This window comes from Arachis hypogaea, chromosome 18 (genome assembly GCF_003086295.3).
Source record: "Arachis hypogaea cultivar Tifrunner chromosome 18, arahy.Tifrunner.gnm2.J5K5, whole genome shotgun sequence".
Taxonomy (NCBI): domain Eukaryota; kingdom Viridiplantae; phylum Streptophyta; class Magnoliopsida; order Fabales; family Fabaceae; genus Arachis; species Arachis hypogaea.
In genome coordinates, this window is record NC_092053.1 from 66055503 (window position 1) to 66127591 (window position 72089).

Below are 72089 nucleotides of genomic sequence, written 5' to 3' on the forward strand. Positions count from 1 at the left end.
TTAAAAAGAGAAAATAAGGATTTTAAAAAAATTCAACCAAAAATAATAATAGAAGACTCTAAACCAAAAAGAAAAATTTTTCCTAATCTAAGCAACAAAATAAACCGTCAGTTGTCCAAACTCGAACAATCCCCGACAACGGCACCAAAAACTTGGTGCACAAATTGTGAATCACACTTTTCACAACTCGTACCACTAACCAGCAAGTGCACTGGATCGTCCAAGTAATACCTTACGTGAGTAGGGGTCGAATCCCACGGAGATTGTTGGCTTGAAGCAATCTATGGTTATTTTGTAACTCTTAGTCAGGATATCAATTATATTTATCAGTTTGAATTGCGAAAAATAAAAGAGCATGAAATAAATACTTGTTCTGTAGTAATGGAGAATATGATGGAGTTTTGGAGATGCTTTGTCTTCTGAATCTCTGCTTTTCCCCTGTCTTCTTCTTCACGCATGCAAGGTTCCTCCTATGGCAAGCTGTATGTTGGTGGATCACCGTTGTCAATGGCTACCATCCGTCCTCTCAGTGAAAATGGTCCAGGTGCGCTGTCACCGCACGGCTAATCATCTGTCGGTTCTCACTCATGCTGGAATAGGATCTATTGGTCCTTTTGCATCTGTCACTATGCCCAACCCTTGTGAGTTTGAAGCCCATCACAGTCATTCAATCCCTGAATCCTACTCGGAATACCACAGACAAGGTTTAGACTTTCTGGATTCTCAAGAATGCTGCCAATAGATTCTAGCTTATGCCACGAAGATTCTGATTAAGGAGTCCAAGAGATATTCATTCAATCGAAAGTAGAATGGAGGTGGTTGTCAGGTATGCGTTCATAGGTTGAGGATGATGATGAGTGTCACGAATCATCACATCCATCATATTGAAGTGCGAATGAACATCTTAGATAGAAACAAGCGTGTTTGAATAGAAAATAGAAATAATTGCATTAATTCATCGAGACACAGCAGAGCTCCTCACCCTCAACAATGGAGTTTAGAGACTCATGCCGTCAAAGAGTACAAAGTTCAGATCTAAAATGTCATGAGATACAAAATAAATCTCTAAAAGTTGTTTAAATACTCAACTAGTAACCTAGGTTTACAGAAAACGAACTAACGAAGCGTCTAAGTTAGAGCACAAAGAACAGATGTGATATAAACAAAAATAATAGTAGAATAGTGTAATATCATAAGAAACTAGCCACGGCTCGCGGAGTTTAAGCCGGCTAGCCAAATATACCGACAAAAAGGAAACTGAAGTTTAAAATGGCTTATACAAGTTTTGTTCTCTCTCAAATACAAGCCTCTAGGCCAAAACAAAATACAAAAGTGAGAGACAAATATGAAACAAAGCAAAAAGACTCCAAAAAGGTATTCGGATCCTCCGCTTCTGTCACCATTCAAACAACTCACCGAGGTGGGTTGTGACCTACATCTGAAAACACAACAAAAAATATGGTATGAGAACCGGAGGTTTTCAATATGGTAATAGTACCTAGTGATGTAGGATATAAGACCCCGGGACGCCAAAGGCAATCCTAGACTCCATATCCATCACAAGAATTCAAGCTTAAAGCATTCTAAACCAATTAAGCATAATTATATAAAACCTTAACAAAACTTAAACCATAGCACCATAAAAGGGTAATCTATCTTAGGAGATTTCTAATCTAATCAAACACCGTTGTCCCACAGCCTTCACCAACCGATCCGCCATGCGATCCCATCGCCACCGCCTTCCAAACCCCCTCAATCCCAGTAAAAGCACAAGTATATACAATACAAGTAAAACACAAGTAGAAGCATATATAGCAATTAATACAAATAGCAATTAGACATGTTATACAGATAGGGAAAACAATATCAAGTCGGCAAAGCATACAAACAGGTAGAAAATGCATATGATGAATGTATGCCCTACTGGCTGTGATATCACATTGTCAGTTCAACTGCCAACCCGACACATCTCCATGGAGATGTTGCCCTTTAGATTCATGGTGTGGGAACCCCGGATATATAGTGCTCAGATCACTATCCAGGGTTTTACGCCTGTACACTCTGATGATCCGAAGGGATGCGATCGGGATCTATTGCCACCGACCTCACATCTAAGCGCAAGCGGGAGGAACCACCACCCTTACGCCGCCGCCGCTACCTCGACAGGCGGGATCCAACCTCGGCCACTGCCGGGCGCATAGCGTCTCATAATCTCAATGAAAAAGTAGTGTAGTGGTTTTCAAAAACATTTTTAGTACAAGATGGATTCATCACTTCATTCAGGGTCCTCGACTCTTTTCAACCACTGTTCATTCACATTACAGTTCCGAACTCAACAGTTCCTTAATCCTCACCTCCTTCGTCAACCATTCATCATTCATCACATAATATTGAACCACCTTCAGTACACCAGAAGCCTAGTCCTCCGTTTTCTAAATTTCCAAATAATAGCGTCTAAAACCCTTAAATCTTTTCCCATGTTTGAGTATCCAAAAATATGCCCAAAAGTTTTAAAAAAGTGTTATAGAAGCTTACAACCTCGTCGGAAAGGTGAAATAGTTGAAACAAAGGAAAATTTGAGAAACAGGGCATGTGCGTTCACATAGGGGTGTGTGTGCGCACGCCCAGGAAAATTTTGAAAGTGTGCGTACACACAGGTGTCAAAACTTAAAAGGTCTGTTCACTGGCACAACCTGTGCCAGCGCCCCCAACAGACTGGCCTCCCCAACATATGCGTGCGCACAGGTTTGTGCGTACGCACAAGTTGTAATTTCCCATTGGTGTGCACGCGCACAAGCTGTGCCAGTGCAGCAAGCAGACTGCCTACCTCACGCACAGGTCTGTGCGTGTGCACAGGTCACAATTTTCGCAGAGTGTGCGTGCGCACATACTAGAAAACATAAAATTCTGTAACTTTGCAAAATTTCAAATTTTTAACACCAATTTTGAATGATCATAACTTCCTCTACAAAATCCAAATTTTCACAAATTTTATATCGATTTAAAGGGTTTTCAAAGATATTTAATTCTAGATAAGTTTCATCAAATTTTGAAAACTGAGGCAAAAATTATGATCAGACAAAGTTCACTAAAAATTAACTTTTAACCAAAATCACAATTTCCTCAATTCCTTTATAAAACACAACCAAAACCAAACCAACCAAATCCAAACTCCACTTTTCATCAAAATCAACCCTCTATATCATATTACACCAAACTTACCATATTTTCCCTTCATCTTTCTTCATTCACAACATCACATCAATATATTACATATATCCAACCTTATTAACTCTTTCCAACTACATTACCAATCAATTAACATCAATGTCACATTTATCAACACAATTCACTCTTCAACTTCACAATCCTTCATCCTCATCACATCCACATCAATCATTACAATTAAACTCAACATTCATCAAATCATCAAAAATCATCATATACCATCATTCAACAACTTAACAACCATTCAAATCCAAACCTATCCTATGGGTCACTAGCCTAAGTTTCCATGGATATTATAGAATACATAGATGAAACTAAAGCCATACCTTGGCTGATCCCAATATGCACCAAAACCCCAAATTGAGCCCAAGATAAGCTTTCAAGCACAATCTATGCCACCAAGACTCTCCAACAAGCATCAACAAACTCCAAACTCACCATAAACAAGCTATATGTACATAAACCATCATAAATCAAGCTAGGACTCATTATAATTGAAATTTCACAAGCGTTTCAATGCCTCTTACCTTTCCTAATAGATTTGGATGTCAAAACCCAAAGCTAAGCAACGATTATAGTAAACCTAAACATCCAAAATCACAAAAACTCACTTAATCAAAAACCCTAAATTTTTGAAACTTTGAAGGGAGGAACAGAAAAGATTTCGTGGTTACCTTACTACTTTCTTAGGTGGGTTTTGTAGAGATCATCTCAAGGAACGCGTAGCCGCAAACGGTGCAGCGATCGGAGCTATGTAGCTCAAGATATTGCGAAAAGAAGAGAGGGGTGAATAGTGTTTCTTCTTCTTCCTCTCCTCTCAAGTTTCTGTTATGTGTGTGTGTTTGATGAAGAATGGGTGGTGCATGAAATTGTGATCACACTTTTCACAACTCTACACAACTAACCAGCAAGTACACTGGGTTGTCTAAGTAATACCTTACGTGAGTAAGGGTCAATCCCACAGAGATTGTCGGCTTGAAGTAAGCTATGGTTATCTTGTAAACCTTAGTAAGGAGATTAATGATAAAAATGATTTTGTTTAAGAAAAGTAAATAACATGAAATAAACGGTACTTGTGATTCAGTAATGAGGAACTGGTTAAGGTTCCGGAGATGCTCTGTCATCTGAATCTCTACTTTCCTACTGTCTTCTTCTCCACACACGCATGGCTTCCTTCAATGGCAAGTTGTATGATCCTCACGGATGAAAAATACCAGGTACAATATCTGCACGGCTAATCAACTGTCGGATTTCTCGTCTCGGATGAAAAATACCAGGTACAGCTACCGCACGGCTAATCATCTGTCGGTTCTCACTAGCATCGGAATAGGATCTCTCTATCCTTTTGCACACTGTCACTGCGCCCAACATTCGTGAGTTTGAAGCTTGTGACAGTCATCCCTTCCCAGATCCTACTTAGAATACCACAGACAAGGTTTAGACTTTTCAGATCCCAGAAATGCTGCCAATTAGTTCTAGCCTCTACCACGAAGGTTCTAATCTCATGGACTCGGTCCGTGGATCAGAGGCCCAAGAGATACGCACTCAAGCTGTCGTCCAATGACTACGTTGAGCTCAGATAGAACGGGAGTGGTTGTCAGGCACGCGTTCATAGATTTGAGAATAATGATGAGTGTCACGGATCATCATATTCTCTATATTGAAGTACGAGTGAGTATCTCAGAATAGAATCAAGCGTGATTGAATAGAAAACAGTAGTAATTGCATTAATCCATTGAAACACAGCAGAGCTCCTCACCCCACCTATAGGGTTTAGAGACTCATGCCGTAGAAAATACAATATGAGATGTAAAATGTCATGAGTTTTAAAATGAATCTCTAAAAGTAGTTTTTATACTAAACTAGTAACTTAGGTTCGTGTAAATACGTGACTGGAAAGCATCGAACCACCAACTTGATTATACATCTCTTAGATGGCTAATCCACAACTTTGTTGGGGACTTCTTGAGACACCAGTTCAGCCGAGGTATGGGGAGATTAGGGTCTCTGTGGTAGAGGCTAGAACCCAAAGGAGCAACATTCTCTGATCCAGAAGAGTCGACCTTGTCTGTGAGGTTTTGCGTAGGATCACCAAGGGAATAGACTGCTAGAGCTTCACCCCCGTTCAGATTGGTTGACCACGGCCATACAGCGTTTGATCTGAAGCAGAGGAGATTGGCGACCGTGACCATACGGCGTTGATCACATACAGCCTGCCATAGAAGAAATCATTCACAATTGAAGAAGACAATAATACCAAAGTTAATCCAGAAAGACAAAGCATCTCCAAGCCTTAACCGTCTTCTTATCACTAGTCACATTCAAATTCACAAAGTATTTTATACACTTTTTATTCCTTTTATGGTTTTAACCAAATTCAAACCAACAACTTCTTGATTCGCCTAACTAAGACCTGCGAGATAACCATAGCTTGCTTCAAACTACAATTCTCGTGGGATCGACCCTGACTCGCTCAGGTATTACTTGGACGACCTAGTGCACTTGCTGGTTCAGCTGTACGAAGCGTGGGGATTCGTGCACTAGAGCTCTATTTGAGCTTTCCTCTTAAACTTTTCTCTATTTCTTACCTTTCACATTTTGTAAGCCATGAGTGGCTATTTCCCTTTTCATTGGGAAAAGAGCTCTATTGAATTTAATAGATTAATTGTGATTTACTCTTCATCTTCAATTCATCTTTCATTTGCTTTTTTAGAAAGAATTTTCGTACTTCATTCCAAGGATTCAAACCTATTGAAAGATAGTTTGAATCTCATTTGAATCCTATGAAAACTTGAGAAAGGGATAATAGGAATCGAGCTAGAAGGTCTTTCTCCTAATTTGGTGATTCTGGGGTTTGGGATTGATATGTGACATATAACTAACCGATAGTAGTATGCTTTGATTTAAGTCATCCAACTATAGTATGCTTTGATTTTTTTTAGTTTTTATTAATCTTCTATTTTTACTGTTAAATGATCCATGCATAAGAAACAAGTATAGAAGGAGCTAAGTTGAGGTGTTCCTTAACCATGTAATAAGAAAAAAAAGAATTGATATTTGAAAGCATGTTGCTTCCCAATGATAAACAATGCTTATCATGAATACTGCATTTTAAGAAATGGTTTGCTGTAAGATTGTAGCCTTTTGGGTTCAAGCAGGAAACAAGTTTGGTGTTGTAGCATACTTGCAATGTAAGAGTGCAGTTTTAGAATGCCATTTATATAGATTGTGGATTAACATATCATGCATGATTTGAACTAACATTGCATTGCATGAAACTAAGTTTGATGTTACCACCAATTTTAGAAAAAAAGGTTAATGATTGAACCATAATAAACTATGCAATATTTGGTATCCTTAGCATGCATTAAAAGAACCAAAATGGCCATATGACCTTGTGACATGAGGAACATAAAGAGTGGTGTGCCACGGGACAAGTTTGGTGTCCAAATGACATGATTTTTTTGTCTTGCCATGGCACGGCATTGAGATGGCATCCCACGCCTCGTACTAACATGCATTTTTAACATATTTTGTTGCTTTCTGTGGCACACCAACCCTGGCATGTGCGTACACACGACTGTACTTTAGCGTCCCACGCCAGTTCTCTAGCGCTCTAGTTCTAGTGCATGCATATAAATTAAAGTGGGAAGCCTTAACCCACGTTGCCGTCCTACATCATTGTTTGAGCATATTACGCCTATATTCATTTAAATCTAATTTGGAATTTTACACTTCTTTTTGGCGTGGCACAACAACAATGACATATGCATATAGTTAAATGGCCACATCACTTTTATTTAATTTTGCATGATTCTTGCATGGTTCATCTTTTGCATTGTATGGTACTTTTTGAGCTTTATTTATGCTTAATTTGCACCCATCTCCCTGCTTGTAGTTGTCACTGAATGCATGCATCATTTTAGTTGTCTTTATTAGTGCTGTTTCTTTGTTTTGCAGTGGGTGTTTCATCCTATTTGCTAATAAATTTGTTAGTTATTAAATAGTAGTTTCTTTTATTTGTTTAATTCTAATTAAGTATGCATGCTTTTAATTTATTAATTTGAAGAAGTTGATTTATTTGTATTTTTTTGTTTTGCAGGTACTTGTGTCACATCTAGGGACTCTCTTGAGCATTTCCTTCACTATGGATGTTTAATTTGAATAAAGTGCTGCATCACTTAATTGCTTTCACTAGAGGATGATGATTATTCCAATTCCATTGCCACCATTGTTCTTTGTTGCTTGAGGAAAAGCAACCATTCTAAGTTTGGTGTGGAGGCTATATAGAACATATCCTATAAGGACAAAAAGAGAGTAACTCTATTTTGAGCTTTAATTGTTATATATATTTTTGTCCTTAATTAATAATCATGATTCATTTCTTTTCACATCATCATACTCTTGAAATTGCTTACACCCAATATCTTTTAAGTGTGCAACAAAGAATTTTCTTTCTTTGAAAGAAAAAAAGTTGAAGAAGGTTTTAAAATTTGGGGCAAGTAAAGATTAAGAGAAGTGGAGGTTCTGATTGTGTAAGTGTGTAATGAGGCTTCATGCTTGTGAACACTTACATGGATGCTCTAAGACATGGAATCAAGTTTAGAGAAGTATTATGGAGGTTCTCAAAAATATATATAACTAAGAAGTAGCAACAAAAGAATGAAAAAGAAAAAGAAAAATAAATAATAAGTCCCAAGGCTCTAAGCATCAATTACTAGGAAGATTAAGAAAGAAACAAGAACTCAAAGAGTTATTGTCCTAGTTAATGCTTGTGGTGAACTTGCATCAAAGAGAGAGGCTTAAGCAAGTAAATCCTAAGGGGTGCTTGAACACCTAGTTCCTCAAACCAACTGGTTTAGGAGTATTGATTGAAAACTTATCTTAAAATCTGCTAGACATATACTTAGAGTCAAGGCCAAAGTGCAAAAAAAAAGTATTGAGAAAAAAAAATAATGATGCAAATAAGTGCTGCTTCAAGGGGACAATCTATAAAGAGACTTCCATAATATAATCTGAATGAAATTCCTAAGTTCTAAGACTTCCAATATGTAGGGACTAAAAGCACTGGAATCCTTGCATGAGTATACAATTTGGAGTTCACTCCACTGTCACTTTGTCACTTCACCCACTAAGGCATCATAAGCAATTTTTCAACCCACTACAATTAAGAGAATCCTTTGTGTATAGTTCTTTTTTTCCTTAGGGACAAGTAAGATCTTAAGTTTGTTGTTGTGATGCATGGGCATCTTTAATAGTTTATAGTTGTTATTTCTTTCATTCAATCTATATTCTTAGCATTTCTTTCCTTAAATTCAAGATAGAGATTTTCCTTGCTTTAATTAAGATTTTTGTGCCTTTATCAATGCTCTTTGGAGTTCTTTTATGCTTTGATAAGTGTAGAAAATGAAACAAGGATCAAAAGAACAAAGGAGACAACTAAGGACACGCTTTGGAAGGAAGGACACATTTTGAAGGCTTAGGATACAATTTTTCAAACTCACATTTAAGCCTAGAAGCCTTGCCATCCAACGTGGTGATCATGGCATCCAACGGCATTCATGCGTACGCATTCCCCATGTGTACGCACAATTTTTGAAAGAAGCAAAATCATGTGTACACATGCCTCATGCATACGCACAAGTGGTGAAATTAGCAAGGTCATGCGTACTCATGACCCATGCGTACGCATGACCCCCATTTCACGTCCTATGCTAGTCTTGTGACATCCCACGCTGAAGCAAAATAAAGCATAATTTGGGCCATGAAATTGGAGCAACGTTGCAGGCGTCCTACACCCCTCACTTGGCGTGGCACGACAGAGGGAAAATTGGGCCATCCTTTGATGAAAAATTGTGGCGTTGCATTTTGCTCCACATCCAACCTTCTAGGCTTCAATTTCCTCATTCATTCCTCACTTTTCCAACCTTCTAAATGGATCAAGCCCATGGAATCAATCTCAAATTAGTTGAATTTAATGTCATTTGAATTTAATTTGATCTTGTATTTAGAGTATACTATAAGTAAAGGATAAAGGGGATACTGCTAGGGAGCTCTATCTGAGCTCTCCTCCTAAACTCTTCTCCATTTCTTACCTTTCACATTTTGTAAGCCATGAGTGGCAAATTACCATTTCATTGGGGAAAGAGCACTATTGAATTTAATGGATCAATTGTGATTTACTCTTCGTCTTCAATTCATCTTTCATTTGCTTCTTTAGAAATAATCTTTGTTCTTCACTCCATGGATTCAAACCTATTGAAAGATAGTTTGAATCTCATTCGAATCCTATGAAAACTTGAGAAAGGGATCATAGGAATTGAGCTACAAGGTCTTTCTCCCAATTTGGTGATTCTAGGTTTTTGGATTGATATGTGACATACAATCAACCTATAACATGATACATGAAATTGTACGGCTTTAAATCAGAGACCAATCTTCATCTCTTCTCATGAGCAATTAGATCAAGGAATTAGTAATTGATGAAGTTAAGAGAAATTGAATTACCAAGAAATTGGAATTTAATCACTTATGATTTGCTAAGAAATCAATGATGCGATCGCAAGAACAATAGGTCACCTGAACAACGACACGATAAATGATGTGATCACAGCATTTCTAGAGATCCGGAGCGCCGACACCACGAGGATGACCAAAGGCACCACCGGGAGGCCAAGCGAGCACATGATGATAGGAGCTACCTTATTCACTGAGAAAATCTTGAAAGCCAAACTCCCAAAAGGTTTTGACAATCCCAGCGACATGAAGTATGACGGCACCAAGGATCCCCAGGAACACCTAACGGCCTTCGAGGGTAGGATGAACCTAGAAGGAGCTATCGATGCAATTCGATGCAAGGCCTTTCCAGTAACCTTAGCTGGCTCTGTGATCAAATGGTTGAATGCCCTTCCAAACAGCTCCAAAGCCAGTTTTGACGACATCTCCAGGAAGTTATGGCCCAGTTCATGACCAGGATCACCAAAGCAAAGCACCCGATCAGCCTACTTAGAATCACCCAAAGAAAAGACAAATCCACGAGAAAATACCTCGACAGGTTCAATGATGAGTGCCTGACGATCGACAGACTCACAGACTTGGTCGCCAGTCTTTGTCGGACCAATGGCCTCATGAATGAAGACTTCCAGAAATACCTCACCACCAAGCCAGTCAGGACCACGCACAGAATCCAAAATGTCGCAAGGGAACTGATAAACTACTATTTTATGGTTTATCTTGTGCTAATTTGAGTGGTTTTTATCAAGTCTTTGCACACTTATTCATACAATTTACATGATTTTACAATTCCTTCCCAATTTTGTTCTATGATTGAAAACTTGCTTCCTAAGCCTTTAAATTGTGTATTTTAATTCCCCTTTATACCATTCGATGCCGTGATCCGTGCGTTAAGTATTCAGGTTGTATAGGACAGAAATGGCTTAAAGGATGGAGAGGAAGCTTGCAAAAATGGAAGGAGCACAAGAAATAAAGGAGATAACCAGCGAGGATCGATGCACACGCATGGCTCATGCGTGCGCGTGATTTGGAGATTTTCACAACGACGCGTGCGCGTACCTGACGCATACGCGTGACAAGTGAGATTGCACAGCGAGCCGTGCACGTACTCGACACGTACGCGTGACCCACGAAGAAGACCATCGATGCGTACGCGTGACGTATGCGTACGCGTGACATGCGTCACGTGCAGAAATTGCAAAAGACGCTGGGGGCGATTTCTGGGCTCCTTTTGGCCTATTCCAAGCCCGAAAACACAGATTAGAGGCTGCAGATTGGGGGAATCAATCATTCATTCATTCATACAACATTCATTCACATAATTTTAGGTTTTAGATGTAGTTTTCTAGAGAGAGGCTCTCTCCTCTCTCTAGGTTTTAGGGTTTTTAGCTTTAATTCTTCTTAATTTCAGATTTTTATCTTAGTTTGACTTAGTTTCTCTTCTACTTTTATTTGTCTTAGCATTCTAATTTATCTATTTTTCTTATTGATTATTTTATGTTGATAATCTAGTTTATGAATTCTCATGTTAGATTTGATTTCCCTTTTAATACAATTTTAGGTATTTCATGTTTATTATTCCTTTCTTCGTTTGTTAGTGTTGATTCCTTGCTTTGGTTGTTTAGATTTTATTATTCCTTGTTAATTTTCTATACTTTTATGTTATGCCTTCCAAGTGTTTGATAGAATGCTTGATTAGATTTTAGTTTAGATTTCTCTCCTCTTGGCTTTGGTTGAGTAATTGGAGACTCTTGAGTTATCAAACTCCTTTGTTGATTGATACTTGAAAGTTGCTAGTTGATTTGAATCCCTCTAAAGCTAGTCTTTCCTTAGGAGTTGTCTAGGACTTAAGGAATCAAATTGATTCATCCACTTGACTTTCCTTCATAGTTAGAGGTTAACTAAGTGGGAACAATGGACAATTGAGGTCACAATTGATAAGGATAGCTAGGATAGAACTTCTAATTCTCATACCTTGCCAAGAGCTTTATTAGCTATTAGTTTAATTCTTGCAATTTACTTTTCTTGTTTCTTATTCAAAACCCCAAAAAGATACAATCTCATAACCAATTATAAGTACACTTCCCTGCAATTTCTTGAGAGACGACCCGAGGTTTGAATACTTCGGTTATTATTTTTATAGAGGTTTGTTACTTGTGACAACCGAATTTTTGTATGAAAGGATTCTTTCTTGGTTTAGAAACTATACTAGCAATGAGAATTTATTGTGAAATTCTTTACTAGCAAAAATCCGCTAATCAAAATGGCGCCGTTGCCGGAGAACTGCAAACGTGTGCCTTATTATTGGTTATTGTGAATATTGTGAATAATTTTGCTTTTTTCGTTTCTTTGTGAGTTGTTTCTATTTTTAGTTGTTTAATTTTATTATTTCTTCTCAGTTTTTGTTTTTATTTTCTATTGATACTATGAATTCTCACCCCTTTGGCTATGAGTTTGGTCACAATTATGTTGTAGGGAATGGAAGCTATAATGAGAACATGCATCAAGGTTAGAACAATCAAAGATGGGAGGAGCTACAAGGATTTGATCAACCCTTTCGGCAACAACCTCCTCCAATGTGCCATGGGCAACGACCATTCTACGATGCATCCCAAGACAATGGTTATAGATTCCAGGGTGCGTACCAAGACGATGGATATGGTGGACCCCCTTGTAGTTACCAACAAGCCTCACCATATGCTTATGAACCTCCTCCTCAACATAACTCTGAACCATCATACTCACAAGCCCCTTTCCACCATTCGTCTCCATATGACCCCAGTCCATATCCACCTAACCAACTACCATATGAACCATATGAACCATACATAGACCCACCCCAATTCCAACACAATAACCCCCAAGAACCACCACCTCAATATTCACCGTCTCCATATCCTTACCAAGAAGAACCACCTTCCCATTTTGAGCCCTTTCTCCCAACAAATGAACCCTCCTATCCACCCCAAGCTCCCATAGATGATACCTTTAGTGTTATTTGCCAAGGGCAATAGGAGCTTCAAACCACACTACTTATCTCTACTTTCACCGGTCTCACCTCTACTCTCCAAGATCTTATAGCTCATTTGGATCCATCCTTTACCCCCAATACTCAACCCTCAAGCTCTGGTGCACTTACTTCTTACCCATGTCCATCAATCCTAGAGCAACAAAATCCCGATTACGCTATTGACATGGAACAAGAGAGAAGGGATCGTCTTAGGGACGTAATGGATCGAGTTCACACATACATACTTCAAGAGAAGCAAGAGGAGGCCCAAAAAGTAGAGGTAGGAGAGACCCTTGAAGAAAGTCATCAAGAGGTGGAAGTCATCAAGGAAGAGTTAGATTTTGTACTAGAGCAAGTAGAGAAAGCCGAAATCATCCAAGAAGAGGAAGTGGTTGAAGACTTAGGAGATGCGGAACCTCCATGGGAACCTAAAGTCATAGATCCTCCCTCCATGAAGCTTGAAATTGTTGTTGAGGAGGGTGTACAACCTCCCATGCCCTTGGTAAGAAATGAAGAAGAGATCAAATTGGAAGAAAGCTACCAAGAGGAAGAGGTTGAAATTGAAGAAGCTCGCAAAGAGGTGGAATTTGTCAAGGAAAAGCATCAGGGAGTGGAGCTTGCAAGATCCTTAGAAACACCTCTCCCAAAGCCATTACCATCAAATACAACATTCAAGTAGGTAAAATTCTTATCCTTAACCTTTACTTTCCCACTTGAATATGGGATACTTGAGACGGATGGTCAACTTAGAGCTCTTTGTGGCTTTAAGAGTAAGAGGGAGATGGGTAGTGGTTGGAGTTGTCAGACAAGGTTCAATATGGTTGCATGTTCAAGGTCTAAGTGCAATGGTTGGTATGAGTCTCAATTGAATGGGTCTCAGAGGTTGTTTATATGTCTCAGTAAGAATTCTGATTGCTCACCACCCAAGAGGAAAAATGATGATCAACAAGAAGACGCATGTAAAAGAAAGGTTTGGGACCCCGGAATTCATTCCAACAATCAACACTCTTGGGGCTTTGTCACTTGCTTTGACTTGTTTGAAGGCTTTATGCACCTAGTGTGGGAACCCAGAGGCTATTGGAATTACAAACACTGGTGGGAATTCCTGGATGAGTTCAAGCATAAGCCACCATGACAAGGAGCTCACCAAATGTCCAACTTAAGGACAATAACTAAAAGTGCTAGGTGGGACACAACCCACCATGGTATGATCTTCTTTTTTATTAGTTTTATTTTGTTTTTGTCAGTTTTAATTTCCAATTCTGCATGTTTACCATTATTTTGCTTCATATTTCATAGGTTAAAAAAAAGGGGGGGGGGGGGAATCGACGCGCAGGCGTCTATGACGCGCACGCGTCATGTGTGACTGCGCAACAAAGAGAAAACAAACAGAGAGTTGCGCGGGAGTGGGGCAGGAAGCGTGCTCTGCGCACAAGCAAGCCCACGCGTACGTATACATCACGCGTGCGCATCACTTGCAACCTTGGAAACCGACACGTACGCGTCAGGCACGCGCACACGTGGATATTGCAATTGGCGTAAATATCATGCTGAACAAAGAGTTATGCTGGTCTGGGGCTGGCATTGTGCTAGAGGCACAAAATCACCCATGCGTACGCGTCCATGACGCGTGCACGTCCTTTTGCTTTCAGCCCACCCACGCGTCATATGCAAATTTTGATTTCCACGCTATGCGAACAGAGAGTTGTGGGTGCGCGCGGCTGCTCTTGCGTGGCTGGCACAACCAAGGGCACGCGTACGCGTGCCAGACACTTACGCGTCGCATGGCCATTTCAGTTTTCACGTGTACGCGTGATGCATGCGCACGCGTCGCACCCTGTTTTTCATTTTTTACTTCTTTCTTCTCTCATTTCTCCTTCTTTCTTCCTCCTTTCTTAGTTTCTTCTTCTTCATTTCTTTACACTCTCATCCATATTCTCTTTCAATTTCTCTTACTCAATTTATTTGCATACTTTCATTCATTGCATTTTAATCTTGTCCATATTTTTATTTTTCTTTTCTAATTCTATTATTTTACCATTGGTGTTAAATGCTCTTATTCAACTGTTGCATCTTTTCTTGCATTATTTTTGGTGCTCATGACTTATTTTAAATTGTTGGGTATTATTATTCATAGGTCAATGCTAAATTTTTATGACACATGTATTCCATTTGCATTGATATGCACTTATACTGTCTTTCATGACCCACTCTCTCTTCCCCTTTGTTGCATTTTTTGCACTATTGATATGCCATTTGCTTCTACTGTTTTCTCACTCGCATGTTATAGCTACCATGTAATTGAGACCCTCATTATTTGGCATTAACCTACCCATATTTTATTTTTTTTTCTATCTTTGTTTCTGGGTTACTTTTCTTCCTTTTTCTCTTCTTTCAAGATGGCTATCAAGAAAGGAAACGGAAGACTTTTAGATGGGGCAACAGACAAGTCCCTCTGCACAGCCTTTGGAGAAAAGCATCAGTTGGAGCAACCCGTCCACTTGCACATCTTAGCATGCTCCGAGGACGGTGCAATCTTTAAGTGTGGGGAGGTCGATACCGATCTCTGTGGGTTAGTTAGTCTCCTGTCTCAACACCAATGTTTTACTTTCCTTGTTAGTTGTTGCATTTGTATGTTTGATTGCATGTTTGCTTTATTTTGTGCACATTTTACCACTACTTAGTTGAAGTGACGAATTCTTTTTCAAGAAAGTTTTTATAGCATTTCACTAATTTGAATTAAAATTTTTTTTGTTAAACCTGTTTGAAGATTGTAATTTAGAACATGATTTATAGCTAAGAACACACAACCTGTGAGATTTTGAGCTTAATTATATGGTTACATTATTTAACCATGATTTTTTATTCTTGTGTGTTTTCTTCTCTATGATTGCAATCTATAGTTTGTTCCATTCTATATGTCCATTGTTTAGTATATTCATGCATACATATGATTGAGGCCATCATTTGTTATTAGCTCACTTATCCCAAATAGCCCACCATTTCATTTACCTTTGTTTGCCACTTTGAGCCTTTTTAATCCCCATTTGTTCTTTATATTACCACATCACTAGCCTTAAGCAGAAAAATAATTAATTACCCGATTTGAATCTTTGGTTAGCTTAAGATAGAGAGTGTGTGTCAACTAAGTGTGGGGAAATGTAGAAACTTGGGTTGATGAGAATGTGTTATGTTTTTACGGACAAATATTAGAAATTTGGGTGCTTACTCATGTGAAATAAAAAAACCATATGCATTGATATATTATGTTTTCATTTATGATTAAAAAAAAGAGAAAAGAAAAGAAAAGAAATAAATGAATAGGGGATAAAATCACCCCAATGCTAAGTTTAATAAAAAGATCAATGCACATGTGATGGAATTAAAAATGGATGCATGAGTATGTGAAATATACAAAAGTGAGGTTTTAGGTAGCTAGGCATGATTTTAGAATTATATAGAGTATGTGCGTGTTAGGTGAGAATTTAGGTTAATCAAAGATTCAAAGTATAACTCACTTGGCCATACATGTATCCTCACCCTTACCTTAGCCCCATTACAACCTTAAAAAGCCCTCATTATGTTTGCATTGGTATACTAAATATTTGTTTATTGGTTAGATGAAGAACAAAGTTTTAGAAAGCATGACTAGAGAAAAGTAGAGTGGATTAACCTTAGACACTTGAGCATTAAAGTGCATATACAGTACCAGCGAGGGTTCAATGCTTGATTCTATGTTCCCTGCTTTCATGAGCTATCTTCTTACAAGTTTACTTATCTTGTATTGTGTGATTTGAATTAGTGGAATCTGATTTATGTTTTTCTTGCAGAACTTGTTTAATTTTAACCAAGTAGATAGAAACATCTTAGCATATAGTTGCATTCACATACATAGGCTGCATCTCGCGAGTCTTACTTTCCCCCGTTCATTCTTTCTATCTCCTTGAGCTTAGCATGAGGACATGCTAATGTTTAAGTGTGGGAAGATTGATAAACCACTATTTTATGGTTTATCTTGTGCTAATTTGAGTGGTTTTTATCAAGTCTTTGCACACTTATTCATACAATTTGCATGATTTTACAATTCCTTCCCAATTTTGTTCTATGATTGAAAACTTGCTTCGTAAGCCTTTAAATTGTGTATTTTAATTTCCCTTTATACCATTCGATGCCGTGATCCGTGCGTTAAGTGTTTTCAGGCTGTATAGGACAGGAATGGCTTAAAGGATGGAGGGGAAGCTTGCAAAAATGGAAGGAGCACAAGAAATAAAGGAGATAACTAGCGAGGATCGACACGCACGCATGGCTAACGCGTGCGCGTGATTTGGAGATTTTCATAGCGACGCGTGCGCGTACCTGACGCATTTGCGTGACACGCGAAGAAGACCATCAACGCATACGCGTGACGTACGCATACACGTGACATGCGCCACGTGCAGAAATTGCAGAAGACGCTGGGGGCGATTTCTGGGCTCCTTTTGGCCCTATTCCAAGCCCGAAAACATATATTAGAGGCTGCAGAGTGGGGGAATCAATCATTCATTCATTCATACAATATTCATTCACATAATTTTAGGTTTTAGATGTATTTTTCTAGAGAGAGAGGCTCTCTCCTCTCTCGAGGTTTTAGGGTTTTTAGCTTTAATTCTTCTCAATTTCAGATTTCTATCTTAGTTTGATTTAGTTTCTCTTCTACTTTTATTTGTCTTAGCATTCTAATTTATCTATTTTCCTTATTGATTATTTTATGTTGCCAATCTAGTTTATGAATTCTCATGTTAGATTTGATTTCCCTTTTAATGTAATTTGAGGTATTTCATGTTTATTGTTCCTTTCTTCGTTTGTTAGTGTTGATTCCTTGCTTTGGTTGTTTAGATTTTATTATTCCTTGTTAATTTTCTATGCTTTTATGTTATGCCTTCCAAGTATTTGATAGAATGCTTGATTGGATTTTAGTGTAGATTTCTCTCCTCTTGGCTTTGGTAGAGGAGACTCTTGAGTTATCAAACTCCTTTGTTGATTGATAATTGAAAGTTGCTAGTTGATTTGGATCCCTCTAAAGCTAGTCTTTTCTTAGGAGTTGACTAGGACTTGAGGAATCAAATTGATTCATCCACTTGACTTTCCTTCATAGTTAGAGGTTAACTAAGTGGGAGCAATGGACAATTGATGTCACAATTGATAAGGAAAGCTAGGATAAGACTTCTAATTCTCATACCTTGCCAAGAGCTTTATTAGCTATTAGTTTAATTCTTGCAATTTACTTTTCTTGTTCCTTATTCAAAATCCCAAAAAGATACAATCTCAAAACCAATTATAAGTACACTTTCTTGTAATTCCTTGAGAGACGACCCGAGGTTTGAATACTTCGGTTATTATTTTTATAGAGGTTTGTTACCTGTGACAACCGAATTTTTGTATGAAAGGATTTTTTGTTGGTTTAGAAACTATACTAGCAACGAGAATTTATTGTGAAATTCTTTACTAGCAAAAATCTGCTCATCAGAAACATGGCAGCATGGCAACACGGTATCTCATAGTAATCCACCACCGAAAGATACCCCTAAAGAACACCCCAGACCCGTTGCCCCCAACCGACCACCTAGGGTAGGAAAGTTCACGAACTACACCCCTACCCACTCCTATCACAAAAATCTACCACCAAATAGTGGAGCAAGGCATCCTTCTGAAGGCGTAACAACTGAAGAAATACACAGGCAGTAACAAGATCCTATACTGCAATTACCACCAAGGATACAGACATAAAATCCAAGATTGCTTCAACCTAAAAGATACCCTTGAACAAGCCATCCGAGACGGAAAACTCGCCGATTTTGCCAAAATAATCCGAGAATCTAGGAGAACTAAAAGAGAAAGATTACCAGAACACGAAGGATAAAACCCGAGAATGATACAGTAGGCACCCCAAGAAATTCTGAAAACTGACCCCCATCATAATCTTAAACATCATCACCAGAAAGGACATACTGGAAAAGTCAAAATCAGAACTAAAAAATGATCTCAAAGTCCTAGCCGTAAGAACCAAGTACCAATCTACTCGGTTCTTGCGGCAATAACATTTGCTATAGTTGCATCACGTTTAGGGACGCGCACGTGCACTGTAGATGTACGCGCCAATGTTGCACGTGACTCACTTAAGTGCAACTCGTGGCCAGCGATTTTGGTGCATTTTGGGCCCAATCCAACTCATTTCTAATGCTATTTAACCCAAGGATATGAAGAGGGATGAGACACTTAGACACCTAGTCATCATTAGTTTAGTTTAGATTAGTTTTGGAGGGAAAGTTAGTTTTAGAGGGAGAAGCTCTCACTTCTCTCTAGGATTAGGATTATGTTAGATCTAGATTAGAATTTCTTAAATCTAGGTTAATTTCATGCTTAGATTTACTTTTTCTTTATCAATTCTTCTTCCTCTACTTCTCCTCTCTCTAGTTTTGTATTTCAATTCTTGTAATTCGCTACTTCATGTTGATGCACTTTTGTTCTTCCATTTTCTTTTAATGCAATTTATGATTCATGTTCCTTTATTGTTGATTTGATTTGTTGTTGTTTAATTCCTTGTAATTGAGTAGTGTAGATTTACTTTCCTTGCAATTTTACTATGCCTTCCAAGTGTTTGATGAAATGCTTGGAAGGATGTTAGAGTAGAATTTTATGCTCTTGGCTTGGGAAGGTAACTTAGGAACTCTTGAGTTACTAATGTCCAAGTGATTGATGATTGGAAGCCATTAACTCTAGGTCTCACTAATTGAATTGGTGGAGAGCTAGGACTTATGGACTTGGATTGATATAGCTCATTTGACTTTTCTTTACTACTAGTTAGAGGATGACTTAATGGGATTGATCCTTGCCAATTCTCATATTGTGGTTAGTGATTAGGATAGAGATCCTTGACCACCAAACCTTGCCAAGACCTTTTTAGCTATTAGTTTACTTCCTTGCCATTTATTTTTCCTGTCTATACATACTCCATAACCAATAACAAGACACTTTATCGCAATTTCTAGGGAGAACGACCCGAGGTTCCAATACTTCGGTTTATAAATTTGGGGGTTTGTTTTAGTGACAAACAATATTTTGTATGAAAGGATTATTGCTTGGTTTAGAAACTATACTTGCAACGAGAATTCATTTGTGAATTATAAACTGTCAGAAGTCCATTCATCAAAATGGCGTCGTTGCCGGGGAATTGCAATGGTGTTGTGTTATTGGTTATTGTATATATGTGAATATTGTGAATAGGTTTGCCTTTTTCATCTTTGTTAGTTCTTGCTAGTTTTAGGATTTAATTTTCTTACTTCTTATTTGATTTTGTTTTCATTTTCTCTTGCTATTATGAATTCTCACTTTGGCTATGAGTTTGGTTCTAACTATCTTGTAGGAAATGAGAGCTTCAATGAGGATGTGTATCAAGGATGGGACAATCAAAGGTGGGAGGAGCCATATGCATATGATCAATCTTCATGGCAACAACCTCCACCAATAGACTATGAACAAGAGCTATTCTATGATGCATATCAATCTAATGGCTATGGTGAATCTCCTTGTGACTTTCAAGAACCACCACCATATGCCTATGAGCCATATCCTCAACATAACCATCTACCACATTCACAAGCCTATTTTCACCAAACACCTCCATATGACCCTGACCCATATCCACCATACTAACTACCTCTTGAACCATATGAGCCATACATGGAACCACCATTCCAATATCAATACTCCCAAGAGCCACCTCAATATACACCACCATACCCTTACCAAGAAGAATCACCTTCCTATTAGGAACCCTTTATCCAAGACAATGAACCCTCTTATCCACTCTAATCCTCAATAGATGAAATCCTTGGCCTTATACTTCAAGGGCAAAGAAAAATGCAAGGGGAGACACTAGAATTTGTGGCAACCTTGACCAAGGTAGTAAGCACTTTAGCCTCCCAATGCTTGAGCACTCAAAGCACTCCCATGGTCACATGTGGAGAATTAGTTGAAGAGCATAGCATGAAGGAGAGATTGGAAACTCCGGTGGAACATGAGGAATGTTATTTTGTATTAGAGCAATTGGAGGAGCCTATGATCATTAAAGAAGAGGAAGAAGTGGTTGAAGACTTAGGAGATGCGAAACCTTCTTGGGAACCTGGAGTCGAAGAGAACCTCTCCAAGACGATTGAATTTGATGTTGAGGAGGAGAGTGCACAACCTCCAAGACAATTGTTGAATGAAGACTTGGAAGGAATGAAGCAAGAATTGAGTTTCCTTGGTGATAAAGATCATGCATCCAATCTTCTTGGTGGTGAATCCTTTGAATTTGAAGAATCTTCTCCCAATGAGATAGAAAGCGATGTGGAGGTAGATTTCTCTCAACCTCCCATTTATGATTTGAGTGATGGGGAAGAGTTAGATGAAATTGATGAACAAAGGATTGAAAGTGAAGAAGTTTATGAAGAGGTGAAAGTGATCAAGGAAGAACATAAGGGAGTAGAGCTTGCAAGGACTTTGCATTTGACACAGAGTGTCTGCAGTCTTTTGAAACTCTAAAATCTAAGCTGGTCACAGCACCAGTTATTTCTGCACCAGACTGGACATTACCATTCGAACTAATGTGTGATGCCAGTGACCATGCCGTTGGTGCAGTACTAGGACAGAGGCATAACAAGCTTCTGCATGTCATTTATTATGCTAGCCGTGTTTGAAATGATGCGCAGAGGAATTACACAACCACAGAAAAACAGTTGCTTGCAATGGTTTATGCCATTGACAAGTTTAGATCATACTTAGTAGGATCAAAAGTGGTTGTGTACACTGACCATGCTGCTCTTAAATATCTACTTACAAAGTAGGATTCAAAACCCAGGCTCATAAGACGGGTGTTGCTTCTGCAAGAGTTTGATATAGAAATAAGAGACAGAAAAGGGACAGAGAACCAAGTGGCTGATCATCTGTCCCGGATAGAACCAGTAGAAGGGGTGTCCTCCCCCTCTATTGAGATCTCTGAAACCTTTTCGGATGAGCAATTATTTGCCATTCAGAAAACACCATGGTTTGCAGACATTGCAAACTATAAAGCTGTAAGATTCATACCCAAAGAGTACAGCAGGCAGCAAATAAAGAAATTGATTTCTGATGTAAAGTACTACTTATGGGATGAACCATATCTCTTTAAGAGATGTGCAGATGGGATAATCCGTAGATGTGTGCCCAAGGAAGAGGCACAGAAGATCTTATGGCATTGCCATGGATCACAATATGGAGGCCATTTCGGAGGTGAGCGAACATCCACCAAGGTTCTCCAATATGGCTTCTACTGGCCTACTCTCTATAGAGACTCCCGAGAGTTCGTACGTAACTGTGACAGTTGCCAGAGAGTTGGTAATCTGCCTCATGGTTACGCCATGTCTCAACAAGGGATCTTGGAGATTGTGTTATTTGATGTATGGGGTATTGACTTCATGGGGCCTTTCCCACCATCATACTCAAACACGTATATTCTGGTGGCAGTAGACTATGTATCTAAATGGGTAGAGGAAATTGCAACACCCACTAATGATACTAAGACAGTACTGAAGTTCCTCCAAAAATATATCTTCAGCAGGTTTGGTGTCCCTAGAGTACTAATCAATGATGGGGGCACTCACTTCTGCAATAAACAGCTTTACTCTGCTATGGTCCGATATGGAATTAGCCACAAAGTAGCAACTCCATATCATCCACAGACAAATGGGCAAGCTGAAGTCTCTAATAGAGAACTAAAAAGAATCCTGGAACGGACTGTAATTACCCATAGAAGGGATTGGGCAAAAAGCTTGGATGATACTCTGTGGGAATACAAAACAGCATTCAAGACTCCCATAGGGACCTCTCCATGCATCTTGTGTATGGGAAAGCGTGCCATTTGCCAGTGGAACTGGAACACAAGGCCTACTGGGCAACCAGATTCCTAAATCTTGATGCCAAGTTAGCTGGAGAGAAAAGATTGCTCCAGTTGAATGAGCTAGAGGAATTCAGACTCAATGCTTTTGAAAATGCAAAAATTTACAAGAAGAAAGCAAAAAGGTGGCATGACAAGAAACTGTCACCCAGAGTCTTTGGGCCAGGACAGAAAGTTCTATTATTCAACTCTAGGCTCAGATTGTTCCTCGGGAAACTAAAATCTCGGTAGAAGGGACCATATGTGATTACGAGTGTGTCACCATATGGGTATGTAGAGCTTCAAGATATTGACTCTAATAAGCGGTTCATTGTTAATGGACAGAGAGTCAAGCATTATCTTGAAGGCAATGTTAAGCAAGAATGCTCAAAGCTGAGACTAGATTAAAGCTCAGTAAAGTCCAGCTAAAGACAATAAAGAAGCGCTTGCTGGGAGGCAACCCAGCCATTAGCAATGTTTATTTGTTATGTAAATAATAATTATGAGTTTTATATAAATTATCTTTAAGAATGATTAACAATTGCAGGAGTTTACAGAGTTACAGAAGAATTCAGAGCATAAAGCAGAGAAAAGGAGCTCACTGGCACAAAAATGCCAATAAAGGGAATTGTAGGCATTAAACGCCCAAAAGAAGCATCTACTGGGCGTTTAACACCAGTAAAGATACCTTTCTGTGCGTTAAACGCCAGAATGGGTACCATTCTGGACGTTTAACGCCAGAATGGCAGCATCCTGGGCGTTTTGAAAAACGCCCAGTGACAAAGGATTTCTGGCGTTTAACGCCAGCCAGGGTACCTGGCTGGGCGTTAAATGCCCAAAATAAGCAATAAATGGGCGTTAGACGCCCAAAACAAGCAACAACTGGGCGTTTAACACCAGAAGTGTGGAGGGGAGGAAGTTAGTTTTTCACTTCAATTTTTCTCAAATTTTCATATTTCCATCCATGATTTCTTGCATGAACATGTTACAAATTCTCATTTTTCAATTTCAATTTCAAAATAATTTCAAGCCTAAAAATCTTTCTTCATTCTTCTTCAACTTCTTTTCAAATCTTTTTCAAATCATCATACTATCTTTTCAAAAAGTAGATTTATCTTTTTCAAATCTCTCTCTTATCTTTTCAATTTTAAAACTATATCTTTTGCATATCATAATTATTTTTTTACAAATCATATCTTCTAGCATATCTTTTTCAAAATTTTCGAACAAACCCCCTCCTCTTTAAATTCACATTCGGCCACCTCCTCTCCTCCACAATTCGAATTTGTCTCTCCTTCTATTCCTCTCCTTTCCTTTCTTTTGTTGAGGACAAGCAAACCTCTAAGTTTGGTGTGCTTTTCGTGATCACTGAGCTAAGACTCACTAATATCATGGCTCCTAAAGGAAAACAAACCACTTCAAGAGGCAAGAAAGAGAATGTTCCAAAACCACTTTGGAATCAAGAGAGGTTCTTAACCAAAGAACATGCAGACCATTACTACAAAATAATGGGTCTAAGATCAGTGATCCCGGAAGTTAAATTCGATCTGAAAGAAGACGAATATCCGGAGATCCAAGAGCAGATTCGAAAAAGAGGATGGGAAATTCTGGCTAATCCTGAGACAAAGGTGGGTAGAAACATGGTTCAGGAATTCTACTCAAATCTGTGGCAAATAGATAAACAGAGATTAACAGGAGCCGCCTTCTATACCTTTCGAACCTTGGTCAGAGGGAAGATTATTTACTTTCACCAGGACAAAATAAGAGAGGTCTTCAAGCTGCCTCAACTACAAGATGATCCAGAATCTTTTAATAGGAGAATGGTGAGATTTGATAAGCACTTGGGCCAAGTTCTAGAGGACATATGCATCCCTGGAACCAAGTGGATAACCAATACAAAGGGTGTCCCAAATCAACTCAAGAGAGGAGACCTCAAACCAATTGCTAGGGGCTGGCTAGACTTTATTGGGTGTTCTATACTGCCCACCAGCAACCGCTCTGAAGTCACTGTCAAAAGAGCAGTGATGATCCACTGCATTATGCTGGGAAACAAAGTGGAGATTCATCATCTGATTTCTTGTGAGCTTTATACAATTGCAAACAAGAACTCCACTGACACCAAATTGGCTTACCCAAGCCTAATATCTCTGCTATGTAAAGATGCTGGGTGAAGATGGGAGTGCATGAGTATATCTCAGTCGAGCACCCAATCACCAAAAAGTTAATGGAATGATAACAAGTGTAGGATAACTCCATCAAAAAGAGGGCACAGGAGTTCCTCCCAGAAATCCCTCAGATTGACTACTGGACCTGCCTAGAAGCATCTGTCACCAAGTTGCAAGAAGCTATGGATCAACTGAAAGAAGAGCAGCAAACTCAAAATAACATGCTGTGTAAACTACTGAAGGAACAAGAGAAGCAAGGGCATGAACTACAGGAGCTGAAGCGCCACAAGCTGTCTCTTGAAGGGCCAGACACCCCACAGATTGAAGGAGCATCCATCTCCTAAGATAAAGGTTGTTGAGTCCTAATCTTAACTCTGTGATAACTTTTGCTATTAGAGATCTACCTTAGGAGTCATATGAATAATAGTAATTAGTATCTTTAATTTTATTTTCTTATTGTCTTCAATTAAGCTATAATTTATTTTTCTCATCATCATTAAACATGAATAAAATGGCAGATTTTTTAGAGTAAGGAGACAATTTTATTTTCGAGTTCTTAATAAGAAAAATTCAAATTATTTATATGTGGTGGCAATACTTTTTGTCTTCTGAATGAATGCTTGAACAGTGCATAATTTTTGATAGTGAAGTTTATGAATGTTAAATTTGTTGGCTCTTGAAAGAATAGTGAAAAAGGAGAAATGTTATTGTTAATCTGAAAAATCATAAAATTGATTCTTGAAGCAAGAAAAAGCAGTGAATACAAGCTTGCGAAAAAAAAGAGAGAGAACAAGCAAGCGGGAAACGCCAACAGCCCTTTAAACCAAAAGGAAAGGGTAAAAAGGATCCAAGGCTTTGAGCATTAATGAGTAGGAGGGCCTAAAGGTATGAAATCCTGGCCTAAGCGGCTAAACCAAGTTGTCCCTAACCATGTGCTTGTGGCGTGAAGGTGTCAAGTGAAAAACTTGAGATTGAGCCGTTAAAGTCGTGATCCAAAGCAAAAAGAGTGTGCTTAAGAACTCTGGACACCTCTAACTGGGGATTTTAGCAAAGCTAAGTCACAATCTGAAAAAGTTCACCCAGTTATGTGTCTGTGGCATTTATGTATCCGGTGGTAATACTGGAAAACAAAGTGCTTAGGGCCACGACCAAGACTCATAAAGTAACTGTGTTCAAGAATCAACATACTAAACTAGGAGAATCAATAACACTATCTAAATTCTGAGTTCCAATAAGATGCCAATCATTCTGAACTTCAAAGGATAAATAGAGGTGCCAAAACTGTTTGGAAACAAAAAGCTACTAGCCCCGCTCATCTAATGAGAATTTGAGCCTCATATGAAACTCTGAGATGTTATTGCCTCTTGATTTTCTTTCTATCCTGTTTTATTTATCTAGTTGCTTGAGGACAAGCAACAGTTTAAGTTTGGTATTGTGATGAGCGGATATTTTATACGCTTTTTGGGGGTATTTTCATATAGTTTTTAGTAGGATCTAGCTACTATTTAGTATATTTTTATTAGTTTTTATGCAAAAATCACATTTCAAGACTTTACTATGAGTTTGTGTGCTTTTCTGTGATTTCAGGTATTTTCTGGCTGAAATTGAGGGACCTGAGCAAAAATCTGATTCAGAGGCTGAAAAAGGACTGCAGATGCTGTTGGATTCTGACCTCCCTGCACTCGAAATGGATTTTCTGGAGCTAAAGATACCCAATTGGCGCGATCTCAATTGCGTTAGAAAGTAGACATCTAGTGCTTTCCATCAATATATAATAGTCCATACTTTGATCAAGTTTTGATGACGCAAATTGGCGTTTAACTTCAAGTCTTTACCCTATTTTGGCGTTAAACGCCAGAACTGGCATAAAAAACTGGAGTTAAACGCCAGAAACAGGCAGCAACCTGGCGTTTAACTCCAAGAAAAGTCTCTATACATGGAAGTTTCAATGCTCAGCCCAAGCACACACCAAGTGGGCCCCAGAACTAGATTTCTGCACTATCTATCTTAGTTTACCCATTTTCTGTAAACCTAGGTTATTAATTTAGTATAAAAACTACTTTTAGAGAATTATTTTGGATCGCATCACATTTTCACATTTTACATTGTATCTCTACAGCATGAGTCTCTAAACTCCATGATTGGGGGTGAGGAGCTCTGCTGTGTCTCGATGAATTAATGCAATTACTTCTATTTTCTATTCAACACGCTCGTTTCTGTTCTAAGATATTCACTCGTACTTAACCATGAAGAATGTGATGATCCGTGACACTCATCATCATTCTCAACCTATGAACGCGTGCCTGACAACCACTTATGTTCTATTTGTAATAGCTTGAGTGTATATCTCTTGGGTTCCTACTTCAGGAGTTTGATTACCTCTCTTGACAACAGAGCGTTCAAATCCATGGATCCAGAATCTTCATGGTAAAAGCTAGAATCATTTGGCAGCATTCTTGAGATCCGGAATGTCTAAACCTTGTCTGTGATATTCTGAGTAGGATCTGGGAAGGGATGACTGTGACGAGCTTCAAACTCACAAGTATTGGGCGTAGTGACAGACGCAAAAGGATCAATGGATCTTATTCCAATACAAGTGAGAACCGACAGATGATTAGCCATGTACATGGACCTTTTTCACTGAGAGGACGGATGGTAGCCATTGACAACGGTGATCCACCAACATACAGCTTGCCATGGAAAGAACATTGCGTGCATGAAGAAGAAGACAGTAGGAAAGTAGAGATTCGGAAGACAAAGCATCTCCAAAACCTTAATCTGTTCTCAATTATTGCATAACAAGTATTTATTTGATGCTCTTTTACTTTTTACTACTGAAATTAAGAATTATTATTGATTTCCTAACTAAGAATTACAAGATAAACATAGCTTGCTTCAAGCCGACAATCTCCGTGGGATCGACCCTTACTCACGTAAGGTATTACTTGGACGACCCAGTGCACTTGCTGGTTAGTGGCATCGGAGTTGTGAAAAGCGTGATTTACAATTTCGTGCACCAATGACGCGTCCGCGTCGGTATAAAAAAAGAGTTTTTCTTCTCCTCTTCCATTTTCTTTTGTTTATCGCATTTGCATACTTTTATTCTTTGCATTTCAATTTTGTTTTTATAGCCTGTTTTCATTTTTTTTCCTAAGTTTCTCATTTTAATAATGGTGTTGCATTTTTCTACTCAATTGTTGAGACTCTCTTGTATTATTTTGGTGCTTCGTGACTTGTTGCATTATTTGTGATGTTTGTTCTACACACGAGATTAGTGCTTTCACTACAAGAAAAACACCCATTCAGGTACACTTGAAAAGTGTAGCCAAAAGTAAAAAAAATGATGCCTTAGGCTACGACTATGCTTTTTGGGCTACGGCTACGCTTTTTGGGGTGATTCCTATTCGGCCGTTGCCTATTCTCAAAGGCTACGCTTTTCTGCACCAAGGGCTACGCTTTTGGAGTTTGAGAATAGGGTACGCTTTTCCAGTGATGCTGCCCAGGAACAAAGGCTACGCTTTTCGGCTTCCATTTTTACCAGAATAAGCTACGCTTTTCAGTGCTACTGCATCACTTGTAAAGCGTAGCCACATTGTATACCATGACTACCTTTTATAAGTGTAGCCTTAGGTCCCTCTTTTTTTTTTTGTATACTATAGCTACTGTATATAAATGTAGCCTTAGATCCCTCATTGTTTTTTTTTATATTAGATCCCTCATTTTCTATATATATATATATATATATATATATATATTAATAATTTTTTTCTAAAACCTAATATTTAATAATATAACTATATAATCCTATATTTTTAATTAAATTAGTGAAATGTTATAAAATAAAAATATTTCTCCATCCAAAAAACCTACTTTTTTTTACCGAGAAAAATATTTTTTCATAATTGAAAAACTTTTATAAAGTAATCAGAAAAACAGGAAATAGTTGCCACAGAAAACAATGCATGTCTTGTATACAATATCACAGTTATTTGCAATCTGCATGTACCATCTTTAGCCTATAGCTTCTAGAATTTACAGGTTGTTGTAAGATAGAAAACCTGAACATTTAAACAAAATGAAAATTTACATTCCAATGTAAAAAAAATGAAAAAAAAAAGAAGTCATTTTGGTATAAATCAAATTCCCTCATTACAAATGACCATTCCCCTTGTGCACAACAGTGGTTCTTTCATAACCAAATGACATCAACAAAAACGGGGGCCTTGCTTGCTTCTCTGTATTCCATGGCATATATGAAAATATCTATTATGGTTATTAAGGAAAACATTCAGCTTCACAATAAGTTGCACCATCAAATATCTAGCTGATCAAGATCAATCGTGTTTGCGCAATTTCTTATCAGATCCTTCCGAACATCCACCTATTAAAAGCAAAAATTGTTTAAAAAGAAAAACAAGAAAGATTACGATAATACAAGTTTATTGGTGATTCAACTATGGAAACTGATTCTCTTAAACTTTTACATGACTTTGTTCCTTGTGATCTGTCATCTCTCTTCTGATTTAAAAGGTGGAATCCAAACAATACATGAGATATCCATATGAAATAGTAAATAAAATCTAAGAGTAGTCAATCAGGTACCATATGAGAGATTCATACCAGCAGCATATCCCTATTACGGAGCAGCATTTTCAATGGTAAGTATCTTCCTCTCATTCTCATACATTGCTATAAATTTGCCAATTTTGACTAGTTGGCACCTAATGTAATGGTAACTATTTGATTTTGACGCAGATGGCAGGTTTCTTCATCTTCACTGCTGTTCATCTATACCACAAGTAGTTGTAAACCCTTTGATCCAAGATAATGTAGTATGTAGCACCATAACGATTGGATTTGAATGCTGAGATTGAAAATTTTGACTAGGATATAAAATACAAATTTCTAATTTATTATAGAAGTGATTCTAAACCAGCTAACATGCTCTTATCCATGATTTAACCAGGGATTTTGGAGAAGAAATTCAAACCCAAGGAACGAAATTGAAACCAGTTAACTAATAATAATATAGGATGAAACTAAAGACCAAAAAGAAATAGAAAGCAAACAAAACTCAACTAAAGATGAAGCAGAAATTTGTGCAGAAGATGAAGCTAAAGACCTTGTAGTTCTTCTAGGAATTTGTGCAGCTTCCTCTGAATTCATATTTCCTCTGATAAAATCAACAATGGAATCATCAATTTGGAATCAAAAGTGATCAGAAGCACTAATAAAAATTAAATAAGAAAGAGTTATCAGAAGCACTAATAATATGCCTTATAATAAAAAATAATATGCATAATAAACTAAATTCACTAATGAAACCAACAAGAGTGATCAGAGGCACTAATGAAGCAGAGCAGTTTTTTAAGAATTAGCAAGGAAAGAAAACTAGAGATGATAATAACATAAAGCTAAGGCCTGTAACATCTTTGCTCAGCATAACCAACTAGCAGTGAGATATGAAAACAAATGAAGCATAGACACTAGATAGAAGTTTCAGAAGAACAAAATTTTCCATTCACAAACAGACAAAATCTTCTCCCACAAAGACTTGAAAAACCCTCTCCTTCCATTCTCCATCCAGAAAAATGTAAATAAATGACCATTTTCTCCCTGTTCCACAACTTAAAAGATAGTACTACCAACAACAAAAGAATCAATAAACAATAAGATCATCCCTGCTCTAAACACACACAAAAAAATTCTGGTCCAATCAAACTAGACATATTTGAACTGTATCAACTCTTCTAGTAATCAAGTCATACCCTAGTAGTGAGAATGCTCCTCAAAGATAGTTTTATATTTTATAACATTTACAATGATGCAAACCCAGCACCTTATTTCATAGAGAAAAGTCTAAACCAAAAGTATTCCAACTACATCAAGTCTTCTAGACTTCTATTGATCTGCTAAAAGTTCTAAAACTCAGTTCACTAGGAATGAAGATTCTCAAATCTTTTTTTCTGTAGCAATATTAATTACCTGTATGAGATTCATCATGTTAGCAGAAAGGACACTAATAACATCAAAAGCTCAACTCCTTTTTGCACAACAATGAAATCAAACCTTTGAAAAGCTCAACTCCTTTTCTGATTCAGCACTAAAAGAATGCATTGCCTTTAAGATTGTTAAATGTTAGTGACATCAAACTAATCCTCAAGAATCAAATTGATACTTCAAAAACAAAATAAAATAAAATAAAAATTCAAGAACCACAATGGGGATTTACTCATTGTTTTGTGATATCACATGCCACAAATTTTTATCATTGCTCAATAGTTCTAGTTTCTATTTTAGTAATGTAATAAGTAAGCCAGATTTTCATGGTAATGTTTGATTTCCATGACTGAAGTAATTAATCAGTTTTCAATATGTTAAGCAATTAGAAACAAGGAAATGAAATAGAGAGAAATGATAGGAATAAAAGTCAGAATAAGCAACCCCCACCCCCCAAAAAGTCTCAGAATAAAAAACACCAGAAAAGATGAAGCTCAAACATGTTCCAGTTATTCCATTTCCAGCACAAGGGCATGTGAACCCTCTAATGCACTTGTCTCATAAATTAGCACAACATGGCTGCAAAGTTATCTTGCAAGAAAATATGCAAGAGCTCATTGATGATGGAATCATGGATACCAATGGTAAGAGTTATAATTTTCACTCTTTACTCAACTTTACTATTTCGGATAAATCGCAAAAACTACTCGTGCTAAATTTCATAGAACTACAGAACATTGAGAACAAAATTGGAAATGAAAGTGATTTTAGTTTAAACCATGTTGTAGATGTACAAATTAACATGTCCTTAAAATGAATCAAGCAAGAATATATTATTATTTTCTCAGTTATTCACTTTTTTATAATAGATGATGATACAGAACAGCAGCATTAATGCATAAAAGTTTAGTAAATTCTCTTCATGCTGTGATTATTGAAAGGTATCAAGAAAAATTGAACACTTGTTTACAATCTAGTTAAATCTAAAGAGACAAGCAAAATTGTATGAACAGATCTTGCAAAAATTTAGTTAAATCTAACGTATTTTTGAAATGTTTTAGTACTATCACAGTATCCTTATCCTCCACAGCTATTCTAATTTGCTCTCTCAAGTCGTGACATATTCTTCTTTTATCACAAACTCCTACCACTGTTAAGCTAGTAAAAAGAATATAAAGTACAAGCATTCGGATTTTCATCTGTTTTGTCTATTAACAATTAATGTCTCATAGTTCTTACTATACATATCAAGGGGAAGGAACGATTTGATATTAGGGACAAGCACAAGAATTAACCTATGAGATCGCAGGAGAGTCAGGACAGTAAAGTTAGCATCTGTAAGGAGGATGTTCCCCTGGGCATAGAGTTCTAATATAACATAGTTTGCATTCTCTCCCAATCCAAATTGAAAGAGAATAATCTGACAGTTTAAAGAAAACAAAAATCAAAACATAAAATAAATTTCTACAGATTAATAGGAGAACAAAAAAGGTAGGGGTAATACCCTATCATAGCCAAGCTGCCTAACATCTTCAAGCCTCCTAGTCCGAATATGCTTCCTCAATTTGAGAGTAAAACCAGAAGGAGTATTGCTCTTGTCACTATAATAATCATGATCAAACAACCAATTAAATTAAGATCACTGAATGCTCTATTATTAAAATTGAAATTATAATAAATAAATTAGAACGTGATGATGTGAAGATTGTAGGATTACCGCATGTACACAGTGGTGTGCAATCTGACGCCACTTTCCATGAGAAGGAGGACCTTTTCGCTTTCGCCGGATTCCAAAACTCTGCTACTGTTCATCAGCTTGAAGACATACGTCTGCATAATAAGATTGAGATCAAAATCAAAATTAAAATAATTAGTAAGGATTTAATTTTGATTGAAGATTAGAAAAAAAAAAGAATATGATAATAGAGAAGTGTTTTTCCTACCTTGGGAGTGAGGTCATAGACATTGGAGCAACGTAGTGTTCATCCGCACCTTCACCATGTTTGTGTTGTGTGGGTTTAGGGTTCGGTGGATGGCGATGGCGATAGCGGCGTTGCGACGGTGACCCCCTTTCACTCTCTGTTCTCTCGCTCGCGCTCTCATCTCTGTCTTCCTCCTCTCCTCCCTCTAGTTCACTCATTCTCTCGGATCTTGGTGTGTGCGTGAATGGGTGCGTGGCGAAGGTAAGTTAGGGTTAGGGTTTTGAACAATTAATTGGAAGGTGAGTTACGAAGGTGAGGGGGTGAAATTTTTCTCTGATCTGATCATCTGATGGCGAAGAGAAGCGCAGAGAGGACGACGAGAAGCGCAGAGATCGACGATGGTATGGGCGGCACGCGACGATCAGTGCAGGAGGGTTCACGACGGTGTGAGCTTCACGATCTTCACGATGGTGTGGCGCTGAGTGGTGAGTGGGGACTGGGGTGCGATGATCTTCGCGATGGTGAGGCTTCACGATCTTCGCGCGGTGCAGGAGGCAGGGTTTTTAAAAGGGTTTTCTTTGTGTTTTGGACTTGGAGGGTTTTCTTCTCTACTGAAAGGGTGACTTCTGAGCTTTGGAGTGAAAATTTTCACCAAGTGTGAGATTACAGAGTGTGTGTGCTTTAGACCGGGAAAAAGTTAAGAGGAGGGAAAAAATTCACCTAAGTGTTAAATTTTTTATTCTAGACACATTAGGCATCACTTTAAAAACGTACCCAAAACTTAATAAATAGGCTACTCTCTAAAAGCGTCTCCTTTGATACAAAAAGTGAACCTATAAATATCAACCTACGGCTACGCTTTATAAGTGATTTCTAAAATACCTAAGGCTACACTTTTTAAATGATGCCACAATTGTGTATCCTTTTCTCTTATAAAAAGGCAACACGGAAAAAAGCGTAGCCTATTCATAGAATAGGCTACGCTTTTCAAATGTAGCTTAAAAAAAGTGTGGCTGAATAGGTATTTTTCTTGTAGTGTTTAGTCCTTCCTAATTCATTATTCTTTGTTTTTGTGCCTCATTATCATTGAGTTAGGATAGGACCAATTGCTCTCATACTTATCACTAATCTTGTTCGTGCCCATTCTTATTTGATCTTGATGCTCAATACGCTCTTTATGCTTTGAATTTACTCTTGCATCAAGCTTAATGATATGCCTTGGCTTACATTGTTAGGGGTTTTAAAATAAAAAATCCAAAATGTGGTTAACCGGTTAAAAAACCATAACCACATTTTGGTTAACCAGTTTAATAAAACAATTTCAAAAATCATATCCATATTTTTTAGAATTGGTTAACCAAAACCAAATTAAAAAAAAATCAGTTTTTAACCGGTTAACCAAAACCAAAACCAAATTAAAATTAAAACCTAATTTCAAAACCAAATTACATACTCTCTCTCTCCCTTCCTCTCTCTCTCTCTCCCTCCTTTCTCTCTCTCTCCTTTTTCTCTCCCTTCTCTCTCTCTCTCTCTCTCTCTCTCTCTCTCTCTCTCTTTCCTCTTTCTCTCCCTTCTCTCTCTCTCTCTCTCTCTCTCTCTCTATTCTCTGTCCCCTTCTCTCTCTTATTTTCCCCCTATTTCTCTCCCTTCTCCCTCTCTCCCCCTTCCTTCCCCCCTCTCTCTCTCTCTTCTCTCTCTCTCACTCATTTTTCTCTTTATCTCCTCTCCCATTCTCTCTCTCCTTTCCCTCTCTCTCTCCGCTTCTCTCTCTCCCTCTTTTTCCCCTTCTCTCTCTCTCTCTCTCTCTTCCCTCCTCTCTCTCTCCTATCTCTCTTTCCCTTTCTTCCTCTCTTTTTCTCTCTTCCCTCTCCCTCATCTTTCTCTCTCTCTCTCTCTCCACCTCATCTTTCTTTCTCTCTCCCTTGTCTCTCTATCCTTCTCTCCCCTTCCCTCTTTCTCTCTCTCTTTATCTCTATCTCTCTCTCTCTCCTTCTCCCCCTCCCTTCTCTCTCTTCCTCTCTCTCCTCCCCTTCCTCTCTCTAATCATCTCTTCCCTTTTTCTACCTCTCCTCCTCCTCTCTCTCCCCTCATATCTCTCTCCTCTCCTCTCCTTCTCTCTCTATCCCATATCTCTCTCCTTTTTCCTCTCTTTTCCCTTCTCTCTCTCTTTCTCTCTCTCCCCTTTTATTCCTCTCTTCCTCTCTCTTTTTGCTCCCCTCTCTTTCTCTCTTTTTTTCTTTCTTTCTCTCTCTCGCTCCTCTCTCTTTCCTTTTTTTCTTTCTCTCTCTCTCTCTCTCTCCCATTTTCTCTCTCTCCTCTTCTTCCTCTTTTCCTTTTCTATCCTTCTCCTCTTTCTTTTCTTACTCTTTCTTTTCTCTTTCTCTCTCAACCTTCTCTCAATCTCTATTCCTCTTCTATCTCTTTTCTCTTCTTCTCTCTAAAGCGAGGAAGAAGAGAGAGGAGGAGAAAGAAAAAAAAGACAGAGACAAGAAGAGAGAAGAAAGATAGGAGAGAGATAAGAAGAGAGAAAAAGAGGAAGAGAAAGAGGACAAAGAGGGAGAAAGAGAGAGGGGAGAGAGAGAGGATGGGGAAAGAGAAGGAGAAAGAGACAGAAAAGAGAAGGAGAGAGAGAAAAGAGAGGAGGGGAGAGAGGAAGAGAGAGGGAGGGGAGGGGAGAGAGAAAGAGGGAAGGGGAGAGAGAGGGAGAGAAGGATAGAGAGAAAGAAAGGAGAGGAGGAGAAAGAGGGGAAGGGGAGAGAGAGAGAGAGAGAGTAAAGGAAGAAAAGAGGAGAGAGAGAGAGGAGGGAGGGAGAGAGAAATGGGAGAGAGGGGAGAGAGAGAGGAAGAGAAAGAGAGGGGAGGGGGAGAAAGAGAGGAAGGGGAGAAGGGGAGAAGGAGAGAAAGAGAAGGAAGAGAGAAGAGGAGGGAGAGAGAAAAGAAGAGAGATGGAAAGAATGAGATAAGAAAAAGTTACTCGTATCATTTAGAAAGAAAATTATTTATTATTTATATTAGAAAAAATTATTTATAGAAAATACTGAAAAGAGATAAGAAAGAAAAAGGAACGAAAGCAATGGAAGGGATTTCATTATTTACAAATGTTACTCGTGTAATTTAGAAAGAAAAAAAATTTAGATTAAAAAAAGGTTTAAAAATTTGGGTTTTTGTATATAAAAATATTAATTTTTGTGTAAAAATCAATTTTTACATGTAAAAACCAATTTTATGGTATAAAAACCAATTTTTTAGTGTAAAAACCAATTTTTTAATATAAAACCGGTTTTTCTATATAAAAATCGGTTATTTTTTAAAAACCGATTCTGAATTTCACTAACCGGTTAATAACCGGTTTCATCATGTAAAACCAATTTGGTTAATTAACCAATACTGTATTTTTGGTTAACCAAAAAACTGGTTTGGTTTTTGGATTACCCAAACCATGAACACCCCTATACATTGTGATGAGGGAAAAACGATTCCACACAAACTCACCGGCAAGTGTACCGGGTCGCATCAAGTAGTAATAACTCACAAGAGTGAGGTCGATCCCACAGGGATTGATGGATTGAGCAATTTTAGTTAGGTGATGAATTTAGTTAAGCGAATGTTTGATGATATGAGTGATTTTGATTGACAGAAGCTAAATTGCAAGTAAATAAGAGTGCAGAAGGTAAATTAAGCAAAAAAGTAAAGTACAGAAGAGACAAATTGCAGAAACTTAAAGTGCAAGAAAGTAAAAGAGCTGAAACTTAGATTGCAAGAAAAGTAAATTGCAGAAACTTAAAGTGCAAGAAATATAAATTGCTGAATCTAAATTGCTGAGAAATGTAAATTGGTTGAAGAACAAGAGGATTTGGGTACTGGGATTCAGAATTTAACTAGAAAATGCAAGTTAAAGTAAATCAGAGAGCTATGAGATGCAGGAATTCAGATCTGGATCTCAACATACAGCAAGAACAGAAATGGAAAATTTCTTCAAGAAACAAAACAGCATGAAAACTTGAATCAATTATGAAATCCTAAAAGAGAAATTGAAGATCGAAGAAGAGCAATGAGACTAGAAATCAGATCTAGATCTCAATTGCTCCCTTGATCAAGCAGAAAGGAAAATTGCAGATGAAATGAAAATGAAAATAGAAGAGAAGATTAAAATCCAATTCTTAGAACAATTGAGAAGAAGAGTAAAAGATGATTCTCAAATTTTAAATCAATGAAGTTCTTCAATCTCAATTCAAAACACAAAAGAAGAAAGTAGAAGTTGCAGAAGAAAGAAAATGCAGAAAGAAAACTCAGATCCAAATTCCCTAAATCCCAAATTCAAAACAATTGAAAATTAAAAGTGAAAAACAAATAAAAATGAGCTAAAAGTCCTTTACAAATTGAACTTAATCCTATTTATACACTTTTTATTTTGGTCTTCAAAGCTTGGAATGGGCCTTTTGGTTTTTTGGATTTGAAGAGAGATGGGTTCGGTTGGCTTTGGTTCAAGCATGGGTTGGTGAGCCTTGGTGTGCCTTGTTTGCAATTGGCCTCCCTAGCGTTCACTCTTTGAACGCTACGTTCAAATTGTGAATGCTACACTTGCTGAGCCTTCCTCCCAAGGCTTGAATCCATGATAAAGTTTGCTTTTATGAACGTAACGTTGCCTTTTTCAAATGCTACCCTTCCTTGGTTTGATGCTGAGCCTTGCTTCCTTGGTTGAGAGGCACGAGAAAGGTGAGGATAGTGAACGTAGCGTTCACTTCTTAGAACGCTACCCCCTTCCTTGTCTTGATGCGCGCTCAGCTCCCTTGGTGCCCCTCTTCGAGCGCTACGTTGCACCATTTGAATGCTCCTTGTGAGCTTTTATGCACCTTGCTTGCTCTTTGGTGTGCATGCTTCTTGGAGCGCTACGTTCAATGTTTTGAACGCTGGCCTTGCTCCCTTGATTGAGAGGCACGAAAACATTCACAAAAGTGAACGCTATGTGCACTTGCTTGAACGCTCATGCATTGGTTTGGTTGGCTTCCTTATGAATGCAACGCTTTAATGTCATGGCTCACGCTTTTCAAAGCGTGGCCTAAGGTCCAAAGCGTGCTCCAAACTCTTCTTTCCTTTTTTTCATCATTTCTTCACCTACAAGCAACCAAACAACTAATCAAAGTCCCACCAAAATCACTAGATCTTTGCATCATTTATAAAGTCAATTAATTCTAGCTTAAAACCTATGATTTTGTGTAAAATAGATGATGTTTGATTGATTCAAGAAATTCATAAAAATCCACTCCAATTACTTACTTATGGTGCAAGAAAGTGCATAAAACCTAATGAAACTAATGACAAATGCTTGTAAAACTAGCATAAGATGACTTGTCATCACAACACCAAACTTAAGCCTTGCTTGTCCCCAAGGAAGCAATAAACATTGAGAAGAAATGAAATGAAACAGAGAAGCATACATGTCCTTATTTAGCAGATAATAGAATTTGAACCATGGGGTTTTATGCAGACAAAAATGCAGCTCACTTATTCTTTGCTGATAGATAAGAAGTGTTTCTTTGAGGATTCACTAGGGTTGCTGTCATAATGCCTTGCTCTTTGATTGATCCCTTTTTGGTTTTTCCTTATTTCTTTTGCTTAGAGAGCTTATTTCTTAATGATAACTCAGTGTCAAGTGTTGCAGCAGCCTTTTGGCTCAATTTTGCTCAACACTTTTTCACTACAGACACTTGGCTCACAAATCCTCTTAGGAATATTGATGCACAGCTCCTCTTTGGGTTACTAAATGCTTTGTAACTAGGTTGCTCTTGATAATGGACTTTCAGTTGGTAATCCCGAATTAGTTAATCCAAGTTACCAAGTTTTAAAAACTCCTCAAAACCTAATTGTCCAAGCATATCCTAGTATAAAAAAACACCATAGACATATGTCCTAAGGTTCAAGCTATTGGTGTCTAGCCTTATTGTTTGTTTCTTTGTCAATTCTTGGCTTTTCCTTTCTCTTTCTTTCTTACTTTGCTTCATTTTCCAGGGAATTTCATTAATAAAAGGTTTTATGACAGCAACCAAGTTCACACTACAAAGAACACTCTATTATGCAGCTTTTATTATTGAGCTTTCCATCCAATCAAGCAATTACCACCACAAGTTTCATTCTAATTCCTACCACATTGAACAATCACTTTCTTTTTCAAACATTTTCCCTTATTGATGCAAGAAAAGGGAAACAAAACATGAATTTAAAGTAAATGAGTGACAACAAGCATTTAAACTAGTGCAGACATCAACATTTGTATTATTTGAACTAAACATTAAGGTAAGCAGCAACTTTTCATTCAGAGCAATTCAAAACAAGGTGAATTTTTTGACAATACAACCTCTCAGGAGTGTCTTGCAGCTTTCCTTTTGTCATCATCATCCTTCACTACAAGAAAAAAGGCCTATGGCCACGCTTTTTCCTTGCCACGCTTTAAAAGCGTGGCCAAAAGTGGTCAATGGACACGCTTTTGTGAGGGTGGTGATAGATTAGAGATTTGGCCACTTTTTTTTTGCCACGCTTCAAAAGCGTGGCTATAGAGAGAAACAGGAACGTTTTAAAAGCGTGGTGACAGGGTTTCATTACGGCCACGCTTTAAAAGCGTGGCCAAAAGGTTTAAAAAAGAAAAACCCTAATGACCCGGCCCCCAACCCGGTCCCCACCCTAATGACACTCTTTCAACCCAGTCCCCAACTCTTTCACCCTGGCTACCCTAATCTAATCGATCGAGCTCACATTCCCTTTCACCCTGGCCACCCTAATCGATCGAGATCACAACAGTGCCGCAGCCCCACTCCCCCTTTTCCCCTCTCTAACGCACACAACACAATACTCACACGCACCACCTTACCCACGTGGAAGAGGAGAGCTCGAGGAAGGAGACGCCACCTTGCTGCCAGCTCCGTCGAAAACCAGCCCGCCGCCGTTGTCGAGTTAAACCCGAGAGAGTGTGTGCAACGATGAGAGATGAGGAGCCGTCACCAAACGCGTCGTCGCTGCTGGAGGAGCTTCGCTCTTCGCCACCGCCGAAGAGGGGAAAGAGGAGCTGCTCCCTCGCCAGTCATCGTCGTGCTTCCTGGTTGCCGATGAGGGAGCCGCGAGAACCGTTGTAGCTGTTGAGTAAATCTGTGCTTTTAATTGTTATTACTCTTTTCCAATTGATTTTAGGAAATTGAAGTTTTACAGATTCGACGGGGAAAGGAACCGGTGGAAGGAGAGAACCGATGGTGCCGTCAAGTTCCCTAAGAACAAGGTTAGTAGCAGGGTTTGGCTTCTCATCTGAACAAAATTGATTTGTGCTTCTTTATTTATGCTTATTCTCTGATTCATTTGTGCTTCCCTAGTTCCCTGATTCTTCCGTTCGTAAGTAGTTAGAGAAGTTTAAATGATATTTGTTTGAGCCTCATATAATAATATCGAACGTGGTTCTTTTGCTGTCATTATAGTAGTTAAATCTCAGAAGGTTAATTGGTTCATTTGTGCAACTAAGTTTTGTTCTTTTTTTTTGTGTTTATGTGATGTGTATTTTTGGAAAAAACGAACGAATTCCAAACACACGAATCTCACCGGCAAGTGTACCGGGTCGCATCAAGTAATAATAACTCACGTGAGTGAGGTCGATCCCACAGGGATTGAAGGATTGAGCAATTTTAGTTTAGTGGTTGATTTAGTCAAGCGAATCAAGTATTGGTTGGGTGATTTGTGATTGCAGAAACTAAATTGCTTGAAATGTAAAGAGAGAGGGGTAGATTGCAGAAAATTTAAGATCAAAGAAAGTAAATAAGCTGAATCTTAATGAACAAGTAATGTAAATTGCAGAAACTTAGATTGTAAGAAATGTAAATGGCTGAATCTTAAAGTGCAAGAAATGTAAATTACATGAATTATAAAGGGAATTGGGAAGTGGATTTGCAAAAATTAAACAAGGAAAAGTAAAATTCAACAAACAGAAATGTAAAAGATGGATTCAATTAAACCGGATCTCAAATGACAATGAAAATAAGCTTGGTGTAGCACGAAACAAGGAAATTAAAATTGAAAGATGTAGATCTCAGGATCCAAGAGACTAGATAACCAAGTCTAGATCTCAATGCCTTCCAAGATCCAAATTCAGAATTCAATTGCAAGAAAAGTAAAGATCCAGCAGTAGAAGAAAAGAAGTGAAATCGCAAATTCTCAATGATGCAGTAAATCAAAATAGAGAGATCTCAAGATGAGATTGAGACAGAATTTCCCCAATTCTTCAACCCAAGATTCAAGACAAGTGTAAATAAAATTTTAAAACAATAAAACTAAGAGGAAGAGAATTAAATTCTCCTTCCCCCAACACTCAAAATCTCAAATTAACTCCTAACCAAAAGCTCTCCCAAAATCACTTAGTAAAACCTAAAATGGAAAAACTTCCTAAAAACTTAAAATCTAAGCTATTTAGACACTCTCTTCAAATGATCTTCAAGCCTTGAATTGGGCCTTTGCTCTTGATGGAATTGATTTGACAAAAGCCTCTGTTGATTGCTCTTGGAGTTGGAGAGAAACCCATTTGTGAACCGGGCCATGAACCAGAAAAGCTTGAGTAAAAGTTTGAGGTCAAACTTTTACTCAAACTTTTCATATCAGCTAGCCTTCCTTGCTGCCATCCACGTTTGAGCCAAAGTTTGAGGTCAAACTTTGAGCCAAACGTGGATCCCTCTTGCATGCCTCTTGGGGTACTACTTTGCCCTCTTGTCAAGTTACCAATTTTATGTCCATTATAGACTATTATATATGGTTGAAAAGCTCTGAACGTCAGCTTTCTAACCCAATTAGAATCACCTCAATTGGACATCTACAACTCAAGTTATTATTGTTGGAAGTATACCCCTTCATGTTATTGTGGCGCCAACGTTTGCCTAAAAGCTTGAGGTCAAACGTTGGCGCAAGCTTTTACTCTCCTGGGTGTTTTGTTGTGGCGCCAACGTTTGCCTAAAAGCTTGAGGGAAAACGTTGGCCCAAGCTTTTGCTCCTCCAGGGTGAATTCAATTCTTCCAAAAGTTTGAGCTAAAGTTTGAGGCAAGCTTTTGCTCAAGCTTTTTGTTCTCTCTTGCTCCTTGCCATTTCTTCTTTCTTCAACCTTCTTCAAAGCTCTTTTCACCTATCATTAATCAACTAAGCACATCAAAGCTATGCTCAAAATCATGAGATTGTTATTCTTTCATAATATATGACAATTATAGCACAAAATCTCATGAAATTGCATTAATTTATCCATGGTTGATTAAATCAAAGGAAACATGAAATTCTACCCAATTGGCTTACTTATGGCTCAAGAAAGTGCATAAAATCAATTGAAAACAAAAGAAAAAGACTAGTGAAACTAGGCTAAGATGACTTGTCATCACAACACCAAACTTAAAGCTTGTTTGTCCCCAAGCAAGAAAAGAATTATTGAGAAGAAAGAATGAAATGGGAGAGGATGTTTATGCTAGCAGAGTATTATTGGTAGCTCATGGGGTTTCATGTAGATATGTAAACACTCACTTCTTATTGATATTTAGGCCTAGAAAGTCTCCTCCAAGCATCAAACAACACACTGCTATGACCTCTCATTATTCTTTTGTCCTTGACCATTATTTTTTTCTATAAGCTTTAATTCAATGTCATGTGTAACAAGCTCTTTTCTTTCTTTATGCTTGACACATTATTCACTATAGACACTTGGCTCACATTCCTTCTTAGAACATTGATGCCCAGCACCTCTTTGGGTTACTAAATGCCTTGTAGTTAGGTTGCTCTTGATAGTGGACTTTCAGTTAATGATCCCGGGTTAGTTAACCCAAGTCACCAAGTGTTGATGCACTCCAAAGAACTTAATAATCCAAGCAGATCCTAGTACAAAGACACCACAGGCATATATTCTAAGGTTCAAGCTATTGGTGTCTAGCTTTGTTTCTTTTTATTTTTCTTTTGTTCTGTTGCCATTTTTAGCTTTTTCTTTTCTCTTTTTGTTTTTCTTTTTAACCTAGGACTTTTATTTTATTGAGATTCATAGACAGTGAGCTACCTTCTACTTAAAAGGAGACAGTCTAGTTCTTTTATTCACTAAAAGTGAGCTATCATACAATCTCACATACATACCACCACTCACTATTATTGTACTTCCAGCTAACAAAGAACTATCTTACTTCACATTCCAAATATTTCTTTTATTGAATTAAAGATGCAGGGGACAAGGTATGCATTTAGTTAAGTGAAAGTAAACACACAAGCACACACTTAGACTAGCTTATTTATTGCAAAAAAAATGATTCTACTTGTACTAGATGAACACTTTAGCAAGACATAAATCAAAGCATTTCTCAACAGCAAGAGTTAAGTATAGATACAACCTATTGGTTTGCAGTTCTTTTGTCCTTCCTTCTGTTGTGCCCCTTTTGAGTTATGATGCATAATGTCTTCAAATGGTGGTTAGTTCCCTGCATAATTTTCAAAAGTTGCTTGCTTCTCAAGCCCTTAGGTGGTTGGTTAGTATGCATGAATTGAGTGTGGCTTTTGGATTTAATTTGGTGTGGGAACACCAAACTTAATTCCTTGCCACTGTCTCTAATGCAACAGGTTGTACATTTATGTATTCTTTTGGCCTTGCTAAAGGTTATGGAACCAAAACTAAAAAGCAATTAAATGGTTGAATAATTTGTCTGATTGCTTGGAGCTAACATTATGCAGGAGGTGAGAGTATGCTTTTAAATGAGATTTTTGGTGGAACACCAAACTTAGAATCCTTCATTCTCCCTTAAATTGTTTTGGTGTGCAACATCAAACTTAGCTCTTTGCAATACATACTTAATTATTCAACATTTTTATTGAAAAAGCTATGAAAAGAAAACTACCTCAGGTTGGATTGCCTCCCAACAAGCGCTTCTTTATTGTCATTAGCTTGACATTTCATCCTTTGATCATGGGGGTTGAAAATCATAGTGCCTCAGCTTTTCTCCTCTTACTGTGAACTTCCTTCCGGTCTCCTCTTTGATGATCTCTAGGTGTTCAAGTGAAAAGACCCGGTTCACAATGTAGTATTCAGATGATTGTGGGGACACCTTCATTGGTTGGGTGTTTAACACTACTTTATCCCCTGGTGAAAAGCCTTCAGTAGGGATCTTCTTGTTTCTCCACCCTCTTGGCCTCTTCTTCTTCTTTCTCAAAAGATACTCCCTGCCTTGGTGGTTCCTTTTCTGAGATGTTGAATTTCTCATCTGGAGGTTTTGGATCCAGTTCCTCCTTGATTTCTTTGGTTTGTTGCACCATCTCTACTGCTTTCAAGCATGGATTTAGAAGTCTTGGAGCTAACTCATTGACTACCTCCTTCAAACTTTGATCTCTGGCTTTATCCTTCATAGAATCTTTTTCTTGAATTGGCTCATACAAGGTTTTAAAAACATGGAATGCTAGGTGCTCATCATGCACTCTTAGCAACAATTCCCCCTTTTCAACATCTATCAATGCTCTGCCCGTAGCTAGGAAAGGCCTCCCCAGAATGATAGGAGTGTTAGGGTCCTCCTCCATATCCAAAACGACAAAATCAGCTGGGAGAAGAAATTTTCCCACTTTTACCAGCACATTCTCTACAACTCCAAGTGCTTGCTGAATGGATTTATCAGCCATTTGAAGAAGTATTCGTGTGGATTTCAGCTCGACAATTTGGAGTTTCCTCATTAGAGACAAAGGCATCAAATTTATGCTTGCACCAAGATCACAGAATGACTTCTCAATTGTTATGTTTCCTATGGTGCAAGGTATATAAAAACTCCCAGGATCATCTTTCTTCTCTGGCAACTCTCTTTGGAGAATAGCACTACATTCCATTGTCATCTCAACAATTTGTCCTTCTTTTAGGGACTTTTTCTTTGTCAGCACTTCCTTCATAAATTTGGCATACACTGGCATCTGTTCAAGTGCTTCTAAGAAAGGAATATTGATGCTGAGTGTCTTGAATATGTCCAGGAACTTTGAGTATTGCTTATCCTCATTCTCTTTTTTGAACCTTTGAGGGTATGGAAGTTTGGGGATATATGGCTTCACCCCTTCCTTCTTCTCTTGTAGCTGTGTTTCAAGGATGTCCTTGTCTCTCTTTGAGCTTTTTGCATTCTTAGTCTTTCTCTCCTTTTCTCTTCTCTCTTCTGTCTCTTTTTGTGGAACTTATCTGTTGTGTTCTTCCTGATTGATGACTTCTTTCCCTCCAGTCTTCTCACTTCCCACTATGATTGCCTTGTACTCCTCCCACTTTGTAGCTTTTCCTTTGTCCCTTGGGTGGTCTTGAGTGGCACTAGGGGATGCATTTGATTGCTTCTCACCCATCTCTACAATTTGTTTAGCCATTTGCTCCATATGCCTCTCAAGATTTCTGATTGAAGCTTCTTAGTTTTTGCTTGTTGTGGCTTGATCTTTTCTTGCTGCTTCTTGATCTTTTCTTGCTGCTTCTTGATCTTGTCTTACCATCTCTTGATTTTTCATGAGTTTCTCCATCATTATCTCTAGACTAGAGATTCTTTGGGAGTCTGGATTTGGTTGTGGTTGTGTAAAATGAGATGGTTGTTGCTGGAAGTTGTTTGAACTATTTGTGGGATTATTTTGTGGGTGGAATGTGGATGTGGAAGGTGGATGATGGTTATTTTGGGGTTTTCTATATGGATTGTGGGTTATGTTTTGCTGGTTGTTGTTCTGGTTGTTTCTTGAGTTGTTTTGGTTTAAATTTCTTTGCCATGGTTGTTGGTTTTGAGTGTGGTTATCTCCCCATCTGAGATTTGGATGGTTCTTCCAGGATGGATTGTAGGTGTCACCATAAACTTCATTTTGGCTGCAGTTTTGGTTGTGCACATATTGAGGTTGTTCCTGCTGCTGATCTTCTTGGTTTTCTTCATTTTGCCCCCATTTGGTTGATGATTGGCTTGTGTTGATTGCTGCAACTTAGAGACTATCAATCCTCTTGGCCATTTGATCAAATTGTTGTTGAATTTGCTGCTGCATCATTTTGTTTTGAGCCAGAATTGAGTCCACTCCTTCCAACTCCATCACTCCTTTCCTTTGTGATGGCTGGCGTTGTCTCTGATGAGCAAAGAAATATTGATTGTTTGCCACCATATCAATGAGGTTCTGAGCTTCTTCAGCTGTCTTCATGAGTTGCATCGAGCCTCCTACTGAATAGTCAAGTGCCTCTTGAGCTTTCATTGTCAGTCCTTCATAGAAATTTTGGAGTTTATCCCATTCATTAAACATCTCAGGAGGGTACTTCCTGATTAGAGCTTTGTATCATTCCCATGCCTCATACAAGGGTTCAGCATCCATTTGTGTGAATGTTTGTACTTCAGTCTTCAATTTAATAACTCTTTGAGGTGGGTAAAACTTGGCAAGGAACTTGGTTACTAGATCATCCCAGTTGTTGATGCTGTCTCTTGGGAAGGATTCCAACCATTGAGTGGCTTTGTCTCTGAGAGAAAATGGAAAATTGCAACAATTTGTAACTGTCAGGATGCACACCATTGGTCTTCACTGTGTTACATATCCTCAGAAAGGTGGATAGGTGCTGGTTTTGATCTTCCAAGGGGCCTCCTCCATAAGAACAGTTGTTCTGCACCAAGGTGATGAGTTGGGGCTTCAATTCAAAGTTATTTGCATCGACATTTGGGGTCAGGATGCTACTCCCACAATGCCTTGGATTACCAAATGTATATGAAGCCAATACTCTCCTTTGGGGCTGACCATTGTCGTTGGCCACTCCCACTTGTGGATTTGTTGGATTTTCTTCCATTTCTTGGTTCCCTTCTCAACCTCCAAAGTGTTTCAGGATTAAAAGGTGTGGATTCATCGCTTATTCCTCCTGACATAAACACAGAACTAGGAGCCAGAATTAAACACTCTATTGCTAGAGTGAAGTTAGTGTTAGCTTAAGCAAAAATTTAAACAGTTAGTATGCTTAGTAAAAAAGAAAAAGAAAAAGTGCTTAATCTAGACCACCACCTTACTTAATCATTGTCAATCTAATCAATCCCCGGCAACGGCGCCAAAAACTTGATGTGTATTTTTGGAAAAAACGAACAAATTCCAAACACACGAATCTCACCGGCAAGTGTACCGGGTCGCATCAAGTAATAATAACTCACGTGAGTGAGGTCGATCCCACAGGGATTGAAGGATTGAGCAATTTTAGTTTAGTGGTTGATTTAGTCAAGCGAATCAAGTATTGGTTGGGTGATTTGTGATTGCAGAAACTAAATTGCTTGAAATGTAAAGAGAGAGGGGTAGATTGCAGAAAATTTAAGAGCAAAGAAAGTAAATAAGCTGAATCTTAAAGAACAAGTAATGTAAATTGCAGAAACTTAGATTGCAAGAAATGTAAATGGCTGAATCTTAAAGTGCAAGAAATGTAAATTACTTGAATTATAAAGGGAATTGGGAAGTGGATTTGTAGAAATTAAACAATGAAAAGTAAAATTCAACAAACAGAAATGTAAAAGATGGATTCAATTAAACCGGATCTCAAATGACAATGAAAATAAGCTTGGTGTAGCACGAAACAAGGAAATTAAAATTGAAAGATGTAGATCTCAGGACCCAAGAGACTAGATAACCAAGTCTAGATCTCAATGCCTTCCTAGATCCAAATTCAAAATTCATTTGCAAGAAAAGTAAAGATCCAGCAGTAGAAGAAAAGAAGTGAAATCGCAAATTCTCAATGATGCAGTAAATCAAAACAGAGAGATCTCAAGATGAAATTGAGACAGAATTTCCTCAATTCTTCAACCCAAGATTCAAGACAAGTGTAAATGAAATTTTAAAACAAGAAAACTAAGAGGAAGAGAATTAAATTCTCCTTCCCCAACACTCAAAATCTCAAATTAACTCCTAACCAAAAGCTCTCCCAAAATCACTTAGTAAAAACTAAAACGGAAAAGCTTCCTAAAAACTTAAAATCTAAGCTATTTATACACTCTCTTCAAATGATCTTCAAGCCTTGAATTGGGCCTTTGCTCTTGATGGAATTGGGTTGACAAAAGCCTCTGTTGATTGCTCTTGGAGTTGGAGAGAAACCCATTTGTGAACCGGGCCATGAACCAGAAAAGCTTGAGTAAAAGTTTGAGGTCAAACTTTTACTCAAACTTTTCATATCAGCTAGCCTTCCTTGCTGCCATCCACGTTTGAGCCAAAGTTTGAGGTCAAACTTTGAGCCAAACGTGGATCCCTCTTGCATGCCTCTTGGGGTACTACTTTGCCCTCTTGTCAAGTTGCCAATTTTATGTCCACTATAGACTATTATATATGGTTGGAAAGCTCTAAACGTTAGCTTTCTAACACAATTGGAATCACCTCAATTGGACATCTACAACTCAAGTTATTATTGTTGGAAGTATACCCCTTCATGTTGTTGTGGCGCCAACGTTTGCCTAAAAGCTTGAGGTCAAACGTTGGCGCAAGCTTTTGCTCTCCTGGGTGTTTTGTTGTGGCACCAACGTTTGCCTAAAAGCTTGAGGGCAAACGTTGGCGCAAGCTTTTGCTCCTCCAGGGTGAATTCAATTCTTCCAAAAGTTTGAGCTAAAGTTTGAGGCAAGCTTTTGCTCAAGCTTTTTGTTCTCTCTTTCTCCTTGCCATTTCTTCTTTCTTCAACCTTCTTCAAAGCTCTTTTCACCTATCATTAATCAACCAAGTACATCAAAGCTATGCTCAAAATCATGAGATTGTTATTCTTTCATAATATATGACAATTATAGCACAAAATCTCATGAAATTGCATTAATTTATCCATGGTTGATTAAATCAAAGGAAACATGAAATTCTACCCAATTGGCTTACTTATGGCTCAAGAAAGTGCATAAAATCAATTGAAAACAAAAGAAAAAGACTAGTGAAACTAGGCTAAGATGACTTGTCATCATTATGCTGAACAAAATCATTGCTGAGTGTGGTTCTTTAGCTGTAAGCACTCCAAATCATTGAAAAAGGTAATTCATGGAATCCATATTTTTTTTCATTTGAAAATCATACTAGAACAATATAATCTGATATGAGAAGCTGTTAATGAGCTTGATTTATATTATAAGAAATTATAAACTGATTGATTGAATAGCTTATCTGCTTTTGCTTTGCTGCTGCTACCTGACTTTGTTCCAATCTTAGCCTCAGGTGCCTTTTTCCTGTATTTGCAGAACTTCTCTCAAGAGCTTCAAAAGCTTGAGGAGTATTGCATGAACCAGAAATCCATTGATTCAATGGTACCTATATATATATATATATATATAACTCTCTTATTAATGCTTTTACTTTGTTTAATTTTCTTTAGCACTGCTTGGTTCATCTGTATTTGACCTAATAAGCTCTTTTACTTGCATGAACTAATTGAAATCTCAATATTGAGTTGCTTGATTCATAGTACTAAGTTTGATGAGAAGAAAACTGAGTTGATATTTATTTAGTTTTTGTCATTTTATTTATTTAACACCATATTTTTATTTGATTATTATTATTATTATTATTCATAGTACAAGGTTTCCATTGGAGCAGCTTGTAATCTTTCTTGGCCTGCTGGCCGTCTCGTGATCCAAGTACTAGATGATTTCTACGGACCCCGTGGTTAAGGTGAATAACGTACCATGCACAGGCACACACTTGCTCTCACACTCATGCACTCATGGGAAGAATTTCTATCAGTTTGTGCTCAATAACACTGCTATTTTCAATTATAATTGTAGTTATACTCAACATGCTTCATTGTTATTGCTTACTTCTTGTTAGCAAGATAAATTTTACCATGAAAGCACCATCAGAAACTTACTAATCAATTTTGCTCCTTTGTCCATGATATGCATTTGTAAAATAGCATTTGTAAATATAGCATTTGTAAAATAGCATCAGGGGTCCACAGCAAAGGAAATACCGAGTTGGTATTGATAACCTCCTTGTGTTACTGATTGGCGGAATTCCTATTGTAATGCCAACTGTCCTTTCAGTTACAATGGCTATTGGTTCACACAAATTGTCTCAGCAGGTTACATTTAGTTTATTGATTCAAACATTTTGTTGAGCTATATAGGATGGAATGTAATGTTGTGCTTAAGTGCCTGAGAACTAAAATATAGAAACACGAAGACAGAGACTACATAGAAAATCAGGCACATTTTGTTCCTAGATAGAAACTTTTTTTCTGTTTCTGTATCTATCTCTTTCAAATAGGTTTGTACTCTATATTTTTGTCTTGGTGCAGTTACCAAATAGGGCCTACTTGTTATCCTTTAATGATAAAAGTTATTATCTAATGATTATAGGTTAGGTACTAATGATATAAATCTTTGCAGGGTGCTATAACAAAGAGAATGACTGCAATTGAAGAAATGGCCGGAATGGATGTCCTATGCAATGATAAAACAGGCACATTAACTCTCAACAAGCTTACAGTGGACAAGAATCTAATTGAGGTTTGATAACTCATTTGTCCTAACATTTTGAAACATAGTTAAATGTAAAGAAGATAATTTCTTAAAGAAAGAAGATAATGGAAAGACAAAGAGTAACTCCATTGTCTATACAGCCATTCATGTGTTTTCAAATACTAACCTGTTTCTTCTTTTTCCAACAATGATTAATATCTGGCAAGTCTTTGCTGATGGAGTTAATCAGGACATGGTTGTACTTATGGCTGCAAGGGCATCAAGGCTAGAGAACCAAGATGCAATTGATTGTGCAATTGTATCTATGTTAGCAGACCCAAAGGAAGTACTATTTCAACTACCAACCTGGTTATTCCTTTGGATCATCTTCGAATCATTTGAAAAATTAAAGAATAAAACCGATGCCTTACTGACTACTAGTGGGAGATTTTACCTCCAGAAATTTGTCTCAGGAATTAATTATTTGTAACCAAGAAGGGAAATGGATCACATCTCATACTCTTGAAAAAAAATACCCTTACAGGTGATCAGCTTGCAATTACTAAGGAAACAGGAAGGCGTCTTGGAATGGGCTCTAACATGTATCCTTCTTCATCGCTGCTAGGAGAAAGCAAAGATAATTTTGCTTCTGTTCCCGTCGATGATCTTATAGAAAATGCAGATGGTTTTGCTGGTGTCTTTCCTGGTAAGTATAATAGCAATCACAGAAAAGCTCTAATCCAAATTCTTGTCTATTTTCTGATTATATATGTTCCCTCAGAGCACAAATATGAGATTGTGAAGAGGTTACAAGCTAGAAAGCACATTTGTGGGATGATTAGTGATGGAGTGAATGATGCACCAGCTTTGAAGATAGCAGACATAGGTATCGCTGTAGCAGATGCAACAGATGCTGCAAGAAGTGCCTCTGATATAGTTCTAACAGAACCTGGGTTGAGTGTGATCATAAGTGCTGTTTTAACTAGCCGTGCAATTTTCCAAAGAATGAAAAACTACACAGTAATCCCCCAACTACGAAAATATTAAGAAAATATTGCAATAGTCCTTGTTGTAACAAAAAATTCAAAGCCTTATTTTATTTTTCTTTTGCAGATATATGATGTATCTATCACCATCCGTATTGTGGTAAGTTATAAGTGCATATATGATATATGGAGAATTTAGCAGTGATCAAGCCATCATTTTCTTTCCTTCTCATTTTCAGTTTATTTTGGGTTGCAGGTTGGCTTTATGTTACTCACATGCATTTGGGAATTTAACTTTCCTCCCTTTATGGTTCTTGTCATAGCCATTCTCAACGATGGTATTACTATCTGCTCTCAAATACCATATTTAAAATGCATTATTTGGAGGTATTCTCTATAGTTATAGTAACATTAGCTATAATTATGTATGATCTAGAGGAAAGAAGTTTAAGAGGGCTAGAGGAAGGACGAACAGCGAAGGACATAGGATTTAAGTTGTATTGTTTTTGTATTTTTCTTCAGTTTTTAGTCTTGGAATTTGAACTCGAGATTTATTTTGTATTTGAGTATGTTTTTTAATGTATAAAATAATTATAACAAAAATTATATATGTCTATAATTATTATTTGATTTGTCTTGTAATATAAGTTTGGTAATAAAAAAGAAATGAAAAATTTATATTTTGTATTGATGAAGGTAAAAATAAAAAAAAGGATTTTGTTTTTTAAATTTTACAAGGCTATTGCCACGCTTTTAAAGCGTGGCCGTATCTCTAGCTATGACCACGCTTTTCTAAAGTGTGGCCATATCTTGCTATCGCCACGCTTCAAAAGCGTGGCTATATCTCTCTCTATCACCACGCTTTGAAAGTGTGGCCATATCTCTCTCTATCGCCACGCTTCAAAAGCGTGGCTATATCTCCCATATGGCCACGCTTTTAAAGCGTGGCCATATCTCCCACATACGGCCACGTTTTTACAAGTGGCAGTTTGTAAAAAAGCGTGGCAAAAAAAAGTGTGGTAATAGGCTGAAAAAGGCGTGGCGGTAGCTCAAAAAGCGTGGCGAAAAGCTATCGCCACGCTTTTTCAGCTTTTCACCACGCTTTAAAAGCGTGGCAATAGACGTGTTTTCTTGTAGTTCACTTTTGCATTTCCTTTGGTGATGATTCTTTTAAGAGGCTGAGTGTCTTTTCTGCATAATTATCAGAAGTTGCTTATTTTTCCAAGCACTTAGGCAAATAGTTGGCATGCATGAACTATTGTAGTTTCTTGAACTTACTTTGGTAGGGAACACCAAACTTAGTCCTTTGCTACTGTCTATGCTGCATCAGTTACATGAAACCTTGTGCTTTTGTTGAAAGCAATACAGTTAAAAACTAGAAAATAGACAGTGGTTTAGTGGTTTTCCTGATTGCTTGGAGCTAGTAACCATTTATTCACACCCTGGTTCGAGTTATCCGATCTGGGATGATCAGCAATAAAGTGACCGACCTCTTCAGGTCAAGCTATCCGACCTCTTCTCTAAATAAGTCGGTCAAATCGACAGAAAAGCCCAGTAAAGGGCCCAAATAAAGGAACACGACCCAGATCCAAAGGCAGCCCAAGCCTATAGAGATAAGGGCGGTTCCCTTGAAGATAAGTTGACCTCAACTCAAAGATAAAGATAAGATAAGACAACTAACTTATCTTATCTAGAAAGGTCACTCTACAACCATTATAAATACACTGGAGCACCCAGGTATAACTCATACTCTGATTCTACTAAAAACCTGCTTAATACCCGTGCTAACTTAAGCATTGGAGTCTCTTGCAGGCACCCCCCACCCTCCGGTGACCAAGGATCAGAAGTGCAGCCAGTCCAACAAGTCGGACACAACAGCTCCGGCCGCCACCAGCCAGCCGGACACGTCATCTCCGACCAGTACAGAAGATCTCATCCGAGATCGACCTACAGTTTCAGGTAACCCTCGGAACATTGGCGCCGTTGCCAGGGAACCTGGAAGTCATCCCATCCCCATGGCGGATGACCATGACAACGACCACGATTCAGATCTAGAGGACAGAACGCCGCACAAAAACACGGACGCTACACCAAAAGATACTCCAGAATCTAACGGAGACAAAAACTCATCGAATCCAGGAGTAATAGAAGCACTTCAAAATTGTTTAAAGCAACTTGAAAAAGAAAGCCAGCATCAAAGAGAAGTTGGCAAGGATCTACAAAGACAGGTAAGGCAACGTCGAGAGTTAGAAGATAAAATCCTACAACTCGAAGCCAATCTCAAAGCAAAGGCTATCCGGACCACCCCTGAGGACAATTCACACAAAGATCAAGATCCATTCACTAGGGACATCATGAAAACTAAAATTCCTAAGGACTTCAAACTTCTGGATATGACTCTGTATGATGGCACTACAGATCCCAACCATCACCTCAGTAACTTCAGAAGCAGAATGTACCTCACCGATGCCTCGGACGCTGTTCGCTGCAAAGCTTTTTCAACGACTCTCACGAGGACAGCAATTAGATGGTTCGACAATTTACCTCCTAAGTCCATCTCAAGCTTTGATGACCTAGCCAAAAAATTCCTGGCCAGATTCTCCATCTAAAAAGACAAGGCCAAGCACGCCCCCAGTCTACTAGGAATCAGGCAAGGAGATCGGGAAAGTCTTCGCAACTACATGGAGAGATTCAACAAAACATGCCTAGATATACAAAGCTTGCCAACAGAGGCCGCCATCATGGGCCTCATCAATGGCCTACGAGAGGGACCTTTTAACCAATCTATATCGAAGAAATATCCCACATCTCTAGATGAGGTGCAGGAGCGAGCGAAAAAATATATCAACATGGAAGAAAACTCTCGGTTGGGAGAAACCTCAAAATCCGGATTCTCCTACCGAGATAAAGATAAAGAATCCAAAAAGAAGGAAGATCGACAAGGGGAGAAAATTAAAAAATATCACAATTACACTCCTCTTAGGGTATCCCTGGTAGATGTCTACAAAGAAGTCTGCCATACGGAAAAGATACCCCCAGCTCGACCACTCAAAGGCAAAAGAGGAGGAGGAAATCTGAATGAATACTGTGAATATCATCGAGTTCGAGGGCATTCCACCAATGAATACTTCGACTTAAAAAATATCATAGAAAAATTAGTGAGAGAAGGAAAACTAGATCGGTTTTTGGCTACCCGAGACGATGAGCAAAGAAAGAGAAGAAGGGATGAAGATGTCGGACGAACCGAACGATCACCTCGTAATGCCAGAAAGACATGTCCATATGATACACGTAGGATTTGCAGGAGGAGGAATCTCCAAATCATCCCGCAAAATATATCTCAAAGAAGTATATCATGTCGAAGGAAAGGAGGAAGCACCCAACATCCTTGCAATCACATTCACCAAAGAAGACGCATCCGGTATCATCTCAGGACACGAGATCCCATTGTCATCACCATCATATTGGCAAACGCCAATCTCCACTGCACATTAATAGACCAAGGGAGCTCCGCTGACATCTTATTTAAAACTGCCTTCGACAAGCTCGGCCTAGAAGAAAAAGAGCTTAGAGCATACCCGAACAGCCTGTTCGGACTGGGAGATACCCCAGTACAACCACTGGGATACGTGTTACTACATACAACCTTCGGAAAAGGGAACCAATCCAGAACACTCAAGGTAGACTACATCGTGGTCGACATGAGCTCGGTCTACAATGCCTTAATAGGTCGGACAACACTAAATCAACTCGGCGCAATAGTCTCAACTCCACATCTATGCATGAAATTCTCAACTACAGAAGGGATAGCTACGATAAAAGCAGATCAAAAGATGGCACGCCGCTATTATAACGAAAGTCTAAACCTTAGAGGCAGAGGAGAAGAGTTCCATACAATTGAGCTTGGTGGAGTTCAGAGACGAGAAGAACTCCGTCCACAGACCGAAGGAGAAATAGAGAAAGTTCAGATCGGAGACACCTCGGACAAAACAACTAATATTGGCACGATCCTGAAGGGAGACGCAAAAGAATTACTAGTATGGTTCTTATGAGATAATGTCAATCTCTTCACATGGAAAGCTGCAAACATGCCAGGCATAGACCCCAAGCTAATGTGTCACAGGTTGGCGGTCTATCCAGGATCTCGGCCGGTACAGCAGAGACGAAGAAAACTTGGGCCAGAACGATCTTAAGCCGTGGAAGAACAGGTACAAGCACTACTGGAGGCAGGATTCATAAGAGAAGTCAAGTACCCACTTTGGCTAGCTAATGTCGTCTTGGTGAAAAAATCAAATGGGAAGTGGCGAATGGGCACTGACTACACGGATCTCAACAAAGCATGCCCAAAAGATCCTTATCCACTCTCAAGTATTGACGCTCTGGTAGATGCTTCATCCGGATATAGATACCTCTCGTTTATGGATGTATATTCCGGATACAACCAAATCCCCATGTATCCACCAGATCAAGAAAAGACCTCATTTTTGACACCAAAAGCAAATTACTGCTACATTGTGATGCCTTTCGGTCTCAAAAATGCGGGAGCTACTTATTGTTCATACCCTGGGTCAAGCTGTCTGACCCGGGATGTTTAGCGACATGGCGACCGACCTCTTCAGGTCTGACTAGCCGACCTCTTCTCAAAGAGATCGGCCAAACCGACAGGAGAGCCCAATAAAGGGCCCAAATAGAGGAACACGACCCAAATCCAAAGGCAATCCAAGCCTATAGAGATAAAGGCGGTTCCCTTGAAGATAAGCTGACTTCACCCAAAATAAGATAAAGATAAGATAAGATAACTAACTTATCTTATCAGAAAGGTCAGCCCCATCTACTATAAATACACTGGAGCACCCAAGTATAACTCATACTCTGATTCTACAATAAACCTGTTTAATACCCATGCTAACTTAAGCATCGGAGTCTCTTGTAGGTACCCCCACCCTCCGGTGACCAAGGATCAGAAGTGCAGTCTGTCCAACAAGTCGGACACAACAGCTCCGGCCACCACCAGCCAGTCGGACACGTCATCTCCGACCAGTACAGAAGATCTCATCCGAGATCGGCCTACAGTTTCAGGTAACCCTCGGGACATTGGCGCTGTTGTCGGGGACCCTGGAAGTCATCCGAACACCATGGCGGATGGCCATGACAACTACCACGATTCAGATCTAGAAAACAGAACGCCGCACAAGAACGCGAACACTACGCTAAAGAATACTCTGGAATCCAACGGAGACAAAAACTCATCAAATCCCGGGGTAATAGAAGCACTTCAAGATCGCTTAAAGCAACTTGAAAAAGAAACCCAACAACAACGAGAGGTTGGGAAGGATCTTCAAAGAGAGGTATGGCGACGTCGAGAACTGGAAGACAAACTACTGCAATTAGAAGCCGATCTCAAAGCAAAAGCTCCTCGGGCCACTCCTGAGGAAAATTCACGCAAAGAACAAGATCCATTCACCAGGGAAATCTTGAAAACTAAAATTCCAAAAGACTTCAAACTCCCGGATATGATTTTGTATGATGGTACCACAGATCCCAACCATCATCTCAGCAATTTCAGAAGCAGAATGTACCTTACTGACGCCTCAGATGCCGTTCGCTGCAAAGCTTTTCCAACAACTCTCACGAAGACAGCAATCATATGGTTCGACAACTTACCTCTAAAGTCCATCTCAAACTTTGATGACCTGGCCAAAAAATTCCTAGCCAGATTGTCCATCCAGAAAGATAAGGCCAAACATGCCCCAGTTTACTGGGGATCAAGCAAGGCGATCGGGAGATCCTCCGCAACTACATGGAAAGATTCAACAAAATATGCATGGACATACAAAGCTTGCCAACAGAGGCCACCATCATGGGACTCATCAACGGCCTACGAGAAGGACCTTTTACCCAATCCATATCAAAGAAGTACCCTACCTCCTTAGACAAAGTGCAGGAGCGAGCAGAAAAATACATCAACATGGAAGAAAATTCTCGGTTGGGAGAAACCTCCAAATCTGGGGTCCCCAACCGAGATAAAGATAAGGAGTCCAAAAGGAAAGAAGATCGACAAGGGGAGAAAATCAAAAAATACCACAATTACACCCCTCTCAGGGTATCCTTAGTCGACGTATACAAAGAAGTCTACCATACGGAGAGAATACCCCCAGCTCGGCCACTCAAAGGCAAAAGAGGGGGAGGAAACCGGAATGAGTATTGTGAATATCATCGAGTTCGAGGGCACTCCACCAACGAGTGCTTCGATTTAAAGAACATTATAGAAAAATTGGTGAGGGAAGGAAAACTAGATCGGTTTCTGGCCACCCGAGATGATGATCAAAGAAAGAGACGAAGGGACGAAGACATCGGACGAATCACGCGATCACCTCGTACACCAGAAAGACACGTCCACATGATACACGGTGGATTCGCAGGGGGAGGAATCTCCAAATCATCTCGCAAAAGATATCTCAAAGAAGTATATCATGTCAAAGGAAAGGAGGAAGCACCCGACATCCCTGCAATCACATTCACTAAAGAGGACGCATCCGGTATCATCTCGGGACACGACGACCCCATGGTCATCACCATCATACTGACAAACGCCAATCTGCACCACACATTAATAGACCAAGAGAGCTCTGCCGATATCTTATTCAAAGCTGCCTTTGACAAGCTCGGCCTAGAAGACAAAGAGCTTAAGGCATACCCGAACAATCTGTTCGGACTTGGAGATACCCCGGTACAACCACTGGGATACATATCACTACATACAACCTTCGGAAAGGGGAACCAATCCAGGACACTCAAAATAGACTACATTGTGGTCGACGTGAGTTCAGCCTACAATGCTTTAATAGGTCAGACAACACTAAATCAACTCAGCGCAATAGTCTCGACTCCACATCTATGCATGAAATTCCCAACTACAGAGGGGATAGCCACAATAAAAGCAGATCAAAAGATGGTACGTCGCTGTTACAACGAAAGTCTAAACCTCAGAGGCAGAGGAGAAGAGTTTCATGCAATTGAGCTTGGCGGAGTTCAGAGACGAGAAGAACTCCGTCCGCAGCCAGAAGGTGAGATAGAGAAGATTTAGATCGAAGATACCTCGGACAAAACAACTAATATCGGCACGATCCTGAAAGGAGACTCAAAAGAATTACTGGTACAATTCTTACGAGACAATGTCGATCTCTTCGCATGGAAAGCCACACACATGCCAGGCATAGACCCCAAAATAATGTGCCACAAATTGGCAGTCTATCCAGGATCTCGGCCGGTACAACAGAGACGAAGAAAACTTGGGCCAGTGCGATCCCAAGCTGTAGAAGAATGGGTACAAGAATTACTGGAGGCAGGATTCATAAGAGAAGTCAAGTACCCATTATGGCTAGCCAACGTCGTCTTGGTGAGAAAATCAAATGAGAAGTGGTGAATGTGCACCGATTACACCGATCTCAACAAAGCCTACCCAGAAGATCCTTACCCACTCCCAAGTATCGACGCTTTGGTAGACGCTTCCTCCGGATATAGATACCTCTCGTTTATGGACACATACTCGGGATACAACCAAATCCCCATGTATCCACCAGATCAAGAAAAGACTTCGTTTTTAACGCCAAAAGTGAATTACTCCTACATTGTGATGTCTTTCGGTCTCAAGAATGCGGGAGCTACTTATCAAAGGCTAATGAATAAAGTCTTCTCAGATTACATTGGAAAAATCATGGAAGTCTATGTAGACGACATGTTAATAAAGACACAAAGCGAAGAGACATTATTGTCCGACCTAGCTCAAGTGTTCGACACTATAAGGAAGCATGAAATGCGACTCAATCCTGCGAAATGCACCTTTGCAATAGAAGCCGGCAAATTCTTAGGTTTCATGCTCACACAAAGAGGAATTGAAGCAAATCCGGATAAATGTCAAGCCATACTCAACATGAAGAGCCCAACCTGTGTCAAAGAAGTACAGCAACTCAACGGGAGATTGGCCGCTCTATCCAGGTTCTTAGCAGGATCAGCGATAAGATCTCTCCCCTTTTATGCTACTTTGAGGAAGGGAAAGCAGTTCGAATGGACAACAGAATGTGAACAAGCCTTTCAAAACTTCAAGGAATTCTTAGGACGGCCACCTATCCTATCTCGACCACGAGAAGGAGAACCGCTCATATTATATCTCACAGTAGGAAGCCAGGCAATAGCCTCAGCACTAGTCAGAGAAGACGAAAGTGGGCAACAACCCGTCTACTTCATTAGTAAAGCGCTACAGGGATCTGAGTTGAACTACCAGAAAATAGAAAAGTTTGCCTACACTCTCATTCTAACGTCTCGACGACTTCGCCCGTACTTCCAGGCTCACACTATTAGGGTTCGAACCAACCAGCCCATAAAAGGAATATTGCAGAAAACAGATCTGGCAGACAGAATTTTACAATGGACAGTCGAGCTATCTGAGTTCGATCTCCAATATGAAGCTCGGACGGCCATCAAATCACAATATCTGGCCAACTTCATTGCAGAATTCACAGATGCCCTGGAAATTCCCACAGAATGGAATCTCTATGTGGACGGTTCTTCAAATAAGACTGGAAGCGGCGCAGGTGTGATAATAGAAAGCAACCAAGGAACCCAAGTTGAGCTTTTCCTCAAGTTTGGGTTCCCGGCTTCAAACAACCAGGCGGATGTTTGAAGCTGGCTAAAGAGGTTGGAGCTCAAAAACTCAATATCTACAATGATTCACAAGTAGTCACCTCACAAATAACGGAGAGCTACCAAGCCAAAGATCCCACCATGAAAAAGTATTTGGATAAAACCAAAGAACAACTCGGACTCCTCGGGGAATATAAGATCTGTCACATACCCCGCGAAAAAAATGCCCGAGCTGACGCACTCTCGAAACTAGCCAGCACCAAACTAGGGAGCAACAATAGAAGCCTCATCCAAGAAATGCTACAGGACCCGTCATTCTCAGAAGAAGAAAAGATCCTAGCCATAACAGATCGGGATCAAGGATGGATGACTCCCATAATTAACTACCTCGAAGCAGAAACACTCCCTACGGACGAAAAAGAGGCGAAGAGGTTAAAACGGGAGGCTCAGTACTACACCATCATAAACAACACCCTATATAAAAGAGGGATCTCAATACCACTACTAAAATATGTGCCGACCTCCAACACAAGGGAAGTTTTAGAAGAAGTACACAGTGGTATTTGTGGCAATCATCTCGGGGCACAAGCTCTCACCAAAAAGGTACTGTGGGCGGGATTCTACTGGCCAACCCTACAGAAAGAGGCTATAGAATTTGTAAAGACATGTCTACCATGTCAGAAACATGCCAACTTCCACATCGCCCCGCCAGAAGAGCTCATCAGTGTAACCTCGCCCTGGCCATTTGCAAAATGGGGACTTGATCTTCTCGGACCCTTTTCCCAGGGATCAGGACAAGTAAAATTCCTCATAGTCAGAGTAGACTATTTTACAAAATAGATTGAGGCAGAGACCCTAGTCAACGCCACCGCTCAAAGAAGCTGGAAATTTCTATACAGGAACATTGTCATGAGGTTCGGGGTTCCATACTCCATTACCACAGATAATGGCACTCAATTCACAGACGCAGGCTTCAGGAGACTAGTAGCCGACTTGAATATAAAACACCAGCTCACCTCCGTCGAACACCCTCAAGCCAATGGACAGGCCGAAGCTGCCAACAAAGTCATATTGGCTGGGTTGAAACGGAGACTACAAGATGCAAAGGGAGCTTGGGCCAAAGAACTTCCACAAGTCCTATGGGCATATCGAACAACGCCACACTCCACCACAAATGAATCACCCTTTCGACTAGCATATGGAGTGGAGGCAATGATACCAGTAGAGATCGAGGAAGGGTCATCCAGAGTAGTCCACTACAATGAAGAAGCCAACTCTCAACTTCAGAGGGAAGAACTCGACCTACTACCTAAAATCCAAGAAAAAGCTCGGATCAGGGAAGAAGCACTAAAACGTCGGATGGCTTCCAGATATAATCAAAAGGTAGTGCCAAGAAGTTTCGCAGAGGATGATCCCATCTTAATCCGAAATGATATTGGAACGACTCGACCAGGAGAAGGAAAGTTGGCAGCAAACTGGAAAGGACCCTACCGAGTTGTAGAAGTACTCAGGAAGGGCTACTACAGACTGTCCGAACTCGACGGACGAGAGCTTCCCAGATCATGGCACGCCTGCAACCTAAGAAGGTACTACAGTTAGAAAAAGTAAAAGATCTCATTATTGGATGCACTCTTTTTCCTGAAAAGGTTTTTTAATGAGGCACCAAGTGAGACTCAGACACTATCCGACTTATAGGGATGAAAAATTCCCGCATGTATATATTTGCAATTTCTTTTGAATAAAATATATTTTTAAATATTCTACAAATGTCCAAGACGCATTAATCTGAAGCATTCATCGTTCGATTATAAAGCAACAGATCGGCATAAAGTGAAAAACAATTTCACTGCATGATCACGATAAAGACAATCGTCTGATAAAGGTGAAAACGTGATTCACCTAAAAGACGATCAAAAGATAGCAACCACCTTCTACAAATCGGCAAAAGATGAACACAGAATAATGTAAGAAGTTATCGAAAGTGATCCGAAAAAGAACCTGACGAGGTCTTATGGATTGCTAAATAATAACTTAAAGACTGGCCGACGTTGAAAAGTCGGACCAAGTCAACCCAAGTTATAAGTAATCCCTGAAAGAGACCTGACAAAGGTCCAAGAAAGAGGATTACAAAAATAACTTAGAAGAGGACGACGAAAAGAAGTCGGCCTCCTACAAAACAAGTTATAAAAGTAATCCCTGAAAGAGACCTGATAAAGGTCCAAGAAAGATGATTACAAAAATAACTTAGAAGAGGACGATGAAAAGAAGTCGGCCTCCTACAAAACAAGTTATAAAAGTAATCCCTGAAAGAGACCTGACAAAGGTCCAAGAAAGAGGATTACAAAAATAACTTAGAAGAGGACGACGAAAAGAAGTTGGCCTCCTACAAAACAAGTTATAAAAGTAATCCCTGAAAGAGACCCAACAAAGGTCCAAGAAAGAGGATTACAAAAATAACTTAGAAGAGGACGACGAAAAGAAATCGGTTACGAAACGCTGAAAATACAAGCAAAAGCGAGAAAACCGAAAAACAAGTCGGACCCACACAGCCACAACCTCAAAGGATCCAAGCTACAAACTGTAAAGTACAAAGCAATCCAAAGAGGCCGAGCCGCAAGGTTCCAACATTCTCAGAAACTAGAAGAGATACCAAGTCAAGCACAAAAAAGCATGATATAATCTACAAAGTTATAAAGCGTCAGAGGCCACCAAAATTTACCTCAAAAAAGCTAGCAAGCTACTTTTGTTCTTTAAAAGTAAAAGTTGCTAGACAAGCAACTAGAAAGTGTCGGAAATTAACAAAATAATAAAAGTTTAAGAGCCCACAAGCTGGGCCAGCTGCACAAATATCTAGAGAGAAATCAGCAAACATCGAGAGCCTTCTTGGTAGCATCAGGACAAGGAGAAGGAGGGCGAGTCTGAATAGGCACAGCATCCACAGTTTCATCCTCCCAGTTCAGAATCTGGCAATCCGGATCAGACACAGCCGGAGGAGCAGAAAAGGTCGACACTTTGGCAGAGGACACAGGGGGAGGTTCAACATCATCATCATCCTCGTTATCAGGGACAATCTTTCCATCCCTGATAACGTTATCTAGGCTGAAGAGGATAAGGTCGGCCTCGGGAGCAATAACCCGAACTTGTTCTTTCAGGTTCTCGTAAGAAGCAGTCACACTACCAACGAGATGACCCTGAAGCTCAGAGTAATCTTCCCGGGCACTCTCCAGCTCATCCCTCAGGCACACCACCTCTCGATAAGACGTCACATAACTGTCCTTATATCTCATAGCCGTATCCTCGGCCAGCCTCACAGAAGCCGCCAGAGAAAAGGAACTCGCCTTCTCAGTCTCCAAATCCTTCTCCAACTTGGCAACCTTTACCTCAAGCTCCTCCTTAAGGCCCTTCATCCGGTCGAACTCTTGCTTTGCCTCCTCCATAAATTCTTTGGTGGCATGGAGAGGAAGATTCTGGGCAGTTCGGTACAGAGAAGCTCCCATATACGCCATCTTAATGCTATTTTGGGTCATAAATTCCAGATGGCGAAGGATGGACACATCGTCCATGGGAAGGAAACCATAGGGACCAATTTGCTGATCCACGAATTCAATTGCATTAAAGTTAAAAGCATCAAGGTTAAAAGGCTCAGCTGTTTTCTATTTCTAATTGGGAGGAATGCCAGAAGGAGCAACAGAAGTCAGGGGAGGGTCAGCCAGACGAACTCGGGGAGTGAGGATCACCTTCCTCGGAGAACTCGCCATGGACGGCTTCATGCGTACTTGGGAAGATCCCTCCCCGGCCACCTTGGCCGAGATGCTTTTAGCAGCAGTCGCCTTCTATGCTCTTTTAAAAGCCTTCATGGATTTATTATTCTTTATTTCCTCTGCAAAACGCAACAGTAAGAAATGAAGCTGAAAGTCGGAAAGGCATTTACAAGCAAAATAAACAAGATAATAAAGGGAAAATCAGGAACGCAAAATACCCAGCTCGGTTTGAAGAAGAGAGGGATTGGTTAAAAATTTTTTTGTATCGAGATGGGGAGGTTGACCCCAGTGTTCTTCCAAGACGGTCACAAAAGCTCGCTCAGTTTCATCCAACATTTGCCACGTGTATCGGGACACTTGCACATCTTTTTGCCATTCCAAGGAAAAGGCGGGTTCATCATTCTCATCCAGAAAAAAGGGCCGAGCTCCTTCAACAGCTCGGACCTTGAAAAAGTAATTTTTAAAATCACAGAACGATTCGTCAAACATGGAAAAGACCTTCTTCCCCTGGGAAGATCGAAAGGAGACCCAAGCCGCCTTCTTTTTTACTACTCCAGGCTTCGTCAAAACAAATAAATAGAAGAAGAGAGATTGCGAGGCGGGAACACCAAAACCATTGCACAACAATTGAAAAATTTTTATGAAGCCCAAGGAATTAGGGTGAAGTTGAGAGGGAGCAACATTACAAGACCATAACAGGTTGGTCTCAAACTCAGTAAAGGGAAGGGTGATACCCAGCTGACCAAAAAAGAAGTCATAAGCATAGAAAAAAGGGCGATCTCTAACAACTCGAGTAGAGAAACAAACTCTCTCTTCAGAAGAGGGAGGGACAAGTTCATAATTCTTCTCATCGCCGGCATTACTATAGACCCTATGAAACTGCCTAAGCTGCGCACAAAACTCGGAATCAGCCAAAGAGACACACATAAGAACCATTGAGTCCACCTAATCGGCCATGCCTTCAAGAACTTGGGAAGACATCTCTACAACATTATGGCGAGAAGACATGAGGCCAACTAATCCTACAATAAGAAAAGAAGATAGGATTACTAAAAGAAAAAAAACATCTCGAACGAGAGGCAAAAACAACTCGACTAATATGATACAGACGAACAAATAGAAAAGAAAAACCAAAGACTCAAACCAAATTTCCGGGGCATCCTTTGGAGGCAGTAACAAACCAAGGTTAGAAGGAAATCCCTACAGATTATGTCCCGGCACTCATCAAACAAAGGTTTCAAAGGAAACAAAGGAAGTAAAAACACAAAAATCACTACCTTTCTACAGTCTATCAGCAAAAAGCATGGTCAAACATAAAAAATGCCAAGCAAAAATCATCAAAGGCCCAACCTTTTTCAGAATCAAGCAAAAACCACCATCAAAGGCGCAAGCAGAAACGGCAACAATATGCAAAAGCCCTAGAAAAGGTTTAAGCAACAAGAAAAGCAAAAAGGATCTTACAGAAGATGAAGAAACCCCTATAACACACAACAATTAGGTGCGACAAAAACAGAAAGATCCAAACATTTTCTAAAGAAAAATCAAAACTTGATCACAAAGCCAAAGCCACGAAAGAGAAAGAAAATACGAATGGAACTCACCTGGAGAAGAAAGAAGCTTCGGAGGAAAGAAGGAGGCGTAAAAATGGAAGCTGCCTAGAAAATTCGCCGAGAGACGTCGCAACGCGAGAAAAAGCAGAAATGAGAGCGAAAAACAGAGAGCGAGAGAACAAAGGAAGAAAATGTGAAGAAGTTACAAAGGAAGCGAAGAAGAGAAACTGTTTCTGGGTTTTCAAAAATAAAAATCTTCAAAGGAAAAACGGGGCAATTAATGCTAATTAATGAAAGTATTAAACCCTCACACGTTTCCAAAGCACTGATGTGAAAGCGCGCGTGATAACGCCCTAGCGGTGTATTGGTAGATTTCTCTTTAATAACACCTCGTTGTGAGTATAGCTCTACCAACAACAATCCTCGGGGGGTCAAATTTAGAAGAGGGATTTGGTTGTCACAAGTTCAACCCCAATAAAAATAACCGAAGTATTCAAACCTCAGGTCGTCTCACAAGGAATGGGCAAACATGTACTTCGACATTGGTTAGAAATCCGGGGTTGTGAGTTATGAGCATGAAAATAAATGGGAATCTTAACAAGCAAGTAATCTTAAATTGCAATAAACTAATTCAACTACCTAAGTAAAACTTGAGCAATTCCAATGAACAAGCAATATTCTATTTAATTCTACTTAAACCAAACAAGTAACTATAACTAAGGCAATTGAAATTGGAAACTGGGTTTCAAATATGAATGATAAAAATAAGTCTTGACTAGGTATGGGAATTGGGATCACAATCCTTGTCCAACAACTATATCTTGACAATTATGAGGAACCAAGCTCATTAAGTCTACCCCCAAAGTCTTAAGTACGTGATATCTACCCTTAGACTTGAGGTATGTCAAATGGCTTTGGCCACATCAACCCATAAGTCCCAACCTACCTACTAATTAAATTAGTAGTGGGTTGGCGTCAATGAGTGTCAAATTGACCACCAAGGGCTCCGAAATCATCAAATCTATTAGACCCAATGACTCAAGTTTACCCAATTCCCTTGACCTAGGCCAAGAGTGGAAAAGACTACTCCATAATCAAAGTAAACAATTCATCAAACACTTGGTAAGCATTAATAAAAGACATGTTCAAAATAGCAATTAAATTGAATTTCACAAATACCCACTAACAATTATCAACATACAATCAAGTAATCAACAAGATTAAACATAAAAAATCATCAATGTAACATCAACAAGTCAAGATTCACAACATTCATGAAATGGGTATAAGATGACAATTGACAAGAATCATAAAACTATCACTAAATGTAAGCAAGATTGTAACAAGGAATTCAAATTTAACAATTAAAACTGTAATTAACAAAATCCAATTCACAAATCAACAAGGGAAGATCAAAATGGAAACTAGATCTAGAGAGGAACAAGGGTTTCTCTCTCTAGAATAACCAAAGAACCAAAAACTAGCTAAAATTGTATCCTAGTGTAAAATGAGTGATCTCCGTCTTTCCCCCTAGCATCCTTAGGTCTTTTCCATGCAGAAACAGCTTGAAATTGGGCCTCCTTGCCCTTAAAAATCGCCAGGCACGATTTCTCTTAATGAGGTCACGTGCAGCTTCCCACGCGTGCGCGGCAAGTGCACGCGCGCGCCGATTGCTTTCATGATCCACGCGTGCGCCACAGTTGCGCGTGCACGTTGATAGGAATCTTCCAATCTGCGCGGATGCGTCCATCCTTTTGCGCCGCTTCCAGCCAATCCCATCCACGCGTGCGCGTGGAGTGCGCGGACGCGCCGATACTGCTGCTCCCAAGACTTCAATTCTTCATATTCCTCCCTTTTTGTACATGCTTTCTCCCTCTCTTCTAAGTCATTCCTACCCTATAATTCCTGAAATTACTCAACAAAAACATCACGGCATCGAATGGCAATAGAAGAGGATTAAAATATGGCAATTTCAAGGCAAAATAAGCATGTTTTTCATCATAGAGTAATATTGGGAAGTGAACACAAAACCATGCATTTCTTGTGAATAAGTGTGAGAAATATTGATAAAATCCCCCAAAATAGGTGCAAGATAAACCACGAAATCGGAGTTTATCAAATATCCCCACACTTAAACCAAGCATGTCCTCATGCTTAAAAAAAGATAAAAAGACCAAAGATTATGATGGGAAAGGATTTATGAAATGCTAAGTACCTAAACGGATGCATGCAACTAATGTAAAATCATCTGCCTACTTGGTCAAAAGTGAATTCATCCTTCAAGAATACATGTGAGCATATAGGGTGAAAGTAGTATGCAATTCATGAATCCTACCAAATTGAGCATCACCATAGAGTGCATATAACTTGCTAAACGAATGCTTGTGAAAGCCGGGAGCAGGCATTGAGCCTCGAACCCTCACCGGAAGTGTATCCGCTCTATTCGCTCAAGTGTATAGGGTTCATCACTCAATCTCCTCCTAATCATGCTTTCCAAGATTTGTCTTTCATCTAATCAATCAACAATTACTTAATGCATGCTTACAAGTATCATGAGGTCTTATTCATGGGTTGTAATGGGGCTAGGATGAAGGTAAGGATGTATATGGCTAAGTGGGCTTAAAATTTGAGTCCTTGATCAGCCTCGGATCCCACTAGGCACCTAAAACAACCTATACAACTACAATACATTCCTAGCTACCCTAGAATTTTACCCTTTTTACATACTCATGCATTCTTTGCAATCCACCTACTATATGCATTGTTTTTATTACTTTATCTTGGGGCATTTTTATCCCCTTTCATTGCCCTTTTTTTTATATTGTCATCATCCCCTTTTCTTTGGGGGTTTCTTTGTGAACCAAAGTGTCAATGCATACGGTGTAATCATTTAGCACATGAGTATGTTCCCAAGATCCTAGAATTTTCAATTACACTACAATTACATGCCTATATACCTACCCGAATTTCCAAAGTATACCCCCTATTTGAATGATACACATCCTAACTCACCTAAGCTAATCAAGGATTCAAATTCAGGGACATTCATGGTTTTTCACTTAGGGTTGTTGATGTGCTCTGTTTAAGAACAAGAGGGTTTATCAAAGGCTCAAAATTGGTTAGCAATGGTAGATATAAGGGTTAAGGCTATTTGGGAAAAGTGATTGTTGAAATGATGGCCTCAATCATGCAAATGCATTCATACACAAAGCAATGGACATATAGAATTAGACAAAGCAAGGATCACACTCATAGAGAGAGAGATATGCACACAAGAATGGAAATAATGGTTAAAAGATGTAACCATGCAATAGGCTCAAAACTTTCATGCTTGTGTTCTTAACTCAATCGCTATGTTTCAAAATACATTCTTAAAGCAAGTTTACTGCAGAAATTTTCAAAATTTTGGTAGGTCACCCAGAACACAGTTTCTTGGAAAGAAAGTTATTGTTTTGACCAAGTAACTCTATAGAAACTAACCATCATGCAAAGAGTATTTACAAGCAAGACTAACTACACATGCAATATATAAAAAGAAAAAGATAAATCCATGGGTATTGAGGGGAAGAGAGTGTTACCCATGGAGATCGGTCGAACGACCTCCCCACACTTTAGAAATTAGCACGGTCCTCCGTGCTACGAATGATACGCAAGGGACGGTCGAGACCGGAGTCTTCACTATCCCCTCCATCAGAACTTTCCTCGCTTGGGTTCGAGGTGGATGTGAAGATCTCAGGTTCCTCCATGCTAGGGGAAACACAATGCAGAAGTTTCTTGATATAAGTATACCGGCGGTGGTTACGCCTCTCATATCTATCAAGCTTCTGGTGAAGATCTTCTATCCTTTGATATGTGGATCTCAGTGGTGGTGATGATGAGCTAGAAGGAAAAAGACGTGGCGGGGCCATGTCGAGGCTTTGTTTGTTCATGGGAAGATATAGGTATTTTCCGCTTGGGACCACATCGCCCTTAGCCGGAACCATAATCTTCTTATCTTTGGCTTCCCAAGGAACACCTGCAGCAGCGACTAAGTCAGATACCAAAGCTGGAAATGGCAGGTTACCCCGGTCGTGTACTTGACTCATTGCTTGCTTGACAAGAGGTGGGATGTTCACCGGCTTCTCCGTGAGAATACACCAAACAAGTAAGGCAAGGTCCGCCATGATGGACGACTTGTGAGTGCTAGGTAGCACATAGTGAGATAGGATCTGGGCCCAAGCTCTAGCTTCCACAGTGAGGAAGCGAGCGTCAATACTCTTGGGCCTCATCCGCAGTCGACCATGGATCCAAAAAGATTCTGGCTCAGCAATGACTCGGAGGATCGAGTCCCAATCGAATCCATACTCTTCTCGCTGACGTAGGACTTTTTGGTAGCCATCCGTGTCACTTGGCACTGGTAAAACATTAAGCACTTGCTGAATAGCCTCTTCTGAAACTGAGACTTGCTTACGGCGCATGTATACCGATTGAAGAGAGGAAAGGTGGTAGTTAGTATAAAATTCTTCCACCCAAGAGAGGTTGATTTCTTTTGGTTTTCTCAAGAGAAATTTCCATCCTCGCTGTTCAATGCGGGGCAGAATATAAGGGGCAACCTTGTTCGGCGGAGCGAGCAGATGCTTGGGGTGATAGTTTCTTACTGCTATGGAGGGGAACGTAAGTTCACAGAAGCGGTTAGGGAACCTTGAAGAGTTTCTTGCCGGTTTGCCTTTGTCATTCTCATCAATAGGAGCGGGTGTCTTTCCGTTCTTTGATAAGGGTTTGGCTCCTATTGAAGAATGCGCCTTAGAATTTGATTTTTGGGGTGCCCTCTTTGTGGCCGGTTTCCTTGGAGCTATCTCCTTGCCTTTCTTGGTGGCCATCCTAAAAAGGAAGAGAAAGAAGGAAAATATTAAACTCAAGAAATAACTTGATGAAAACATGCAAGTGACTTGTAATGCCCATGATGAATATGAAAGCAAGGGGTATGTCACCTGTTATGGGATACAAGAGAAAGTAAGACATGCAATGGCATGAGAAGAGTAGTCTCAAGCATCCTTAATAACAAGAAAGTCATGTTCAATTAATATGGAATTGGTAAGTATAAACTTAAAGCACACAAATTAGACTCAATACATTTAAGAAGAAACAAGTGAATGAGAAAGGAGCACCAAATTGAAAGTATATGGCTAAATGGAGCCAAAATGGGGTGCGTGCATTTCCTCGAACACTTGGCGTGCAATAATCAAGCAATGAGCAATTATGAGATACCAAACCAATTCAAAGCCCAAAATGGAACATCAATCATCACATAAACATCACACAACGGTAAAAGAGTGACAAGAGATCTAGTAATGCAACTAAGCTCAAATTCAACATCCATGGAGAAATAAAGAAAAGAGAGGGAAAATAAGCAAACAAAACAAGAAGCATCATCATCAAGTAAAAGAAAAACTAAGTAAGGCAACAAGAAGCATCTTATTAGAAGAAATAGCATAAAGAAAAGTGGAAGTAAAGGAAAGGAAGAAGTTAAACCTTGAGGAATATGAAAAAGCAAGGTTGAATCTTCTTTTGTGAAGATGATAGAGGAAATAGGAGAAGTGTAGCGCCACCAGAAAAGGGTGGTTGTCACTGGTGAGTGGCCGGAGACAATGGTGGTGGGTTGTGTAAGAAGAAGAGGAGAAGAGAAATGATGGAGAGAGTGGGAGAATGAACTAAGAAAGAAAAAGAAGTGTGAGTGAGAAAGGAAGTGAAACGGCGCGAAGTATAAAACTGACTCGCGCAACCGGCGCGCGCGCAAGGTGCGCTGACGCGTCGGTGAAGGTATGAGCTAAGGGCGCGTGCGCGTCAGTGGCGCACGCGCGCGAGAGGAGTTGTGCCCTAGGCACAAAAGTGGCACAAACCTGGCTCAAGTCTCTGGTTTTTGTACCAGGGTGACCCAGGGAGGCATGCGCGCGTATGCGTCAGTTTTGGCACAAAGTTGGCCCAATCGTGGCACAACTCTCTGGTTTTTGTACCAGAGACTTCAGCTAGCCCCATCAGCACGCGCGCGCACTGTACGCTTGCACATCGATGGTCAACTGGCAATGGTACGCGCAGGCGGCATGTACGCGAACGCGTGGGTGCCTGGCGCGAGTTGGGCACGAAGTTGGCCTAACTCTTGGGTTTTTTTGGCCTGAAAATGGAAATTCGTAACCGGCGCGCGCACGCACTGTGCGCCTACGCGTCGGTGCCCTTTTTCAAAGAAAAATTTTGTTTTCTTTACCTCTTTTCACAACCTATCTATATGAACATTCTACCTATTTAACAGAATCAACAAAGCTAGCATTCCTAAGCACTCAACCAATCATCAAAAGATCATAAAATTCAAAGAACTAAAGATACTAAAAGATGGTATAAACACAGAAGATCTTACCATGGTGGGGTGCCTCCCACCAAGCACTTTTCTTTAACGTCCTTAAGTTGGACGGCCCTCTTCTTAAGCTTCATCTCTACCTGGTGCATCCTCCAATATGTACACCTCTAGCTCCCTTGGAGGTTTGCAACCATGATATTTCTTCACTCTATGCCCATTCACCTTGAAAGTTGCTTCACTTTTGGGATCAAACAATTCCACCACTCCGTAGGGCTTCATTTCTTTCACCTTAAAAGGTCCTTCCCATCTAGAACGGAGCTTGCCAGGCATAAATCGAAGCCTTGAGTTGTAGAGGAGGACTTCATCTCCTTCTTGAAAGTCCTTCTTCTGAATATGATGGTCATGGAATGCTTTAATCTTTTCCTTGTAAATTCGGACATTCTCATATGACTCGTTCCTCAAACACTCAAGCTCTTCTAGTTGCAACTTCCTAGCTTCACCCGCCTTGGCTAAATCCATGTTGCACTGCTTTACCACCCAATATGCTCGATGCTCAATCTCCATCGGAAGGTGGCATGCCTTACCATATACGATCTGGAAGGGACTCATCCCTATCGGAGTCTTGTAGGCTGTTCTGTATGCCC

General features: G+C 39.4%; 1 protein-coding gene and 1 long non-coding RNA gene across 2 annotated transcripts; one reads left to right on the forward strand and one right to left on the reverse strand.

Moving 5' to 3' along the window:
* Positions 1 to 29450: 29450 nt before the first annotated feature.
* LOC112771629 (uncharacterized) lies at positions 29451 to 29768 on the forward strand. Its single transcript, XR_003187131.3, has 2 exons — positions 29451 to 29505; positions 29603 to 29768. It is a non-coding gene; the product is annotated as an uncharacterized lncRNA (long non-coding RNA).
* A 2274-nt stretch (positions 29769 to 32042) lies between these two features.
* LOC112772384 (uncharacterized) lies at positions 32043 to 32820 on the reverse strand (the record flags this gene model as incomplete). Its single annotated transcript, XM_072224935.1, has 4 exons — positions 32043 to 32267; positions 32352 to 32448; positions 32565 to 32677; positions 32791 to 32820. Coding segments are annotated over 4 exons (465 nt in total), but the record flags the coding sequence as incomplete, so codon positions are not given.
* Between the last annotated feature and the right edge of the window lie 39269 nt (positions 32821 to 72089).